This window comes from Salvelinus sp. IW2-2015, linkage group LG3, assembly GCF_002910315.2.
Source record: "Salvelinus sp. IW2-2015 linkage group LG3, ASM291031v2, whole genome shotgun sequence".
Taxonomy (NCBI): Eukaryota; Metazoa; Chordata; class Actinopteri; order Salmoniformes; family Salmonidae; genus Salvelinus; species Salvelinus sp. IW2-2015.
Genome location: NC_036840.1, coordinates 21625377 through 21697465, shown reverse-complemented (window position 1 = coordinate 21697465; position 72089 = coordinate 21625377). Strand labels below are relative to the sequence as shown.

At 42.5% G+C, this 72089-nt stretch overlaps 2 protein-coding genes across 2 annotated transcripts in view; both read right to left on the bottom strand.

Annotated features, from left to right (window-relative positions):
- The window catches only part of LOC111952471 (ER membrane protein complex subunit 4), a 7027-nt gene extending 1863 nt beyond the window's left edge, over window positions 1-5164 (bottom strand). The window contains exons 1-5 of the mRNA XM_023971165.2: window positions 4570-5164; window positions 3587-3699; window positions 2970-3084; window positions 2652-2805; window positions 1520-1680 (exon numbers count right to left, since the gene is read on the bottom strand). Of these exons, the coding sequence (XP_023826933.1) occupies window positions 1520-1680; window positions 2652-2805; window positions 2970-3084; window positions 3587-3687 (531 nt within the window). The 5' untranslated portion in view covers window positions 3688-3699; window positions 4570-5164. The remainder of the gene's footprint in view (window positions 1-1519; window positions 1681-2651; window positions 2806-2969; window positions 3085-3586; window positions 3700-4569) is intronic.
- A 21267-nt stretch (window positions 5165-26431) lies between these two features.
- LOC111952465 (adenylate cyclase type 4) lies at window positions 26432-58742 on the bottom strand. The gene is made up of 26 exons (XM_023971151.3): window positions 56809-58742; window positions 56326-56428; window positions 55690-55887; window positions 55201-55371; window positions 50592-50741; window positions 50212-50348; window positions 49424-49535; window positions 49045-49172; window positions 48503-48661; window positions 48021-48180; window positions 46247-46423; window positions 43522-43553; window positions 43370-43429; window positions 43211-43274; window positions 41576-41673; window positions 41188-41272; window positions 40938-41075; window positions 40748-40828; window positions 40290-40465; window positions 36451-36535; window positions 36082-36240; window positions 35300-35446; window positions 28430-28537; window positions 27863-27977; window positions 27449-27573; window positions 26432-27320 (listed from the first exon to the last, which is right to left on the bottom strand). The coding sequence occupies exons 1-26, from the start codon at window positions 57708-57710 to the stop codon at window positions 27204-27206; spliced, it is 3987 nt and encodes a 1328-aa protein (XP_023826919.2). The 5' UTR covers window positions 57711-58742; the 3' UTR covers window positions 26432-27203.
- Window positions 58743-72089: the final 13347 nt, after the last annotated feature.

Sequence of the window (72089 nt, the reverse complement as noted above, 5' to 3'; positions counted from 1 at the left end):
CACAATGCTAACGTTAGCTAGATAACGTGTTAGCTAGACTGCTTCTAGACTTGGGAGCTCATGGGGGCTTCAGGAGCCAGCAGGTTAGATGATTCCACCATGGGCAACAAATGGCTACTAGAACTGAACTGATGTACATGGGGCAATGAAATTTGGTATGTGAACCTTATAAACTCAGCAAAAAAAGAAACGTCCCTTTTTCAGGACCCTGTCTTTCAAAGATTATTGGTAAAAATCCAAATAACTTCACGATCTTCATTGTAAAGGGTTTAAACACTGCTTCCCATGCTTGTTCAATGAACCATAAACAATTAATGAACATGCACCTGTGGAACGGTCGATAAGACACTAAACAGCTTACAGACGGTAGGCAATTAAGGCCACAGTTATGAAAACTTAGGACACTAAAGAGGCCTTTCTACTGACTCTGAAAAACACCAAAAGAAAGATGCCCTGCTCATCTGCGTGAACGTGCCTTAGGCATGCTGCAGTACTTAATGCAGCTGGTGGCCACACCAGATACTGACTGTTACTTTTGATTTTGACCCCCCCTTTTGTTCAGGGACACATTATTCCATTTATGTTAGTCACATGTCTGTGGAACTTGTTCAGTTTATGTRTCAGTTGTTGAATCTTGTTATGTTCATACAAATATTTACACATGTTAAGTTTGCTGAAAATAAATGCAGCTGAGTTTACGTCCTTAGAATCTTTGAATATAAAGTCACCAGACCAGTTGGTGGCAGTATATATTATTGGCACCAGAGGATACTAGAGCAATAATTATTGATCAAGTGGACTTTGTCTGATGCAAATTTAAGATTATGCAGGTGGACATTGTGGATTTTCGTGATTCGTATAATCACATAGTTGCCCTCATTTTTTATTTAACCTTTATTTAACTAGGCAAGTCAGTTAAGAACAAATTCTTATTTACAAGGACGGCCTAGGAACAGTGGGTTAACTGCCTTGTTCTGGGGCAGAATGACAGATTTTTACCTTGTCAGCTCGGGGATTCGATCTAGCAACCTTTCGGTTACTGGCCCAACGCTCTAACCACTAGGCTACCTGCCGCCCCTTATGTGGTCTGAACGCAGTGAAAAGTGGATATTTTATTAGGTCAAATTTAAAATGGCATGTCCTGCCACTTTCAGCCAGCGTATTACAGCTGTGAGAGTGTATCGAAGTATTTTGGAACGKTAATGTGGAGTGTTCCAACAGATTTCAATTCTAAGTGGTAATGCTTTCAAAAACTGCACGTAAAGACAATTCCTACATGATAATGCATGCTTTGTTATCCAACTGATCATGTATTTTCTGTCATCCTGTGAACCCTGTTCATTGCTGCTAGCAACTATGATTTTTGCTGTTTTTCGTCTTTTTTTAATCACAACAGCACAGGTAAGATTTCCAATGTATTCATTACACATGACAAACCTGAAAAAGAAGTTAATAATCATCCTATAACACATAAGAGAACAGGAAATTGGACGGATAACAGCATAGAAAAAAATATCACCTGAGGCGGTTCTATGAAAGCGAGCCAATCAGAAGAGTGAGTTGGGAGAAGACCCATTGACTGACACTTGTAGATAGCCAATGCCGAGCCCAACAGGTTCCCTACAGAATAGACCAGCCCCTGGAGCCACTGCTGGTTAGAGTTCTCCAACAGCTTGAATGCTGAAGAGAGAAAGGGCAAGAGTGAGCAGTGATAACTCGCTTATAAACGACATTATACAAARCGGGTAGTTAGGGTCCCAGATGCTGATTGGCTGAAACGTTATTTCAGCTTTGTGTAGATCAGACAATATACCACAGATATGACACAAATACTTATTTACTGTTCTACTTATGTTGTTAACCAGTTTATAATAGCACTAAGGCACCTCAGGGGTTTGTGATATGGCCAATATACTCCGCTTTGCGTTGTGCCTAAGAACAGTCCTTAGCCGCGTTTGATTGGCCACTATAAACTGGGTGGTTCGAGCGCTTAATGCGGATTGGCTGAAAGCCGTGGTGAATCAGACCGTATACCACGGGTATGACAAAACATTTATTTTTACGTTAGTAACCAGTTTCTAATAGCAATAAGGCACCTCTGGGGTTTGTGATATATGGCCAACATACCACGGCTAAGGTCTGTGTCCAGGCACTCCGCGTTGCGTCGTACAAAACAACCCATAGCTGTTGGTCTGTGATATATGGCTAATTGTACCACGGCTAAGGGCTGTGTCCAGGCACTCACCCCATACATGGAAAAACAGATAGTCCAAAAATAAATCAAAAGGAAGTTCTGGAGAGCTCAATGACAAAMGTTGGTGAACACTGCTGTAGTCTCAAAGAGCTAGGCACTGGCAGAGCTACTCTTTGGCGTATTTGTACAGCTGTAGTGACGATTGTATTGTATTATGGATCTCCTATATCTGGTTCAACCTGCCCAGAGACTATGGATGAAAATGTGCACTTTTGATAACTGACTCATACATTGACTGATGTGGAAACAAATGTTGATTGAGGTGCACTGTCTGTACCTGTTGAAATACATTTCTTTCATATTGTGAGATGCAGGGCACCCTTGCAAAAGAGACATTGGTCTCAATGGGACTCCCTGCTAAAAGAAAGGTAAAAATATATATACAATAAATACTCACTGGCAGACATGGACATGAGAGCCTGGATGGGCCTCCAGGCCATCATACAGACCATCATGATAGGGAAGATTGAGATGGTGTTCCCAGACATGTACATGATGAACAGGTTCATGGGAATCTGCTTCAGAGGGCCCAGGGCCACGTCCCAACAACGCTGTTATAGAGGAGGGAGGAGGTAGAGAGAAAGGGTGATGGGGTAAGGAAGGGAGAGCAAGTTAACAACAATATATTAATAAAGTAAGATGAAAAAGTAGAAAACGCAAACTTTGTGAACAATACATCATGATGTTGTGAAATCACCCTCTTCTGGTGACCTACCTTTTCCACCAGGTTTTTGTCTGTTTCCTGGATGCTGGTGTCTGGGACTGGTTTGTCTGAGTATCCAATGGGGTACATCACATCTCCCTGGTTACTCTGTCTGTCTCCACGACCCCTGGAAGACAAAGAGGACAGTTAGAGGGCGATCCATGGGGAAGAGGTCGGAACAGAAGCTTTAGGTTATAGATTAGTTATAACAAGGTGGATCTTGAAGCATTTCATGCCTGTTTATCTGTGTAACTGTTGATCTGGACTCATTTGAAATGTCAGCACAATATCAAGTGTATCAGACAGGATGARAGTGGGGAAAGATAGAGGTTATGTCAAAGGGCAGGCCGGTTTCAAACAAATGCAGACACTGACATTTTTTATTTATTTAAAATGTAACCTTTATTTAACAAGGCAAGTCAGTTAAGAACAAATTCTTATTTACAATGGCGGCCTATCCCAGSCAAACCTGGGCGGCGCGCTATGGGACTCCCAATCACGGCCGGATGTGATACAGCCTGGATTCGAACCAGGGACTGTAGTGATGCCTCTTGCACTAAGATGCAGTGCCTTACACCGCTGCGCCACTCAGGAGCACTGAAGACGTGAGCAGTAAAATGCAGTCTTACCTAGCATTGCCCAAGCTCAACTCCAGAGCCCATTTCATCCTCCTAGCTCCTGCTCCTCTTGTGGACACTGCCCCTCCTCCCTGTCCCCCTGGAGACGCCATGGCAATGTATAACTATGTTGAACCACAAGAAGAACACAATATTATAACATGAAAGGAACATGACTGAGTGACATTTGACAATGACCAAAACATAGATATTTTATTTTTGCTGCGCTTCATAGAAGATCTTGCTAGTGTCAGCGACTAGGTTATTCCTAACCCATTCAGCGCCTATTGACGACAGTATCTTCTGGCTGGGGGTGTTCTGTTAAGAGCCCCGGCAATCGTTCTGAACGTTTAAATGCATCGCTTACGGTAAGGTTTTGGTTAACACAAGGAGCGTATCTTTCATATCTGCGAGGAATAATAATAAAACATGTTAAATTAACACACGTTATATGGCTGATAGTGTTGTTTACGGAAAGACAGGGGAGGCCCACTGTGTTAATTAGCTATGTAGCGTGCCCCCGAAAAACGTTTCGCAAGCGATGTTTGACGTTTCTAAACGTTAAAACACAGCGTCGGAATGGACAGTTACGGATAGTATTTCTTAAACTAGGCTATTCCAAGACAACCCCTGACTAGCTACGAAGTGAGGCATTGGCTTGACATAAAGCAAGATGGGGGTGAAATGTTCAGGTTTCTTAGTTTAACGTTACCTATCTAAGTTAGCAGCTAGGCCATCATTGCTGGTCATACAAATACTTGTATTACATATGCACTAGGGTTAGACTATAGGTTTATGGACTAACGCTACGCTACATGACACACAATTATGATGCTGTCCAGTATTGCATTCATGAAAACTGGTACTACTGCTAACAACGTATAAACATGCATAGTTAGCTACTGCTAGGTTAACCGAAGCAGCTAGCTAGCTTGTTAGCTCACACATCTAGCCAGAGAAAGAGGCTTAAGAGATTAAATGACAACACTCCTCACCTTAGAGACGTTCCAACTAGTGTTTACTTTACTTTTATGTTACTCTCGAGCAGAATTAGCCAACTGTACGTGAATATTCGTCTAATTATTCACAAGCAGTTAATTCAGCTTAAATCGACGACATACGATGGCCGGGCACACAATAGTGACGTTTTAGTATTGGCGTCGCGCTTCACTTCTTCTTAAAATGTTATGTCAGACTATACCTATTGGTGTATTTCCGCCACCTACTGTACGGGGTATTGAAACCAAAATAAATCAAACAACAATCCAACTCGTTCAGTCACATTCAAATCACATCCCTACACAGGCTCAGGTGCATCAATCGACAGGATTCCTTGTAATGCCTCTGCAGAAAAATCCCTGAGTCAGCTGCACTTACAATGATGCCTATTTTCTCAGATTTTCTCTGTTTGCGCTTTGCAGTTGATAACCAACATAATGAGAAGGGAGACTCATCAAAAAAACAATAGAGTGGATGTTAGTGTGCTTCTGCACTCCATCTACCATGCGGTCAGTCATTGTGCACCAACCACTTGATCCAATTTTTCACGTACAGTGTATTCGGAAAGTATTCAGACCTCTTCACTTTTTCCACATGTGTTGCTGCACAGCTATTTTCAGGTTTTTCCAGAGATGTTCAATCGGGTTCAAGTCCGGGCTCTGGTTGGGCCACTCAAGAACATTCAGAGACTTGTCCCGAAGCCATTGTCTCTGCTGTGAGCTTAGGGTAATTGTCCTGTTGGAAGGTGAACCTACACCCACAATCTGAGGTCCTGAGCGCTCTTGAGCAGGTTTTCATCAAGGATCTCTCTGTACTTTACTCCGTTCATCTTTCCCTCTATCCTGACTAGTCTCCCATTCCCTGCTGCTGAAAAACATCTCCACAGCATGATGCTGCCACCACCATGCTTCACCGTTGGGATGGTATTGGCCAGGTGATGAGCGGTGCCTGGTTTCCTCCAGACATGATGCTTGGCATTCAGGCCAAAGAGTTCAATCTTGGTTTCATCAGACCAGAGAATCTTGTTTCTCATGGTCTGAGAGTCCTTTTGGCAAACTCCAAGCAGGCTGTCATATGCCTTTTACTGGGGAGTGGCTTCTGTCTGGCCACTATACCATAAAGGCCTGATTGGTGGAGTGCTGCAGAGACGGTTGTCCTTCTGGAAGGTTCTCCCATTTCCACAGAGGAACTCTGGAGCTCTGTCAAAGTGACCATGGGTTCTTGGTCAGGTCCCTGACCAAGGTCCTTCTCCCCTTGATTGCTCAGTTTGGCAGGCGGCCAGTTCTAGGAAGAGTCTTGGTGTTTCCATACTTCTTCCATTTAAGAATGATGGAGGCAACTGTGTTCTTGGGGACCTTCAATGCTGCAGACATTTTTTTGTACCCTTCCTCAGATCTGTTCCTCGACACAATCCTGTCTCAGAGCTCTATGGATAATTCCTTCAACCTCACGGCTTGGTTTTTGCTCTGACATGCACTGTCAACTGTGGGACCTTACATAGACAGGTGTGTGCCTTTCCAAATCATGTCCAATCAATTGAATTTAGTGGACTCCAATCAAGTTGTAGAAACATCTCAAGGATGATCAATGGAAACAGGATGCACCTGAGGTCAATTTTGAGTCTCATAGCAAAGGGTCTTAATACTTATGTAAACAAGGTATCTGTTTTTAATTTTTTATAAATTTGCTAAAAATTCTAGAAACCTGTTTTCGCTTTGTCATTATGGGGTATTGTGTGTAGATTGATGAGGATGTTTTTTTATTTAATCCATTTTAGAATAAAATATCAAAATGTGGAAAAAGTGAAGGGGTCTGAATACTTTTCGAATGCTGTATATTGCTTTGTATTTACTTCTAGTGCCACCCCAGAGATAACACTCTTGATAGGCGCCCTGCTTCGAAGATCCATACATGACACATTTCAATCCGACATATTCTTGAGGCGCAGAGCACGCTCCTTCTGTTCCATAGAAACACAAAAAAACAAAATAAGCCCAGCTCTCATTATTCTCATCTACGCCATCTCATCCAACGCATCCACAATTTTAATTGAGACGCCAATCGGATCTCCCAGGTAACAACATTGATCTAAAACCCTTATTACAACCAAAAATGTTTGTTGAGACACATGTAGGAGTCACAAAACGGCCGGCGGGCAGGCTCTCTTAAGGAGGCGGGGACTAGCCTTAGTTTTTCATAGAATGCTTCTGCTTTCAGGGATATTCAAGGGGCAAGAGCTTTTTGAGATATGCAGTACTGCAGACTTTCATTTGCCCTGTAATCGGGTTATTCAGATCTGAACACCAGGTAAGTAGACTCTGCAGCCCTCAATCTCCCAATTTCAATACCCCTGCTATATCATAGTTGACGTCTCTCACCTTCCCTGTCGGTCATACTGTCAAAGAAAAGCCAGTTGTCAGGGCGGGGCCCGTGCTTGATGAAGCTCACCTAGTGACTGGTCTCGAAGCACGTCACAGCAAAGAGAGCCAATCGCTGACAAGTGTGTACCTGATGGAGGGAGGAAGAGAGAGGGGAGGGAGAGAAACAAACAAACAGAGATAGAGAAGGTGGAGAGGATTTAGTTGGTCACGCAAAAGGGACTTATACAAATCAAAGTTTATTTGCCACATGCGCCGCTACAGCAATTGTAGACTTTACCGTGAAATGCTTATTTACAAGCCCTTAACCAACAGTGCAGTTCAAGAAGAAGAAAATATTTACCAAGTAGGCTAAAATAAAAAGTCATAATAAAAAAGTAACAATACAATGGTACTGAATTCCGATTGGGTAGAGTTGTATGTAGCTATAGCAGTGAAATTGTCCCATGAGGCGGATCTAGCATCAGCGTCACCTCCACCAATCCTACCCTTAAAGCTAGAATCCGCAGTATGCATTTGAAGCAATAACAAAGCTGTCACCCAGCTTCTGCTTTTGTAAAAAGCTGAGGAATGGGCCTGGAGAAATGCAACCACTCTCAAACTCATAGACAGAGCTATGCATGCAAGGACTGACCATCCATGATATCAAAATGGGATAGTTCACCCAAATTACAAAATTACATATTGGTATCCTTACCCGGTAAGCAGTCAGTCTATAGACAAGCTGTGACAGCAATCCATGTTTTGGTTTGGTTTCCCTGGGACTGTTTCCACATGCTAACATTTTAGCATTTGTGGCACAAATTCTATTCAAGTAATGTGACCAATATTAGCATTTTTTGCGCATCATGTTCAAATCATCTATACATTACTTTATTTACCTTCATAATCAATTTGAGATACTTCTGGATGATTTGGACATGCACGAAAAATGCTGATATCAGTCCCATGACTTGAATGGGATTTGTGCCACAAATGCTAAAACATTAGCATTTGGAAACGGTGCCAGGGAAACTAAACCAAAGCAAGGATTGCTGTCATAGACTGTTTACAGTGTAATGAAACCAATGTGTTATTCTATACAGTGTCTGTTTACATTTACGTTTTTACAAACATTGGATAAAAAACAAACATATATTTTAGGTTCTGATGGGGAACAAAAGTTGAACTAAGCTCATGAGGCATTTAGAAGTTATATTAAGGCAGTTCCCATACCAAGCGGTGATGCATCAAGTCAAGATGCTCTCAGTGGTGCAGTTGTATAACTTTTTGAGGATCTGAGGGCCCTTGACACATGTTTTCATGGACCACGGTAACCAGGCCCCAAGTATCTGGTCTGGAGCGTGAAACCACTAGCTCTGCTGGTCAACTACTGTGTAGCAACCTAGCGGTGCCAAAAGCCCTGGTCTGCCTTAGAAAGCCTATGTAAATTACAATCGACAGAATGGCGGCTTTGGCCTCTAAAATGTGTGTATTATGGTCAAGTTTGATCCTGATGGTGAATTATTTTACAGTTCGCTACAAATTGAGATATTTAATTAAATAGTGGTCCATTCTGACTACTACATTTGTTGTCACGCCGGACCACGTGCTGACACAGACCAATCACTGGCCGACAGGCTACAAGGAGGCTCCCGGTTGACTCTCTCAGGCAGGATGAAAACCACTACATCGACCGTGATCCTTAGCTTTTATTTATTTATTCAAAACATACAATATAGTTGCAGTGAAGCCGCTCAACAACTACATCATACCAATCATCCAACAGATTCCCATTCAGAGCAACACACAGAAAGAAGCATCCAGGGTCAATGCCCTGCTCAAGGGCATGTTGACCGATCTACCACCAGGCCAAAAAACGTGAAACCGAACCCTCCAAGATCCCCCCACAGTTCCCCAATAGCTGTCCCTCAACCATTCGAGACCCCTCCCACAGTCCCCCCAGGAATAAAAATAAAAAAWACAATTAATTCCATTCCCCATCCCCAAGAACACCCCAATGCACTAAAAACCAAGAAAATGAACTAAAGAGAAAAAAGGAAAAGACCGAAGAAAACAGCAAACAACAATGCAAAAAAAAACAAAAAACAAAGGACATCAAGGAAACTAAAATCATAACAGCAATGCCAACTGTATATGTTTGTGTGCATGTCTGGCACTATTACATGTATATGTGTGTTCTTGTGTTTATTTGAATGAGAGTGTGTGTATATGCATGTGTACAAACACCTGCACGGCATCAGCCTCAGGCAAACCGGTATTAGTTGTAAAAACACTGCCACTTAGTGTCATTCAAATGTACTTTTTATTATGTTTTATTTTGACTTTTATTTGTATTTTTTATTTTATCTTTGACCATAATTCTATCTCCCACACAGCAACTCCACTCCCACTTATCTCCAATTACACATACCAACACTAAGCTTACCTCAGCCAATCCCATCTATCTCTGCTTGCCACCCAATACATATCTTTCAACTATGCTGTGATGTTTAACGTACAATTGCAATCTATCTAATCGAATAGAATCCACAGATTGCGAGTTGAAGATAAATACTTTTACTAAGAGTATTAGTATATTAGTAATTGACTGACCCGGTCTCTACAGATCTCCTAACAGTTCTATTTATAGGGTCAATTTTAGATCAATGCTATGCATTTTCAGCCATTCCTGAACCTGAGACCAGAAACAGTCTACCTGAGGGCAATACCAAAATACATGGTCTATTGATTCTGTATCCTCACAACAAAATCTGCAGAGCTTCGATGATTTTATGCCTCAAATATTCCACATTTTGTTGGTGGCAAGAATTCTGAATCTTGCGTTGTTTTATATATCAACTCATACACCCTGTACCATGGAATCGGTACATCAAAAATCTCCTCCCAACTATTTTGCAATCTGTATTGCACAGTTGTCAACATCCTGGTTCTCAAAAGAAATTGGTATACTTTCCTATTTATGCTATTTTTATTCCTCCGCCAATTTTAAAGTAAAAAGCTGTAATCAATTGGTTGTACTCTTGGATTGAGCAGACCTTTCCGTACAATTCTGATAACTCCATGAATGACATAACTCTACCATTCCAATTTACAATATAATTTAAAAACAAAATACCCTTTTCAAACATATTTCCCATAAATACAGTTATTTTATCAATTAGCACATTTGAGTTTAGCCATAATATTTGTTCTATCTTTTCAGGGGGATGAAATTAAAATTGTAGCCAGCTCTGCAATGCTTGTTTGAAAAAGAGAGATACTTTGAAAAAAGTATAATTTTTAATTAATCAAAAATGAGACATGGCAATCTGCACAAAGGCAATTTTTAAACAACGGATTCGTTTTTCTTAGTAATCTACTTGAGATCCATTTAGGGTTCAAATACAACTTTTGAATGAGTGAAGCTTTTAGAGAGAGATTTAGTGCTTTTATATTTAATAATCTCAACCCACCCAATTCATATTCATTATATAGATAGGCACATTTAATTTTGTCTGGTTTAGCGTCCCAGATAAAGTGAAATATTTTTTGCTCATATGATTTGAAAAACGAATAAATCAGGAGTAGGCAGCGCCATAAGTAAGTGAGTAAACTGAGATATGACTAAGGAGTTAATCAGGGCAATTTTTCCATAAATAGACAGGTATTTACCTCTCCATGGTTGCAGGATCTTGTCTATTTTTACAACTTTCTATTGAAATTCATTGTGGAGAGCTTATTTATATATTTTGTGATATGAATACTGAGTATGTCTACTTCACCATCAGCCCATTTTATAGGTAAACTGCAGGGTAATGTAAAAGTTGTATTTTTTAAGGATCCAATATGTAATATTGTACACTTATCATAATTAGGTTTTAGTCCAGAGAGTACAGAAAAGTTCTTCAATGAGACATTGCAGGGATCTAGCTTGCGGACTTAATATAAAACTTGAGTCATCGGCATACATGGACACCTTTGTTTTTAAGCCTTGGATTTTTAATCCTCTAATGTTGTTATTGGATCTGATTTTAATAGCTAGCATTTCGATGGCAATAACAAATAGATATGACAGCGGACACCCTTGTTTAACTCCTCGACAATTCAAAACTCTCTGAGAAGTAGCCGTTATTTACTATTTTACACCTGGGGTTGCTATACATTATCTTTACCCATTTTATAAGAGAATTACCGAAATTGAAAAAATCCAGGCATTTATAAATAAAATCCAGTCTTACTTTATCAAATGCCTTTTCAATATCCGCTATAAATACCATTCCTGGCTTCTTATATGTTTCATGATGTTCTATTATTTCTAGTAGTTGTCGTATATTATCTCCAATGTATCGTCCATGTAAAAAACCTGTCTGATCAGGATGAACAATACCTGGTAAAACCTTTTAAATTCTGAGTGCTATGCATTTTGCTAGTATTTTTGCATCACAACATTAAAGTGTAAGGGGCCTCCAGTTTTTTAGATAGACTGGGTCTTTATATTTGCCATCTGGGTCTTGTTTTAATAATAGAGAAATCATACCTTCCTGCTGAGTACCTGACAGACTACCATTTCTATAGGAGTAGTTAAAACAATCGAACAATGGAGCTTTAACTATATAAAAAAATACTTGATATACCTCTACAGGTATGCCATCAAGCCCAGGGGTTTTTAGCCTCAATTTCTTCCTCTGTAATTTGGCCTTCGCACTGATCTTTCTGTACATTTGTACAATAAGTTCCTCGAGTTCCTTTTGTTTTTCCTCTAACTTATTTTGTATCTCTGTAGTATCGTTTATTGCTATCTACCTGTACTATTAGTTCATGGATTTCCCTTGTTAGTCTTGTCTCTTTAGCCAGAAATTGCCTTTTTATTATTGATGAACAAAGGTATCCCAAACAATAAGGGGATTTGCTGAACCTATATTATACTGGAAAAATTCAGTTATAAATTATTTTGTCTTAGTTAAAAATAAGTTGTCCTCCAGTAAACTTTGATTAAATTTCCAATATCCCCGTGGAAAATCTATAAGAGTTATGTGAATGCCAATTAGATGATGATCCTGTCAGGACCCGGTTACAAACTCGGGTCTCCGGTGTGAGAAACAGTCACTTAGTAAACTGAGCCACTAATAGTCGGCAGAACCCAGAAGATGAGGCAGACACAGCAGTACTAGAGACGGTGGTTTAATAAAGTAAAAAGGAAAAGATCTTCAGGCAAAAAATATAAATCCACACGTCAAAAGTAATTCCAAGAGAAAAAATGTATATCCTCCAAGACACAAGGAAAAATCCACAAAGTGGTAAGAAAAGCAGGGAAAAAACAAACCTCAAAAGAATAATCAAAAAAATAAACAAGAACAAAACCAGAGTACCTCAAGAAAATCCAACTAGAGAAACAAATGTTCACAGCATGGCTGGGGCTGGGTGCTAACATACAAACACAGAGCAAAGAACTGAGGAACACTAAGGGTTTAAATACTTTCAAGGGAAATGAGGCACAGGTGCAAATAATAACTGGAACAAGGGAAAAAACAAAAGGGTCAAAAAAGCACAATGGGGGCATCTAGTGACCAAAACCTGAACAATCCTGGCCAAATCCTGACAGAATCCCCCCCCTAGGAACGGCTCCTGACGTTCCTACCAGCCTTCTCAGGTTGGAGGGTCCTGAACTGACGAATGAGGTCAGGGTCCAGTATGTCTTTGGCAGGAACCCAGGAGCGCTCCTCGGGACCGTAGCCTTCCCAGTCCACCAGATACTGCCAGGACCGCTGCACCCGGCGGGAATCCAGTATCCGATGGACGGTATAAGCCGACTGGCCTACGATGACACGGGGCGGAGGGGGAGGTCTGCCTGCCCGGGATAAGGGGAGAAAAAACAACAGGTTTTAATAAAGAAATGTGAAACGTGAGATTAATCTTAAGGGTTCTGGATAAGTGCAGGCGATAAGTAACGGGATTCACTCTCCTGGCAACCTTAAAGGGACCGATGTATTTCTGGGACAGCTTGCGAGACTCCACCCGTAGCGGTAAGTTCTTAGTTGAGAGCCAGACTCTCTGGCCGAGGCGCAGGGTAGGCCCYGGACGGCGYCGTCTGTTGGCTTGTCGTTGGTACCGCTGTGAGGAACGCAGAAGATTAAGARGGGTCTTCTTCCACGTAAGCCGACAGCGTCTGATGAACCTCAAGGCTGAAGGCACTCTGACTTCTGCCTCCTGGTCCGGGAACAATGGAGGGGCATAGCCAAACTGACACTCGTGCGGGGACATACCAGTGGAGGAGGAGCGCAAGGTGTTGTGCGCGTACTCGGCCCAGACAATGAAGGACGACCATGTGGACGGGTTGTTGGAGACCATACATCTGAGGGTGGTTTCCAGCTCTTGATTCATCCTCTCGGTTTGGCCGTTGGACTCCGGGTGGTACCCTGAAGATAGACTGGCAGTGGCCCCTATGAGTTGGCAGAAGGCCTTCCAAAACCTTGAGGTGAACTGGGGACCTCTGTCGGAAACCATATCTTGAGGAATGCCGAAGACTCGGAACACATGGTTAATCACCAACTCAGCCGTTTCCTTGGCAGAAGGAAACTTAGTCAAGGGGACGAACCTGGCCGCCTTAGAAAACCTGTCGATGATGACTAGGATAGTAGTATTACCATGGGACGGAGGAAGGCCAGTAATAAAGTCCAACGAGATATGGGACCAGGGTCGGTGGGGAATAGATAAAAGGGAGAAGGAGTCCTTGAAGGCGGAGGTGAGAAGATTTGCCCTGGCAGCACACGGGACAGGCCTTGACGAAAGTGGCAACGTCTTCTTTTATGGTGGGCCACCAGAACTTTCGCTGGATGAACTCCAAGGTGCGACCTACGCCCGGGTGACAGGTGAGGCGAGAGGAGTGCCCCTACAGAAGGACCTGGGTCCTCGCTGCCTTGGGAACAAACAACCGATTGGCAGGACCTCCTTTAGGACCCGGTTCGATGGCTTGAGCTCGTTTCACGGTATCCTCAACTTGCCACGAGATTGGAGCCACGATCTTAGCGGCAGGAAGGACAGGCATGTCAGTATCTTCTCGAATGGCAGGAGCGTAGACTCGTGACAAGGCGTACGGTTTGAGATTCTTCGACCCGGGTCTATAGGTGAGGATAAACTGGAATCGATTGAAGAAAAGAGACCATTGAGCTTGTCTGGAGTTCAACCGCTCAACCGAAGCTTCTTGTCTTCACCCCTCTGAGACAGGACAGCACCAACACCAACCTCTGATGCGTCTACCTCCACCACAAAAGGTTCATCCGCAGTCGGTAGTGTCAGGATTGGAGCTGAGAGGATGCGCTGCATGAGTCCTTGGAAGGCCGTCTCAGCTTCTTTTCCCCACAGAAACCTTCCGTTGCCACCTTTGGTTAAAGCTGAGAGAGGGGCTGCCACCAAGCTGAAGTTCTTGATGAACTTGCGGTAAAAGTTAGTGAAGCCCAGGAAACGCTGAACTTCCTTAACGGACTTGGGGGTGGGCCAATCCGCTACCGCCCCTACCTTCCTGGGGTCCATCTGGACTCGACCGGGTTCCACTACAAATCCCAGGAATTGTACTCGGGAGGAATGGAATTCACATTTTTCCGGCTTAACGTACAAATGGCTGTCTAGGAGGCGTTTGAGTACTAGTCTGACATGCCATGTTCTTGAAGGGAGCTCGAAAAGATGAGGATGTCATCCAAGTAAACGAACATGAAGATGTTAAGCATATCCCTAAGCACATCGTTTATGAGCGCTTGGAACACAGCTGGGGCGTTGGTCAGGCCGAAGGGCATCACTAAGTATTCGTAGTGACCAGTAGGCGTGTTGAAAGCGGTCTTCCACTCGTCACCGGGTRTGATCCGCACAAGATGGTATGCGTTCCGCAGGTCAAGCTTAGTGAAGACAACTGCTTCCTGGAGCAGCTCAAAGGCTGTGGCCATAAGGGGTAGCGGGTAGCAGTTACGAACGGTTATGGCATTGAGTCCCCGGTAGTCGATGCAAGGACGTAATCCACCGTCTTTTTTGGCCACAAAGAAAAACCCTGCTCCCGCCGGCGAGGTGGATGGACGCATGAGGCCTGCTGCCAGAGTGTCCTTGATGTAGGTATAGCAGCTCGTTCGGGAGGAGATAGGGAAAAGATCCGACCCCTGGGGGGGCAGGTGCCCGGAAACAGGTCGATGGGGCAATCGTAAGGTCTATGGGGTGGTAGCATGGTGGCCCTCTGTTTGCTAAATACCAGTTTGAGGTCATGGTAACACTCGGGAACTCGGGACAGGTCGATGGATTCTAGAGACTCGGGAGGAGAACTCGGGGAACTCGGGAAGATACAAGTGGCTTGGCACGTAGGACCCCACTGCTTGATAGTGCCCACAGACCAGTCGATGTGAGGGTTATGGCTGTGAAGCCAGGGGTCTCCAAGGACGAGAGGGAACTCGGAACAGGAGATCAGATGAAAGTTCATCACTTCCTGGTGTTGGGAAACTGAAAGTCGCAAGGGGGTAGTGACACGAGTGACAAGTCCAGATCCCAAAGGGCTTCCATCCAACGTAGTAACCCTCATGGGGTCACTTAGAGGTCCAGAGGGAACGCCATTCTCCTTCGCCCAGACACCATCCATGAAGTTACCTGCGGCTCCAGAGTCTACCAAGACATCAGAGCAACCATGAGGGAATCTCATCTGAGTCAGAATTGGATGTTCATATGATAGGGAAGATATACAAAATTTGCAGAGAGCATATCCAACTGACATGCTCTTAGAAAAAAATATAAACTGTTAGAACCAAGACTTAAAACGAACTGATGTTGGCACAAGATGGAGGGAAAGTTGGAGCATAACTAACCAAATTACAGTTAGCGAAAATGTACACTTAATCCAGTATAAACTAATGTATAGAATAGAATTAATTATACAAGTGACAAAATTCACCAATTCTCCAGAACAAAAGCAGAGTCATGTCTTAAACTAATAATATGACTCAATAATCCATGCTTTCTGTGAATCCTATAAAGTCCGGAAGTTGTGGGCGGAGCTAGAAAGTTGGATGTCAGAAGTATTACAATGTAAACGTACTTTTAATCCATCTGTCTGCATATTGCAAGACATGACATATGGGGGTGTAGTGAGATACCCAAAGGGCTGGACGATTCTCTTCTCATCTTGAAAAAATGTATACTAAAAACTTGGAAATCAATAACACAACGAAAAAAATCTGATGATTTATTATTTAAATATTGAAAGTCTGTGGGCTACAGAGAGAAACAAAATGGTGCAGTTTCAGGCCATGTGGCGGATATTGATGCAGGCGCTGGAGATGGGGGTGTGTGTTAGTGGGTTTGGGCAGGTGTGATGTAGTTGATGTTTGTATGATGTTGCCATTTGTATGTTTTGTATTGTTTATAAAATATAAAATAAAATTGTACAAAAATAAAACGTTTTGTCATAGTGTGGTGCTCAGTACCTGGATGTGCAAACTACAAGCAAGCACAGGCTGCTGGGGTAACATTTAATCAGTTACCTTAATAAGATGTCGGACAGAGGTAACATAGCTAACTTAGCTAGCTAGCTAGCTAGCGAACTACATTTGTTTATCTTCATAATACATTGGCTAGATATTTCAAAGCAAATCAATGTAATTAGCCAGCTGCTATCTGGCAATGTGATTTGTAACTTTGTAAGCTATCTTTAGCTACGTTAGGTTACGTTAGCTACAGCCTACCATACCGTATCTAACCATTAGCCAGCTAACTAGCTAGCTTCGTAGTGGCTAACGTGACTGGCCTATGTGTTTTATTTACAGAGTCCGATCCCATCAACATCTGCAGCGGCATCAACATCAAGCTCAGCATCAGGAACTAATGTAAGTCACCTTTGCTAAATCTTTCCATGACTCCATGATGAGAAAATAAATATAAATATACTGGAGCTAGGCATAAACATGATCCGTGTTTTGTTGTCATAGTTGGTGTGTTTATAAGTAGGCTACAACTTCTACTGTAGTTTTCTCTGTATTATGGAGGCTTAGTTGATTGTTTATGCAAAACTTGAAGCCTAAATTGGAGAAAAACAGAGTTATTAGTAAGGAGGGGATGGTGTGGGTGACTGACTGGTGTCTGTTGGGGGTGAGTATTGTGTGTGTGTGTGAAGGTTAGTCCGCATCGACACAAGGGGGATGGGTGTATATAGTACCTTGTTTGAGTGTGTATTGATGGGTTCAAAGTAGTAAAATGTTTGCTAATCACTTATTAGTGTACTGTATGTCCTACAGACTAATCCTGCTGCTTCTGCTTACAGTGCCTTGCAAAAGTATTCACCCCCCTTGGTGTTTTTCCTATTTTGTTGCATTACAACCTGTAATTTAAATAGATTTTTATTTGGATTTCATGTAATGGACATACACAAAATAGTCCAAATTGGTGAAGTGAAATGAAAAAAAAACGTATTTCAAAAATTCAAAAAAAAAAAGAAAACGGAAAAGTGGTGCGTGCATATGTATTCACCCCCTTTGCTATGAAGCCCCTAAATAAGGTCTGGTGCAACCAATTTCCTTCAAAAGTCACATAATTAGTTAAATAAAGTCCACCTGTGTGCAATCTAAGTGTCACATGATCTGTCACATGATCTCAGTATAAATACACCTGTTCTGAAAGGCCCCAGAGTCTGCAAAACCACTAAGCAAGGGGCACCACCAAGCAAGCGGCACCATGAAGACCAAGGAGCTCTCCAAACAGGTCAGGGACAAAGTTGTGGAGAAATACAGATCAGGGTTGGGTTATAAAAAAATATCAGAAACTTTGAACATCCGACGGAGCACCATTAAATCCATTATTAAAAAATGGAAAGAATATTGCACCACAACAAACCTGTCAAGAGAGGGCCGGCCTCCAAAACTCATGGACCAGGCAAGGAGGGCATTAATCAGAGAGGCAACAAAGAGATCAAAGATAACCCTGAAGGAGCTGAAAAAGCTCCACAGTGGAGARTGGAGTATCTGTCCATAGGATCACTTTAAGCCATACACTCCACAGAGCTGGGCTTTACGGAAGAGTGGCCAGAAAAAAGCAATTTCTTCAAGAAAAAAATTAGCAAACACGTTTGGTGTCTGTCAAAAGGCATGTGGGAGACTCCCCAAACATATGGAATACGGTACTCTGGTCAGATGAGACTAAGATTGAGCCTTTTGACCATCAAGGAAAACGCTATGTCTGGCACAAACCCAACACCTCTCATCACCCTGAGAATACCATCCCCACAGTGAAGCATGGTGGTGGCAGCATCATGCTGTGGGGATGTTTTTCATCGGCAGGGACTGGGAAACTTGTCAGAATTAAAGGAATGATGGATGGCGTTAAATATAGCGAAATTCTTGAGGGAAACCTGTTTCAGTCTTCCAGAGATTTGAGACTGGGACGGAGGTTCACCTTCCAGCAGGACAATGACCCTAAGCATACTGCTAAAGCAACACTTGAGTGATTTAAGGGGAAACATTTAAATGTCTTGGAATGGCCTAGTCAAAGCCCAGACCTCAATCCAATTGAGAATCTGTGGTATGACTTAAAGATTGCTGTACACCAGCGGAACCCATCCAACTTGAAGGAGCTGGAGCAGTTTTGCCTTGAAGAATGGGCAAAAATCCCAGTGATTAGATGTGCCAAGCTTATAGAGACATACCCCAAGAGACTTGCATCTGTAATTGCTGCAAAYGGTGGCTCTACAAAGTATTGACTTTGGGGTGGTGAATAGTTATGCACGCTCAAGTTCTGTTTTTTTGTCTTATTTCTTGTTTATTTCACAATAAAAATATTTTGCATCTTCAAAGTGGTAGGCATGTTGTGTAAATCAAATGATACAAACCCCCCCAAAATATATTTTAATTCCAGGTTGTAAGGCAACAAAATAGGAAAAATGCCAAGGGGGTGAATACTTTCGCAAGCCACTGTATGACTACCTTGACAATAGCTTTAGTAGTGCAGATCCTGTGGACCAGTGGTTCCCAAACTTTTTATAGTCCTGTACCCCTTCAAACATTCAACCTCCAGCTGTGTACCCCCTCTAGCACCAGGGTCAGCGCACTCTCAAATGTTGTTTTTTGCCATCATTGTAAGCCTGCCACACACACACTATATGATACATTTATTAAACATAAGAATGAGTGTGAGTTTTTGTCACAACCTGGCTTGTGGGAAGTGACAAAAAGCTCTTATAGGACCAGGGCACAAATAATAATATAATAATAATCAATCATTTTGCTCTTTATTGATCCATCTTCCATATAAAACCTTATTTGTTCATGAAAAATTGTGAATAACTCACCACAGGTTAATGAGAAGGGTATGCTTGAAAGGATGCACATAACTCTGCAATGTTGGGTTGTATTGGAGAGAGTCTCAGTCTTAAATAATTTTCCACACAGTGTCTGTGCCTGTATTTAGTTTTCATGCTAGTGAGGGTCAAGAATCCACTCTCACATAGGTACGTGGTTGCAAAGGCCATCAGTGTCTTAACAGCGCGATTTGCCAAGGCAAGAAACTCTGAGCGCAGCCCTATCCAGAAATCTGGCAGTGCCTTCTGATTCAATTCAATTTTCACAGAACCTCTTGTTGCAATTTCGATGAGGCTCTCTTGTTAAGATATCAGTAAGTGGACTGGAGGCAGCGCATGAAAGGGATAACGAATCCAGTTGTTTGTGTCGTCCATTTCGGGAAAGTACCTGCGTAATTGCGCACCCAGCTCACTCAGGTGCATCGCTATATCACATTTGACATTGTCCGTAAGCTTGAGTTCATTTGCACGCAAAAAATCATACAATGATGGAAAGACCTGTGTATTGTCCTTGTTAATGCAGACATAAAAGAGCTCCAACTTCTTAATCATAGCCTCAATTTTGTCCGCACATTGAATATAGTTGCGGAGAGTCCCTGTAATCCTAGATTCAGATCATTCAGGTGAGAAAAAACATCACCCAGATAGGCCAGTCGTGTGAGAAACTCATCATCATGCAAGTGAACAGACAAGAAAATGATGGTCAGTAAAGAAAACTTTGAGCTCCTATCTGAATTTTTTTTAAACATGCCAATACTTTGCCCCTTGATAACCAGCGCACTTCTGTATGTTGTAAAAGCGTTACATGGTCGCTGCCCATATCATTGCATAATGCAGAAAATACACGAGAGTTGAGGGTCCTTGCTTTAACAAAGTTAACCATTTTCACTGTAGTGTCCAAAAAGTATTTCAAGTTGTAAGGCATTTCCTTGGCAGCAAGAGCCTCTCGGTAGATGCTGCAGTGTACCTAAGTGGCGTCGAGAACAACAGCTTGCACGCGCGTTACCACTCCACTATGTCTCCCTGTCATGGCTTTTGCGCCATCAGTACAGATACCAACACATCTTGACCATCAAAGTCCATTTGATGTCACAAAGCTATCCAGTACATCAAAAATATCCTCTCCTGTTGTCCTGGTTTCAAGTGGTTTTCAGAAGAGGATGTCTTCCTTAATTGACCCCCCATAAACGTAACAGACATATACCAGGAGCTGTGCCAGGCCCGCCACGTCTGTTGACTCATCCAGCTGTAACGCATAGAATTCACTGGCTTGTATGCGAAGCAGTAACTGTTTCAAAACATCTCCTGCCATGTCACTGATGCGTTGTGAAACAGTGTTGTTTGATGAAGGCATTGACTGTATAGTTTTTTGGGCCTTTTCCCCCAGCATTGTCCCAGCCATATCCGTGGCAGCAGGAAGAATGAAGTCCTCCACAATAGTATGGGGAGTTTATATGTCTTACTACTCGAAAGTCGTCTTAATTCTCGCTCAAAAAACTCCCGTGGCTTATTTTTCAAATTGGCATGTTTAGTTTCTAAATGTCTGCGCAAGAGTGAAGGTTTCATTGAGTTGTGAGATAGTACTTTGGCACATAACACACTGTGGCTGAGGAAAGGCACTACTCCTAGTATAAGTGAACCCCAAAAATCAATGTAGATCTCATTATATTTGGGCCTCTTCGATTATCCAACGTCCCTGTCTGTTGTTCGGTGCTTTCCCGGGTAAGGTGGCAGTAGCTCTTCGGCTACATCAGATTTACAACTGTCAGTGTCCATGCTAGCTGGGCTAGCAACACATGTATAATTACTGATGCTAGCATTGGATGTGCTCGTGGAAGCAGAACAACTTGTGTCGTCGACAGGTGCAGGTGTAATACTGCTGGAAGTAGCAATACTACCAGTAGAGCTGGTATGTATCTCTATGGGCCTTACTTTTTTTTAACCATTTATTCATTTTCGAGCAAACGGAATGAGCAGCCGCTACGTTTGGCTACATACAGACCGTTAGTGGAATTCCCACGAGAGAAATGTATAGCTTTGTTGGAAAATCGAAATGGACTGTTCGAAAATGTGTATAACATTTTTATTTGATGTACCGCCAACGGCATTGTGCGTACCCCTGGGGGTAGCCGCCCTATATAATGCACTACTTTTGAATTGGGGGCCATTTCAGAGCTTTGTCTGGAACTACTCAGAAGGGAAGAAGGGACAGGAGTTTTTCCTCAACTGGTAATCTGACCATGAACTGACCATCAGTCTGTCACCAAACTTGACCCTTTTTCTCTTTCTATGCCCCCCCCCCCCTCTATTCTCTCTCTCTAACAGCTTCTCTCTAAGCCAAAGTTCTGTTCTGTGGAGAAGATTAAGACTATTGGCAGCACCTACATGGCAGCTGCTGGTCTGACCAATCCTGCTATAGGGGACGAGCGAAAGGTTGGTAGTGGCCTATTAAAATAAAGCTCTGTTCTGCCTCACTGGGTCCTGTTCAAATACTTGTAAAAACACAACCTTACTTACTTCCCTCTCTAAGGTAGTCAGGGATCTGTACATGATTGGATAAGCAAAATAAAGGTTACTTATTATCCTATTGCTTTCCACAATCAAATATCGTCACATCAATGAAGTGAAAGCTCTTAACTCTTGGAAGTTAGGAAGGAGGAAATCCATGTCTGAAGTATTTATTCGAACACGGTCTCTAGTCTGTCTGCCTGTATGGATTCTAACTGAGTGTTCTGATTCAGTGTATTCTCATAGCCTGGTTAAACCTAGACTGAAGGCTGCACTCACCATTGATTCTTACTGAGTGTTCTCTTAGCCTGGTTAAACCAGACTGAATTCTGAGCCCACAATTGATTCTGACTGAGTGTTCTCTGTCTCCACCAACAGGACTGTGATGTGTCCTACAGCCATGTACGCAGCATGGTAGAGTTTGCCGTCGCTCTGAAGAACAACTTGGAGTCCATCAACCAACACTCCGTCAACAGCTTTAAGCTACGCATCGGTAGCGTTCTATCGTTCTGACCTCTCCAACCAATCATCATCACGATCATCACGACAAAAAGAGATTGAGACTTTTACAACTAAACTCCCTTGATTTGATAACCATTTTATTTTTGGCAGTGAAACGAGGCTACTCAGGAGAGAGAAAAAACATCGCCCAAATGTTATAGCCCTGTCGGAAAATAGAAATGTACTGTTTGAAAATGTGAAGAAGAAAAAAAAGAAAATGATTTGGCGTACCCCCGACGGCATTGCACGTTTGAGAATAGCTGCTGTAGACCCATTGGATGAAAGCTTTCAGCCGGGAACAAGCTCAACATCACCTGACTCTGAAGAGGAAAAGACTGCGTAGGCCTGGCAAAGCCAAAGTGTATAGTCTATGTCCAAGATCATGACCAGCTGCCGTTGCCCGACACAAGACGACGTTCACCAGCTGAAGAACACTCAGGAGCCCGACCTTTAACATTCAGCCAACACAACATCCATATTCACTTAGACTGATGTGTAGCATAATATAGAATGCCTAGTATGCTCACAACTGCATTGTGCGGAAGACACATTTCAGTTGAATACATTCAGTTGGACAACTGACTAGGTATTCCCCTTTCCCTTTGGTATAGAAAGCTCTTGTACATAAAATAAATGATGCAGGGAGCAGATGTATCATTTCAACTTGAATTTGTTGGCAAGCAAACATGCTTCAATATAACAGTAGATTAGTCTGTCAATATAACAGTAGATTAGTCTGTCAATATAACAGTAGATTAGTCTGTCAATATAACAGTAGATTAGTCTGTCATTGTAGCAAATAAGTAGACGGCTTGTATTCAAGACTATGTTTATTTACTCTGGAGACCGAGGTGAGTTTACACAACAGTATGAAGGAACAGTTCTGGCAATGTACGGCATATACAGTGAATTCGCAAAGTATTCAGACACCTTGAATTTGTACCACAATTTGTTACGTTACAGCATATTCTAAAAATGATTCAATTGTTTTTTCCCCCCCTCGTCAATCTACACACAATGACCCAAATGGCACTAATACATGTTCCATGTCTCAGTTGTCTCCCGGCTTAAAAATCCTTCTTTAATCTGTCTCCTCCCTTTCATCTACAGTGATTGAAGTGGATTTAACCAGTGACATCACTGAGGGATCATAGCTTTCACCTGAAGTCACCTGGTCAGTCAGTCTGTCATAGACAGAGCATGTGGATCATAGCTTTCACCTGAAGTCACCTGGACAGTTAGTTGGTCATGGAAAGAGCAGGTGTTCATAATGTTTTGTACACTCAGTGCATACAGCGGAAGGAAACTATACTACTAACGCCTATAATAAATACTACAAAGGGAATACTTGCATATGGTGTGTTGTTTTGTTGTTGTTACCCTTATTTTACCAGGTAAGTTGACTGAGAACAATGACCTGGGGAATAAATGAGCCAATTGGAAGCTGGGGAGGATTAGGTGACCATGACAGTATGAGGGCCAGATTGGGAATTTAGCCAGGACACCAGGGTTAACACCCCTACTCTTACAATAAGTGCCATGGGATCTTTAGTGACCACAGAGAGTGTAGGACACCTGTTTAAAGTCCCATCCAAAAGACAGCACACTACACAGGGAAATGTCCCCAATCACTGGCCAGGGGTATTGGGATATATTTTTTACCCTAGATAAACTCCTACTGGCCCTCCAATACCAGTTCCAGCAGCATCTGGTCTCCCATCCAGGAACTGACCAGGACCAACCCTGCTTAGTTTCAGAAGAAAGCCAGCAGTGGGATGCAGGGTGGTATGCTGCTGACCCAAGATGCAGTGAGGGTTCTGAGTCACTTTGATACAAGAGGAGATTGTTGTTATGGCCCTTTCACACCCCTTTTTGAATTGCTTAAAGGCCTGAACAACACACGTAGGCAACTTCAAGTTGTAGTGGTACTACCAAGCCCCATTATGGCTGGATCGATCACAAAATGATGCTGTACTTAACAACACTTTCTCGTGTGAAAAGAAAGCGTAGCTATATTGCTAGCTAGCTACCGAAAACAAAACAACTTACTTGTTTGTCATATGTTTGTATGTAAAAAAAACTTCAAAACCTGTTTCGTCATCCAGGTCTTCTTGAAAAGAGGAATCGTCAGAAATAGCCATTGTAATCAATTTGATAGCCATCAGTAACATAGCCTCCCGTGAACCTGTAGATACTAGTACCGCCCCCATTTTGAAAAGCCTGCCTTCGAGGGTCGGAAGAAGGAAGCAGGACTCCCGTCAGCCTGTAGTCTTTACAAAGCCAGGGAATATGAGTCAAGCTACATGTRCTGCAATTTCGTGGCAGACAGGAACAACCATATTTATTCGCTGCTAGCATGATCGTGCAATCAAAAACACAAAGGCCACAATAATTGCTACAAAACATTACTCCATTAATTGTTTTATCAGACAGCAGGCTCAATCAACCAATGACTTGATTGGCTGAACTTTCCTGGCGTGAAAATTAAAAGAAATACCGCTATGGTGCATAATTATGTCTGAAACACCTCTCATCACTAATAATTATGCAGGGAGACTGGAAAAACAGTGTCTAGTGGAGAAGTAACCCTTTCAGTGTTAATTTGTGATTGTATATTCCACTTGATTTGGCGATGTTAACATATGTATCCCATGCAAATGATTAAGAGGGGTTGGGTTAAATGCATTCAGTTGTACAACTGACTAGGTATCCCCCTTTCCCTTTCCTTTCCCAAATAAAGCCCCTTTTAAGAGAGATAGATATAATCACCGTTGAGCATTCCATTTAAAATGGTGTAAAAACTTTGCTAGAGTCATATTGTCTCAGCACAGTAGGGTACAGCAGGGTTAGAGAGATATGCAGACATAGGTTCATTGCGACAGGATTATTGCTTCTCAGCAGGGTGTTGTAGGAGGCGGTAGGACCTTGAGAGCATCATGTCCACTGGATAGGGCTGAGTGGCTGAACTGTGTGAATGGTCCTGTCGGTATTTGTGTGTATATGAGAGAGAGAGAAAGAGAGAGAGAGAGAGAGAGACAGAGAGAGAGAGAGAGAGAGAGACAGAGAGAGAGAGAGAGAGAAGAGAGAGAGAGGAGAGAGAGAGAGGAGAGATAAGAGAAGAAAGGGAGAGAGAGAGAGAAGAAAGGGAGAGAGAGAGAGAGAAGAAAGGGAAAGAGAGAGAGAGAGAAGAAAGGGAAAGAGAGAGAGAGAAGAAAGGGAGAGAAGAGAGAGAGTGTGTGTCGAGGAGGGGGGGACCAAGTAATATTACACTGGTTCCATATCATTGATCATCAACACCCCCACAGTGGGTATGTGCTGATGTAGAATCTTAGTTTGATGATTTTTTCACAGCAGGAAAATAATCCTGCAGCAACAGGAAATGTGAATTATTGTGTGGATTATAATTACTTGATACTTTTGTAAGGGTTGATCAATATTTGGTTAGGGAAAGTCTCACATTTTAAAGTGCTTATCCTGTTGTGTAGGAAATTCCCTGCAACAACAGGGTGATCAAATTAAGATCCTACACCTGTATACATTCAGAGTAGACAATTGTCGCAACAGAAGAGCATAGCCTTTGTCTGCCTTTCAATGAGCGGGAAAGGATGTTGGTGAAATATACCAATGCCAATAAAAATACTTATTTTAACTTACTGTAGGTGGTGTGTACTTCTGAGTAGGAACAAAACAAACAATAAATAATAATACGTTGAATAAATGTTGTTGTTATTTGTTTTCTGTTATTCCATATCTAATTTTGGCACAATAAATAAGAAAACTAGTCTATTTCCGATTTTGTTTAATTTTCAAATTCAGCTGTTTTCTGTTTTTCCACTCTTTTTGTTTTGACTCAAAATATTGAAACGTACACGGGCCAAAGAGGCAAGTGATGATCGGTTCTTTGAGGTCTAGAGATGCCCTGAAAAGTCTATTTTAGCATTTTTGGGAAGTCAATTCAAAATTCAAAATATAGTTTAATATTGAATTCACGTTATCTTGCTTCACCAAACTATCATACGTCTAAATAATTTTTTAAATATGACATATTTCTACATGTCCAGTGCTTCACATGTTCCTGAAACATTATGAGTAAAAGGAAATGCACATATCTTCATGAGCTTACAAAAACATCAATGCAATTTGGTATTTGGTAGCTTACAGAAGCGATTGCGCAACCTTCCACATCTTAGTTTATTTGTGTGCACATTCATATACTGTATGCCCAGGCGTGCTTATAAAGTCGTTCAGAATAGACAAAATATATCAATCTCTTTAAAAACAAAATAAAAAACATTTATCTGAAATTACATTACCAAAAGTTAAATACAGTAAGTTATATTGCATTTTCATGGTATTAAAGTGGTGGCAGATGGATTCAAAAGTGTGAATGCAGCAGTACCTTTGGCAGTGATAGCCTACTGTCAACTACTTCCTCATCCATTTAAATAACATAACAGCCCATACATATTCTTATTATATATAACATCCCTTTTAGGAAACCATTGAAAAGTACACAATCTTGTGTTTCCATGTAGCCTATAATTTCCTAATAAGGAACATTCACTGTCATTGCTTGCCTTGAACCCACTCTGTGTCACTGTCATTAGTAAGAGCATATTCCTAAATGGCTTTGCTTTGTTGTCTGTCATCAAAGATCACACACAGATAGATACAGTAGTTCATGAGTAGTGACAGATTCATTCAAAACACAAGTAATAAATTATCACAAATTGCCTACCAATCAAGTATTTCTTTTTTGACATTCTGTATTTGGTTTAACATATTCATCCAAAGACAACACCTCCTTCCTCCTAATGCAGTGTCCCCGTTCACAGCATTACTGCATGCGAATAAATAAGGACGATTGAGATAGGTCAGAGTTTGATGTGTGGCTAAATGAGTGATGATGATTGGTTGGAGAGGTCAGAACAGAGAAGATGATTGGTCAGTCGGTGTTGATGAAGTAGGTCGTAAGTTCTCCCTTGCCCTTGACGGTGATGACTCCTCTCTTGGTCACACTGAAGCCAAAGGTCTTTACCACCTGCGCTGTTTCCTCGGTCACCTGTAGAGGGAGACAGAACCATTTAACAAGCGCTCTCTCTTTCATTCAAAATGTTTCTCCCCTCTCTCCAACCCTTCACTCTCGCTGTCTCTCCCTCCCCTCTCCATCTCTCTCCATCTCTCTCTCACCTGGATCTTGTCTAGTACTCCGGTGCTGTCCATCCTACTGGCCACGTTCACAGAGTTCCCCCAGATATCATACTGTGGTTTGTGGGCTCCGATCACCCCCGCAATCACTGGACCATGGTTTATCCCTATATAAAGTAAAGGAGATGAAGTGATGAAAAAGTTAGTTGGGAGGGGGAGATGGTTATCAAATCAAGGGAGTTTTGTTGTAAAAGTCTCAATCTCTTTTTGTCGTCCGTTGATTCCGTGCATCCTTTCTCAACCGTATTGAAAGAGAAAGTCCAAGGTCCCTCCTGTCTGACCTTCTTCTCCAATACATTTTGAGAAGCAGGCAAGGAGAGAGGATGCACGTAATTGAGGAAAGATTAATTGAGTCTATATTCTTTCTTGTCCCTCTGGCCATACAGACAGACTCACCGATGCGTAGCTTAAAGCTGTTGAAGGAGTGTTGGTTGATGGACTCCAAGTTGTTCTTCAGAGCGATGGCAAACTCTACCATGCTGCGTACATGGCTGTAGGACACATCACAGTCCTGTTGGTGGAGACAGAGAACACTCAGTCAGAATCAATTGTGAGCTCAGAATTCAGTCTGGTTTAACTAGGCTAAGAGAACACTCAGTAAGAATCAATGGTGAGTGCAGCCTTCAGTCTAGGTTTAACCAGGCTATGAGAACACACTGAATCAGAACACTCAGTTAGAATCCATACAGGCAGACAGACTAGAAACCGTGTTTGAATAAATACTTCAGACATGGATTTCCTCCTTCCTAACTTCCAAGAGTTAAGAGCTTTCACTTCATTGATGTGATGATATTTGATTGTGGAAAGCAATAAGATAATAAGTAACCTTTCTTTTGCTTATCCAATCATGTACAGATCCCTGACTACCTTAGAGAAGGAAGTAAGTAAGGTTGTGTTTTTACCAGTATTTGAACAGGACCCAGTGAGGCAGAACAGAGCTGTATACAATAAGCTACTACCAACCTTTCGCTCGTCCCCTATAGCAGGATTGGTCAGACCAGCAGCTGCCATGTAGGTGCTGCCAATAGTCTTAATCTTCTCCACAGAACAGAACTTTGGCTTAGAGAGAAGCTGTTAGAGAGAGAGAATAGAGGGGGGGCATAGAAAGAGAAAAAGGGTAAGGTTTGGTGACAAGACTAATGGTCAGTTCATTGTTAGATTACCAGTTGAGGAAAAATTCCTGTCCCTTCTTCCCTTCTGAGTAGTTCCAGAACAAGCTCTGAAATGGCCCCCAATTCAAAATTTGTGCATTATATAGGGCGGCTACCCCCAGGGGTACGCACAATGCCGTTGGCGGTTCATCAAATAAAAATATTATTCACATTTTCAAACAGTCCATTTCGATTTTCCAACAAGGCTATACATTTGGGTGATGTTTTTTTCTCGCCTGAGTAGCCTCATTTCACTGCCAAAAATAAAATGAAACCATCTAGTGTTCAGCGAAGTAACAACACAATGTCAAATACAGGCATCCTAGTCAAATAATTAACATCCAATCACATTAATCGTTTCTCTCGCGGGAATTCCACTAACGGTCTGTATGTAGCCAACCGTAGCTGCTGCTCATTCCGTTTGCTCGAAAATGAATAAATGGTTAAAAAGAGTAAGGCCCGCGTCCACAGAGATACATACCAGCAGTATTAGACCTGCACCTGTCGACAACACAAGTTGTTCTGCTTCCACGAGCACATCCAATGCTAGCATCAGTAATTATACATGTGTTGCTAGCCCAGCTAGCATGGACACTGACAGTTGTGAATCTGATGCAGCCGAAGAGCTACTGCCCCTTTACCCGGGAAAGCACCGAACAACAGATAGGGACATTGGACTATCGAAGAGGCCCAAATATGATGATATCTACATTGATTTGGGGTTCACTTATACTGGGAGTGGTGCCTTTCCTCAGCCACGGTGTGTTATYTGTGCCAAAGTACTATCTCACAACTCGATGAAACCTTCACTCTTGCGTAGACTTTTAGAAACTAAACATGCCAATTTGAAAAATTGCCACAGGAGTTTTTGGAGTGAGAATTAAGACGACTTTCGAGTAGTAAGACATATATAAAAGCAACAGATACCATTAATAAGAAGGGGCTAGAAGCGTCTTATATGGTGAGCTACCGAGTGGCTAGGACAGGCAGGCCCCTTACTATTGTGGAGGACTTCATTCTTCCTGCTGCSGCAGATATGGCTGGGACAATGCTGGGGGAAAAGGCCCAAAAAACTATACAGACAATGCCTTCATCAAACAACACTGTTTCACAACGCATCAGTGACATGGCAGGAAATGTTTTGAAACAATTACTGCTTCGCATACAAGCCAGTGAATTCTATGCGTTACAYCTGGATGAGTCAACAGACGTGGCCGGCCTAGCACAGCTCCTGGTATATGTCCGTTACGTTTATGGGAGGTCAATTAAGGAAGACATTCTCTTCTGCAAACCACTGGAAACCAAGACAACAGTAGAGGATATTTTTAAAGTACTGGATAACTTTGTGACATCAAATGGACTTTGGTGGTCAAGATGTGTTGACATCTGTACTGATGGCGCAAAAGCCATGACAGGGAGACATAGTGGAGTGGTAACGCGCATGTAAGCTGTTGCTCCCGACGCCACTTGGGTACACTGCAGCATCTACCGAGAGGCTCTTGCTGCCAAGGTGATGCCTGACAGCATGAAATACTTTTTGTACAATACAGTGAAAATGGTTAACTTTGTTAAAGCAAGGCRCCTGAACTCTCGTGTATTTTCTGCATTATGCAATGATATGGGCAGCGACCATGTAACGCTTTTACAACATACAGAAGTGCGCTGGTTATCAAGGGGCAAAGTATTGACACGTTTWWAAAAAATTGAGAGACGAGCTTGAAGTTTTCTTTACTGACCATCATTTTCACTTGTCTGTTCGCTTGCATGATGACGAGGTTCTCACACGACTGGCCTATCTGGGTGATGTTTTTTCTGGCCTGAATGACCTGAATCTAGGATTACAGGGACTCTCCGCAACTACAATGGTTCCTCCTTTAAAAGTTGCGAGCTTACGCCGCGGGACTTAGCGGTACCCAGCGTCACGCCTTCATTGCTCCAGACTACCGCAGGGGGGAGTTAGAGCACTCATTATGCATTTGGGTCCCAAGGTTTTTATATGACCAATCAAAATCGAGTGGGTCCAATGACAAATTTCACGTAATGCCACCCGTCGCTGATGACTTTCTTCAGCAAAGCTGTCTGACAAAAACATTATGGTGGATGCAAATGTAAGTAATTATAACGTCATAATGAGTCAAGCAAAACATGTACAATTGAGAGGAATATGTTAGTTAATGTAGAAACAAACGATTGTGCATATTTTTTTGTTATTAAGTAAATTCACGAAAATCGCTATTTAGCGTTGTTTTTTCCAGTCATATCCAATACCAGGTGTATCAAACTCCATTCTTTGAATGATGCTGTGTCTGCATCTACGTATTACAAATATACACTTGTGTTTACCACTCCTGCGCCTGGGACATCAATGATTACACATTGTAACTCTGCAGTAGACTAGAAACATGATTTAAGTAAAGGCTGATTTGTAATTCATATATACAGAAAAAAACTGTACACTACACTTCCTATGCATATCTAACTCCCTTCATCGGCATTAATCTGAGGAGGTTCTCCCAGCCATGTGGACGATTGAAAACAGGGCAGCAAAGTTTGTTTGTCACCAGAGCGGTTTAGAGCAGATTACTATTTGCCTGTGAATAACCAGACCATACAAACTTGCTATGCTGAATTCTTGACGCACAACTGAAGGTGCTGCTATATCCTGCCAGCACGCCCACAAGCCACTCAGGCGGAGAATGGCGCATGGAAGAGGGCGAGGAACGGGATGGGAGTAACAATCTAGGCTATTTGCTCTGAGACCAGGCATAATAATGTAACAAAACAAGCAGGGAGCAGGTATCGAACCCTCAACACTCTAGCCCGAAGTCCAGCACGCTAGCGACTGTACCCAAATGTATTAATTGGGGTTGGGGCGGATTATGGCTAAAATCACTTTATCATTTGGAATCTTTAACAATTGGAAATTATTCGTTTTTCACAAGCGTAGCAGGCTGTGAATTCTGCTAACTATGTTTCTAGGATGGGCTATTAGCTGAACAATAGACTATTCATCCTTTAATAAAGAATTGTCTAATAGCCGAGCTAGGTGTGAACCCCCCCCCCCCCCACCCCACCCCAACTTGCAACAAATAATTTGTATCTACCTTTCCACATCTACCTACACACATACAGTATCTACCTACACACGGTTAATGTTCCTGCAAAAAAATATATATACTGTATATATATATTGGTCATGGCTCCCGAGTGGCGCAGTGGTCTAAGGCACTGCATCTCAGTGCAAGAGGCATTACTACAGTCCCTGGTTTGAATACAGACTGTATCACACACGACCATGATTGGGAGTGCCATAGGGAGGTGCACAATTGGCCCAGCGTCATCCGGGGTAGGCCGTCAATGTAATTAAGAATTTGTTCTGACTTGCCTAGTCAAATAAGGGTTACATTTTAAAAACAACTGGCTGCAACCACAGCGCAATCAATAGGAGGTGAACAGTGGCTGGTGCTGAAAATATAGCTAACTTGTTATGCAAGTGTTGCACACCAACAGATGGAGAAAACCTACACCAGTCGAGCAATTAATTTCAACAATAATCTTCTTTACAAACAACAAGAGGGCTTAATTGGAGTCTATTTCTTCGGAGCCTAGACGTATATAAAATAACTTTACTGGCTAAGGTAGGCTATGAGGCTTAACAGCCTAATAAAAGTAGGATTTTTTTATTAGGACTGCTTACAATTGCAACTGGTCAAAAATGTAGCATCCTACATAAAACAATCATTTAAAGAAAAAAGTCTGCACGTTCCAACTAAAACAATATAAATAATAATGAAAAGCGCACATTTGTAAATCCCAAACTCTAAAAGTAGTCGGAAAGGTAGAAATACAAATTATTTATGACATTGTGGTTACAATAAAGAATATAAACAAGATGCTGTGTTTTTATTTACAGTAGTGATGGACAACTGGAGTCATTTTGAAAACAGTTTTTCAAACACTTGTTTTTCACAGGTGTACTGTAGTACTGTAACAGGTGTACTGTAGTACTGTAACAGGTGTACTGTAACAGGTGTAACCCATCATGCAAATGTTTCCTATTAGCAGGACAATAGACTTTTTATAGATTTATTATCCAAATGGAAAAGCATATACTTTACAGTACTGTATTTCTTCATCGGCATCTTTATGCTTTCGTTAATAAAATAATGATAAAAATACTCTTTCAAAATGCTGATGTTTATTTAGTTATGGATCCAGACCGAATTACTATGGGAATAAATATCCCTGAATTACAGAAATATTGGAATAAAGTTGGCCAATGAAGGGAAACAAATTGTTGCCTACTGGAAAATACTCTTTCAAACACAGGGTCACGTTGTACATTGCCATTATGGCCATTAGCAGGGCTATATTTTGGCCTTTATAAATATTATTTTGGCCTTTATTCAGATTACAATCGCTCACTGTCGTTTAAAAAAAAAAAATAGTCTCCAAAATATTGTTATATATAGCCTTCCTGCTATGGACGTCTATTTCAGCACCGTTTTGTGCTGCTCTGACACAGGTAAGGAGAAACGAAATTGTTCAATTATAGTCCAAGATATTCTTAAGATATATGTGTTGACTGCATATAAGCAAGTGATGTCTGCTAAATAATCAAGTTATGTATCTCCAGAAATAAATAATTCTAAATAACAAACTGGCTTTATTTACGAATTAGTGAGAATGTCTCACCCCATGTTCAATAATTGCCTTTTTCTCGCTCACTCTAGGTTAAATGAAAACGAAATCTCCAAAATATCGTTACTTTTAAACAAAGCAATTTTTATTATTATTAATTAATTTAGAATGATATAAAATCCACTTAAGATATTCTCAGATATTCTCACAGATCCTAACAGAAAATGCCCCTTAGATATTAATTTAGAATCCTCCAATCCTCTAAATGTAATTACTGGTGTCACGTCATTGAAAGAAATATTTTTAGATATACTGTAGGCCTACCATAGGCAAATTAGTCTCACTAGTGTTGAGTAATGTACTGCTAAAAGTGATGTAGATCTTATTTATTTAAAGAGCATATTGAAGTTAGAAGCAATAGGATTTGAAGCAAAAGCTTATAACTATTTCAGCATCGTTTCGCGCTGCTCTGAGACAAGCATGGGGACTGGTCTTGATAAATCAATGAGATTTTTATTTTCACTTAATCTCCGTTTGGGTATTGGTTAGACTAGAATTAGAAAATTAGGTTGCAGAAATGTTATGCTCTTAGTGTAACCTTTATTTAACTAGGCAAGTCAGTTAAGAACAAATTCTTATTTACAAGGACAGCCTACTCCTTCCTCCCCATCGGGGAATATACCCACATGCCCTGCCTGCACGACACAGGGATTCTTTAGCTAAATAGCCCAGTACTGTACTCCCGACCGTCACGTTGTACAGCGCCACATTTTCCATTCCATCTTAACGGAAACCCTGAGGGTTTTGTTTTTAGTTTTTCTCGGAATAGAAACACCATAATATTAATCAAATTAATTAAGCCAAATTTCTTAAAATCAATGCCATATACTATGTTATTACAAAAAAGGTTTTACATTCTCTGATAATGCCAATATAGAAGACTATCAAATGCTTCTCAAAGATTTCCTCTGGTGGTCAAACTAGCAGTAACTTGCATTAACAGAAAAAATGGCTGACAATTAAATAATGTGCCACAGAATGCTGCAGCAGCCCGCAAGGTGTGCTGCAGTATGACACAACTTTTAAAGGAGCAACCACTGTATATTCAATGTGCGGGACAAAATTGAGGCTATGATTAAGAAGTTGGAGGTCTTCTCTGTCTGCATTAACAAGGACAACACACAGGTCTTTCCATCATTGTATGATTTTTTGTGTGCAAATGAACTCAAGCTTACGGACAATGTCAAATGTGATATAGCGAAGCACCTGAGTGAGCTGGGTGTGCAATTATGCAGTTACCTTCCCGAATTGGATGACACAAACAACTGGATTTGTTATCCCTTTCATGCCCTGCCTCCAGTCCACTTACAGATATCTGAACAAGAGAGCCTCATCGAAATTGCAACAAGCGATTGAATTGAATCAAAAGCCATTGCCAGATTTCTGCATAAGGCTGCGCTCAGAGTATCCTGCCTTGGAAAATCGTGCTGTTAAGACACCGATGCCCTTTGCAACCACGTACCTATGTGAGAGTGGATTCTCGGCCCTCACTAGCATGAATACTAAATACAGGCACAGACTGTGTGTGGAAAATGATTTAAGACTGAGACTCTCTCCAATACAACCCAACATTGCAGAGTTATGTGCATCCTTTCAAGCACACCCTTCTCATTAACCTGTGGTGAGTTATTCACAATTTTTGCTGAACAAATAAGGTTTTATATGTAAGATGGCTAAATAAAGAGCAAAATTATTGATTATTATTATATTATTATTTGTGCCCTGGTCCTATAAGAGCTCTTTGCCACTTCCCACGAGCCAGGTTGTGACAAAAACTCACACTCATTCTTATGTGTAATAAATGTATTGTATAGTGTGTGTGTGTGTGGCAGGCTTACAATGATGTCAAAAACAACATTTGAGAGTGTGCTGCCCTGGTGCTAGAGGGGGTACGCAGCTGGAGGTTGGATGTTTGAAGGGGTACGGGACTATAAAAAGTTTGGGAACCACTGATATAGGGAATAACGTGGCATTTTTGTACCTCGTCAAAGTCTGAGATGATCTCATTGAGGAAACGTAAACACTCCAGTCCATCTCGGTTCACACTGCTCTCGCTGTAGAACTCCTTAAACTGGGGTACCGAGGCGAACATCACACACACACAGTCACATGACTGGCTGTACAGGTCCTGCAACACACCCGCATGACACACATTATATCACAACACTGACACAAACACGTTATATACACACACACACAAAACACGTTATAACGTCATATCACAACCCACACACATTTCACAAGCACACACGTCATATCCCAACACAAACACGTTATATACACACACACACAAAACACGTTATAACGTCATATCACAACCCACACACATTTCACAAGCACACACGTCATATCCCAACACATACACGTTATATACATACACAAACATATTATATGCATGTACACACACACACACAATAATGACGCCTCACTTCGTCCTACCCAAGGCCTTGGTATTTGCATGGTCATTTACATGTTTTTTTTGGCATGATGTGTCCCTAACACAGTTACAGCATTGTTGCTGGTGGTGGAGCACATTTGCCTCACTGACCACACTACCCACTGTACTCTCCAGACCTAGGTTCAAATACTATTTTATATCGTTCAAATACTTGCTTTAGCTTGCCTGGAGTGCCAGGTAAGTGTCTTTTTCCTATTGGTTCCATTGCAACAAGCAAGCTTAATCAAACACAGCTAAAGTATTTCAAATGATTGCAAATAGTACTTGAACCCAGGTCTGACACTGACACACACAAGTTGACTTACCTGGTTGCGTATGGTCTTGCCCATGAATTTAGATGCTACATGAAGAGGTAGGACATTCTTCAGTAGTAGTTTGTTAACATTCTCCATGGTCTCCATCTCAACCCTCTCAGTTCTGAAACACTGCTGCAGTAGGAACTCCACGCGACAGCCCAACTCGTCCTGACGAAAACACACATCGTTAAACACACATACTCACACTCAAACACACGCACACTTTGAAAACACACACACACGCGCACACAATTTAAACACACACGTATAGAGTAAATATACACAAACACACATACAAGCAGAAAGGCATGGACGCCGAAAGCACGTACGCACGCTGAAAGCAAGCACGCACGTATGAACACAGACGCGTCCCCTTACCTGTCGTGCCAGTATCAGGCATGTAAAATAGAAGACGAACAGCCAAACTCCAGCCATGATCTTAGGCTCCTTTAGGACTCCTGGCCTGTGGGAACACACACACACATGCACACGCACACTTTGAGACACTATGTAATCATCCCTCTCCTCCTTTGTTCTCTCTGTCATGCCACAGTCTTTCTTAAAACGTACTCAAACACACACGCATATACTGGTCTGACTCAGCCCAGGTTATGAGAGTTTCATACAGTACCTTTTTTCTGAGTCCAGAATGTGAATCCCAGACGATAGTAGCATTTTACATTTATTTATTCAAGCAGCTCATACAAAGGTCCAAGGAGATAACACCGCCTCAGGCTTCATTGACTAATGTTTTGAGATACTCTCTGTGTTAGGTTCCATAACACCAAAGTGTATCAGGCCGTTACTAAAAGTGTGTGTGTAAGTGCAAGCGTACAGTTGAAGTCGAAAGTTTACATACACCTTAGCCAAATACATTTAAACTCCGTTTTTCACAATTCCTGACATTTAATAGTTAAAATTCCCTGTCTTAGGTCAGTTAGGATCACCACTTTATTTTAAGAATGTGAAATGTCAGAATAATAGTATAGAGAATGATTTATTTCAGCTTTTATTTCTTTCATCACATTCCCAGTGGGTCAGAAGTTTACATACACTCAATTAGTATTTGGTAGCATTGCCTAAAAATTGTTTAACTTGGGTCTGTCACGTTCCTGACCTGTTTTATGTTATTTTTGTATGTGTTTAGTTGGTCAGGGCGTGAGTTGGGGTGGGCATTCTATGTTTTGTGTTTCTATGTTTAGGTCACTTGTAATTAGCCTTATATGGTTCTCAATCAGAATAGAGACAGGTGTTTGACGTTTTCCTCTGATTGAGAACCATATATAGGTTGGCTGTTCACACTGTTTGTTTGTGGGTGATTGTCTTCCGTGTCTGTGTATGTTGCACCACACGGGACTGTTTCGGTTTGTTCGTTCGTTTGATGTAGTCTGTTCCTGTTCGTGAGTTCTTCGTGTCTTTATGTAAGTTCCATGTTCAGGTTTCGTCTACGTCGTTTTCTTATTTTGTAGTTTGTTGAAGTGTTTTCGGTTTTCGTCTGTACTTTAATAAACTTAATTTGATTCACAACCCGCTGCATTTTGGTCCTCCGATCCTTCTCTCCTCTCCTCGTCCGAGGAGGAGGAGATCTAGACACCCGTTCAGGGTCAAAACATTTCGGGTAGCCTTCCACAAGCTTCCACAAATAAGTTGGGTGAATTTTGGCCCATTCCTTCTGACAGAGCTGGTGTAACTGAGTCAGGTTTGTAGGCATCCTTGCTCGCACACGCTTTTTCAGTTCTGCCACAAATGTTTTATGGGATTAAGGTCAGGTCTTTGTGATGGCCCCTCCAATACCTTGACTTTGTTGTACTTAATCCATTTTGCCACAACTTTGGAAGTATGCTTGAGGTCATTGTCCATTTGGAAGACCCTGATGTCTTGAGATGCTGCTTCAATATATCCACATAATTTTCCTGCCTCATGATGCCATCTATTTTGTGAAGTGCACCAGTCCCTCCTGCAGCAAAGCACCCCCACAACATGATGCTGCCACCCCCATGCTTCACAGTTGGGATGGTGTTCTTCGGCTTGCAAGGCTCCCCCTTTCTCCTCCAAACAAAACGATGGTCATTATGGCCAAACAGTTCTATTTCTGTTTCATCAGACCAGAGGACATTTCTCCAAAAGTACAATCTTTGTCCCCATGTGCAGTTGCAAACCGTAGTCTGGCTTTTTTATGGCGGTTTTGAGCAGTGGCTTCTTCCTTGCTGAGCGGCCTTTCAGGTTATGTCGATATAGGCCTTGTTTTACTGTTTCTCCAGAATCTTCACAAGGTACTTTGCTGTTGTTCTGGGATTCATTTGCACTTTTCGCACCAAAGTACGTTCATCTCTAGGTGACAGAACGTGTCTCCTCCCTGAGCGGTATGACGGCTGCGATGTCCCATGGTGTTTATATTTTGTAACGACTCTCGTCGTTGGTTGAAGGAGAGGAGGACCAAATCGCAGCGTGGTATGTATCCATATTTATTTGAATTTTTTTTTTTAAGCGAACAAAACAATAAACAAAACGAAACCCAACGACGCTACAGTCCTGAACTTGAGAATATATAAAACACAAATAACGCACGAACAGGAACAATCACCCACAAACAAACAGTGAGAACAGCCTACCTTAATATGGTTCCCAATCAGAGACAACGTAAAACACCTGCCTCTGATTGAGAACCATATCAGGCCAATTAGACAACCCTAAACCAATGAAACACATAACATAGAATATACCCACCCAGCTCACGTCCTGACCAACTAAACAAAGACTAAAAAGGAAATAGGGTCAGGAACGTGACAGTACCCCCCCCAAGGTGCGACTCCGGCGCAAAACCTGAACCTATAGGGGAGGGGTGGGCATCTGTCCATGGTGGCGGCTCTGGCGCTGGATGTGGCCCCCACCCCACCATAGTTAATCCCCGCTTCCGTGGCCTCCTCAGAATGGCGACCCTCCAAAATAACCCCCCTGTACTGATGGACGCCTCTGGACTGAGGGGCAGCTCCGGACTGAGGGGCAGCTCCGGACTGAGGGGCAGCTCCGGACTGAGGAGCAATTCCGGCATCGCCGGCGTGACAGGCAGCTCTGGCAGCTCCTGGCTGACTGACGGCTCTGGCAGCTCCTGGCTGACTGACGGCTCTCGCAGGTCCTAGCTGGCTGGCGGCTCTGGCAGCTCCTGGCTGGCTGGCGGCTCTGGGAGCTCCTGGCTGGCTGGCGGCTCTGGCAGCTCCTGGCTGGCTGGCGGCTCTGGCAGGTCCTGACTGGCGGGCGGCTCTGGCGGCTCCTGTCTGGCGGCGGGGCGGCTCCTGACTGACGGACGGCTCTGAAGGCTCAGGACAGACAGGCGGCTCTGAAGGCTCAGGACAGATGGGCGGCTTTGAAGGCTCAGGACAGACGGGCGGCTCAGACGGCGCTGGGCAGACGGGCAGCGCAGGCGGCGCTGGGCAGTCGGACAGCTCAGATGGCGCTGGGCAGACGGGCAGCGCAGGCGGCGCTGGGCAGACGGGCAGCTCAGGCGGCGCTGGGCAGACGGGCAGTGCAGGCGGCGCTGGGCAGACGGGCAGTGCAGGCGGCGCTGGGCAGTCTAGGCATATGTAGGTCTATGGTGGCCTAGATTGGTTCCCAATCAGAGGCAGCTGTTTATCGTTGTCTCTGATTGGGGATCCTATTTAGGTTGCCATTTTCCAGTTTGGTTTGTGGGTTATTGTCGATGTGATGTTGCATGTCTGCACTCGTTTCTTATAGTGTTCATGGTCGTTTTTGTTATTTTGTATAGTTTGTTCAGTATTCGTCTTTATTAAAAAGGAAGATGTATTATAATCACGCTGCGCCTTGGTCTCCTCACTACGACGCTCGTGACACTCAAATGATGTCAATTAGCCTATCAGAAGCTTCTGAAGCCATAACATAATTTTCGGGAATTTTCCAAGCTGTTTAAAGGCACAGTCAATTTAGTGTATGTAAACTTCTGACCCACTGGAATTGTGATACAGTGAATTATAAGTGAAATAATCTGTCTGTAAACAATTGTTGGAAAAATGACTTGTGTCATGCACAAAGTAAACTATAGTTTGTTAACAAGAAATCTGTGGAGTGGTTGAAAAACAACATTTAATGACTCCAACCTAAGTGTATGTAAACGTCCGACTTCAACTGTACATGTTACTATCTATTATCCAGTCTAACTTGGTATCATCGTAGAGCAACGTGTGTGTGTGTGTTAGTCTCACTTTGTATCGTTGTAGAGCAGGGCCATGTAACAGTCTGAGCGAGGTGCGTAGACGTAGAGGAAGAGAGACAGGTAGACTACTACAGCCAGTGTGAGGAGCAACACCTTGATGGACATGCACGTCCTCACAAACACCACCACACTTAGCATAGCCAGCAGGCAGCAGTACAGGTAATACTGTAGGGAGAGGGGAGGGGGAATATGGACGGAACGAATCAAGACAGACAGACAGACAGACAGACAGACAGACAGACAGACAGACAGACAGACAGACAGACAGACAGACAGACAGACAGACAGACACAGATGGGAGAGAGGGAGAGAAGAGAAAGAGAACATTTTATTTATATTACTAATTACCGATAATAGGCCCAAGTGTAGTTTTATGCACTGTGTGACAAGTGTATCCATTACACTACATGCAAATGCAGTTTGATTGATTGGTTGATTGGTACTTACAGGGACGGTGTACAGGTTGAGGTTCTGTAGTTGCGATGTGTTGTACGAGTTGGAGGTACAGTCGTTTCCAGGTAGAAAGAACTGGGGGGTGAAAAACACAAGGGGTCAAAGTGTGTGTGTATCTGTCCCAGTTTGTGCCCGTGTACGTGGATTTCTATATTTGTGTGTATGTGTGTGTGTGCTGACTCACAAAGTTCAGTATGGCCATAAGCAAGGTGATGAGTAGACAAAGGCAGACCAGCAGTAAACGTGCCGCCGGCCTTGTGGCCACTCCTTGCGACAGCGACGTCACCCACTGTAGACTGAGAGGGATTTTAGAGCGCCATACCTAAAAACACCCACACAAAAAAATACCTGGTTAGAACACTCAAACAGTGGAAATGTTCAAGAGAAACATGCAGCTGGGGTTGAGCCGTCGTTAGGGTTAGGTTTAGTGTTACCTTGAGGTATCCAGTGCAGACCACAGAGAGAAGCAACACTAGAACAGGGAAGGTGACACCATACGACACAGCCATGTGAAAGTTTCTGAGAGAGAGAATGAGAGAAAGAGCGAGAGCAATGAAATTAATTTTCAATTTCTCTCCATTTCGATCCTCAGGCCCTCTACACCTCTTCCCCCCTCTCTCCTTTTATCTGGATGTTGTTTGTGGTCGATGCTCAGTAAGTGCAAAACCCAAATTCCTTTTTTCTTCCGTTCTCTGCTCCATTTGCATGAGTTTGCATTGTGACGTTGGCATTTGCATCAAAACAGTAGTATGTGTTTGTGTTTTTGTGTGTGCATGATGTGCGCTGAAAGGTTTTTGTACCTCACGCACACGGGATACTCACTTCTGGGAGACGAGCATTTGGACAGTAAACAGAGACACGAAGATGAGAGCCATGCAGCCTACTGACTGGTGTAGACCTTTGACCTCTGAGAGACGAAACTGCAACACACACACACAACAGACAACGCCATTAGCCTATATCATTACACAGACAACACACAACCCTATAATACCAAACACAACTCAGATATAACCCCCACTAATAAATTAGGCACAACACCAGGTACACCAGCATTACATCAGATACACCGAACTAATACAACAGTCAGTCATAATAGGTTTGGAAATGTCATTAATATAGCTGTCAGTGCTGCCGAAACTGCAATCAAGTTTGACAGAAGCCCTATGTTCTCTCAGCCCTATGTTCCCTCAGCCCTATGTTCCCCCGGGATCCAATGAACCAATTCCAATCAAAATTGGCTCAAATGCTTATTGTGATAATGTAGAAAATGCTGATATTTCATGTAAGGATATGGGACCTACTGAACATGTTCAATCACTATGAACTTGACCTTTTGTCAATATTACAGCTGCGCGCGTTGCATTTCCTGAAGAAGAAAAAAATGGATCTCAGCATCTGCTCAATACATTTATATAATGATTGGATCAAATGTGTCAACTCATATGGCCTAGGACCCACTGAAATATTGAATCACTGGTGACGACATGAAGTTGGAAAATGGCTCTTCCTCTCATTTGGTTTGACAACCCCTGGTTTAGAAGTTAGAACTGAGGGAACATGGGGCTGAGGAAACATAGGGCTGAGGGAACAGACATGGGCTGCGTTTTAAATTCAGAAAAGACACACCCTCGTCCACTTATCCTCGCTTTATGACCTTGGGGGAATCCCCGTGGCCATATTTGTCGTCGGTCCAAATGATTAGCCAAGCAAGGGAAGTTTGCAACATAAGCCCCTCAGCCCTCGTTTTTATTAATGGAGTTTGCGAGTGTACAATTATGTTCACTTCGGGGCTGGAAACGCACCATAATTCAATTRGTGATGATTGTACATCCGCTAAGAAAAGTCTGCCAAAACTTAAAACCTCAACATGGAGTCAACATACAAGTGTAAGTAACAAGTAATGTAAATAAGTTACAAATTGTGCTACTAATGCACAAACACGTCTCATAAAAGTAATGATGTTTTTGTTTGGTTAGCGTTTGGAAATTGTAGAAATCAAACATTTTCCTTCTTCAAAAGTTCTCGCTAAGCAGGCTAACGTTAGGTAGCTAATTAATTAGACCTCTCCTTAACCAGTTTCAACTGAGATTGTTCATTATGAACTGTACTTGCTAGCTTAGTTCGTTGCTAGCTTGGTTAGCTCGTTGCTCGCTAGCTTGATAAAACAGCTCTGGCAATATCATTTTTGTCAGATAGCTAAATTGTACAGTCAGCATTTTGTCTAAATTGATCCTCATACAATAACCAAACGATTGGATAAACAAATCATTTGTGGGTTCTATATAGAACCGCAAAGCAGCCTTATTTTTAGGAGTGTACTGTTATACCAGACCGATCACAACATACAACACAGACATTAACACCACACTTCAAAAGACAAATCGAACACACAGACATGTCACAAAACATAACTATTACAGAGCAAATGAAAAACGGCAGCATAAAAACTCCCACCTGTTTCTCCAGCTTTAGGTCATTGAATAACAGCGTGATGCAGTTCAGCTTCTTTTCTCTCCGCCTGTGATAGATAGAATAGGAGAAGAGAGGAGACAGATAGTAGAGAAAATAACAGAAAACAACAGAAAGATCTTACAGCTATGGAAAAACACTTACCCTGCAGCGTCAATAGTATCTAACGACCCTTTTATGCCATCGTCCAGGACCGGACTGGTACTAAGGGGGGATTATTTTGATTAATTATTTAAAATTACACTTATACAACAATTTTAAAAATAATTCAAAGTAAAATAGAAAAGCTGGTTAACCTGCTGGAATCGGTCTGAGTAGGGGGTCTATCCTACAAACACACACACACACACACACACACACAAATCAAATATTATTTGTCACATGTTATTTGTCATAGAATAGGTGTAGACCTTACCGTGAAATGCTTACTTACTAGCCTTTAACCAACAATGAAGTTTTAAGAAAAATAACTGTTAAGAAATTATTAACTAAAATAAACTGAGGGGGGGGGGGGTCAATGCAAGAAGTCCGGGTAGCCATTTGATTAGCTGTTCAGGAGTCTTATGGCTTGGGGTAGAAGCTGTTAAGAAGCCTTTTGAACCTAGACTTGGCGCTTCGGTACCGCTTGCCGTGCGGTAGCAGAGAGAACAGTCTATAACTTGGGTGGCTGGAGTCTTTCACATTTTTTAGGGCCTTCCTCTGACAGCACCTAGTATAGAGGTCCTGGATGGCAGGAAGCTTGGCCCCAGTGATGTACTGGGCCGTACGCACTACCCTCCCTAGTGCCTTGTGGTCGGAGACCGAGCAGTTCCCATACCAGGTGGTGATGCAACCAGTCAGGATTCTCTCGATGGTGCAGCTGTCAAACTTTTTGAGGATCTGAGGACCTATACCAAATCTTTTCAGTCTCCTGAGGGGGGAAAGGTGTTGTTGTACCCTCTTCAGGACTATCTTTGTGTTTGGACCATGATGGTTTGTTGGTGATGTGGACACCAAGGAACTTGAAGCTCTCAACCTGCTCCACTACAGCCCTGCCGATGAGAATGGGGGCGTGCTTGGTCCTCCTTTACCTGTAGTCTACGATCATCTCCTTTATATTGATCACGTCGAGGGAGAGGTTGTTATCTTGGCACCACACTACCAGGCCTCTGACCTTCTCCCTATAGGCTGTCTCATTGTTGTCGGTGATGAGGCCTACCACTGTTGTGTCGTCGTTAAACTTAATGATAATGTTGGTCATGCTTGGCCATGCAGTCATGGGTGAACAGGGAGCCCCAGGGTCCTTTGCTTAGTGATGAACTTTGAGGGCACTATGGTGTTGAACGCTGAGCTGTAGTCAATGAATAGCATTCTCTCGTAGGTGTTCCTTTTGTCCAGGTGGGAAAGGGCAGTGTGGAGTGCAATAGAGATTGCGTCATCTGTGGATCTGTTGGGGAGCTATGCAAATTGGAGTGGGTCTAGGGTTTCTGGGAATGTTGTTGACGTGAGCCATAACCAGCCTTTCAAAGCACTTCATGGCTACAGACGTGAGTGCTACAAGTCGGTAGTCATTTCAGCAGGTAACTTTGGTGTTCTTGGGCACAGGGACTATGGTGGTCTGCTTGAAAGATGTTGATATTACAGACTCGGTCAGGGACAGGTTGAAAATGTCAGTGAAGACACTTGCCAGTTGGTCAGCGCATGCTCGCAGTACACGTCCTGGTAATCCATCTGGGCCTGCGGCCTTGTGAATGTTGACCTGTTTAAAGGTCTTACTCACATCGGCTATGGAGAGCGTGATCTCACAGTCGTCCGGAACACCTGGTGCTCACATGCATGCTTCAGTGTTATTTGCCTCGAAGCGAGCATAGAAGTTATTTAGCTCGTCTGGTAGGCACGTGTCACTGGGCAGCTCGCGGCTGTGCTTTCCTTTGCAGTCCGTAATAGTTTGCAAGCCCTGCCACAACTGACGAGTGTCGAAGCCGGTGATGTACGATTCAATCTTAGTCCTGTATTGACGCTTTACCTGTTTGATGGTTCGTCGGAGGGCATAGCGGGATTTCTTATAAGCGTCCGGGTTAGAGTCCCGCTCCTTGAAAGTGGCAGCTCTACCCTAGCTCAGTGCGGATGTTGCCTGTAATCCATGGCTTCTGGTTGGGGTATGTCGTACGGTCACTGTGGGGACGACGTCATCAATGCACTTATTGATGAAGCCAGTGACTGATGTGGTATACTCCTCAATGCCATCGGAAGAATCCCGGAACATATTCCAGTGTGTGCTAGCAAACCAGTCCTGTAGCTTAGCATCTGCATCATCTGACCACTTCCGTATTGTGCGAGTAACTGGTACTTTCTGCTTTCGTTTTTTCGTGTAAGCAGGAATCAGGAGGATAGAGTTATGGTCAGATTTGCCAAATGGAGGGCGAGGGAGAGCTTTGTACGCGTCTCTGTGTGTTTCGTAAAGGTGGTCTAGAGTTTTTCTCCCCTCTGATTGTAACACAAATGTAACACACACACACACACACAATGTTCGAGTTCACTCTGAATAAATAAGATTAACTCTGCCAATATTGAAAGATTGACAGAAGAGAAAAAAGAGAGAAAAAATCATTTTGTGAACATTGTTAGGATTGCTAAGGCAATATGTTCATGAAAGGCATAAGAATGAGTGGGAGAAAGATTTAGGGTGTCTGTATTTGTGAAAGTATGTCATGCATGTGTGTGTAATAGGAGAAGGTAGAAGAGACTAACAGGGTCATGTTCAGTAGGGCACACAATGGTAAACGTTTTAAAATTTGTGTTTCTTGTTGGACAAGTCCAGGAAAGTTTACTTCCACTTGGTGCCTTATGACCCTGGTATGTTACTTACTTAGGAATATGAGTGGCTGGGATGGGATATGGGGTGTGTGTTTGTGAAAGTTTGTCATGCATGTTGGCATGATTGTGTGTGAATGGCATGAGTGTGGATCAGCGTTGAGTGTGTGTGTATACGTGTCTGAGTGAACAGAGAAGGTAGGCGGGTTCAACAGGTACATTACTCACTGCGGATGGCTGTGATTGGTTCGTGCTGGCGCAGGTCGGGTTGATTGGCAGCTGGGTGGGTGTGGCCTCAGGGTTGCTGAGGTCAGAGAATGGACAGATGGTCTGCCAGGACTGCAGGTACTGAGACATCCTCACTGAGGCTCGCTGCTTATGACCACTGACCGTCAGGATGTTTGTCTGGAACACATGCAAACATCAGGGATGCAGGCATGCACACTAGGGCTGACCCCATTTGGTTGATTGTTTGGTCGATAGGCTGTTCGTCGACAGAAATTGTTTTTTTTTGGCACATGAGGCACCTGTCTGATTCACGCCTGTCTCAGTGGACTAATCCATTGGAGGCCGCGGGGATGGCACACCAGTATCACCAGTAGTACATTTACCGTTAATTACCATAATTTCTAATCTACAATGTTTGTTTGGTTATGGTAATTTCTGTTAATGCATTCAGTATATTATTATTAGTCTTTTACCGTTCTCATTGTCGGAGTGGACACGTTGTTTGCGGACTGCACAACCTTTAGGCTACACTTGTGAGGAACACGTTTTTGTTTAATTCATCCATTTAGGAATTGACAATTTAATCATTGTCGTTTGTTTTTAGCCCCCCTGTCAATGTCGAGTAAGGACACACACCTGATTATAGGCTAGGCTACCTGGCCTGCGCACAAATGTAGGCCTATAAATGTGCCCATTTGGGGATCTGATAGTATTTCTGATTGTCTTAACTCACCACCACTGTGGAACTTCTCAAAGTAATTTTTCCTTCACCTCAAACAGCAAGTGAACAAAGTCTGTTTTTACATCCATTGAGAATGACAATAGTTCATCAATGTAGCCTATTTGAAAAAATCTTTCCAGCTCTCTTTCAATAGAGTGAAATGGGGAGAAAAAATGTAATGCTCTGATCCGGTGGAAACCTCATAAAATAGGCCTGACTGATTACTTCTCTCTTGCGCAAATACCCTACAGCTATGTCTTTCTGGAGCTCACTGGAGCGGAAACTCTGAGAACCCAGAATATTTAATACAATGTTGCAAGTTTGCTAGCAGAGCTTCAACCCCAGTTGTTGATACAACGTTTCAAGTTCCTTGCAGGCAGGCCAGGCTGAGCCAATGTGATTTATAGGATATTTATTTTTATCAGGATATTTTCTACCTGCAGGTGGCAATGTTTTTATTTGTTGGCTTTATGTAGACTATTTTACATAGTTGGAAATGGCAATAGAAGTTACTTTCAGAATTTAGATTTTGAGATATGAAGACTTTGTTATAAATTAAATTGAACTGTTCAATGAAAATGTGCATATAAAAATCATAACTGGCACACAGATTGGTAGAAATGGTAAGATAAATTGCCACTCCAAATGGAAAAGGTTGCCGACCCCTGGTGTAGCCAATTAGGAACGTAACAGCAGAATCCGCGAAGCCCCGCAGCAACAGGTGGAAGAGAGTCGGGAACAGGTATTTTTTCTTCTGGTTAGGCTTGATCTCTGGCTCCCTCCAGTCATTTGTGTGTCTTAATGATTTAATCACACTGCACACACACACACACAAACGTCAGGTATGCACGCACGCACACACAAACACACACACACACACACAGGCACGCACACACATCAGTGATGCATGCACACACACACATGCTGAAACATGTACACACACATCATTTTTGTACAGGTGCAGGCATCTAAGAGAATTTAAACGCGGACATACACACACACACACACAGAGATACAAGGACAGGCTTTCTAAAACATGCACATTGCACACACCTTTTCCTTCCTCTTAGAGGTGGTGTCTTCCTTATGGGGGTCGATCACCAGATAGGTTTTCCTCCCCTTTAGCAGAGAGTCCCAGCTCCTCCCGTCAGTGTCGTCCACTTGGTATGCCCCAGCTAAGTGACCCAGTGTCTCCTCTGTGATGTGGACACGCCTTGGGTGGGAAACATTGCAAGTAGAAATGTAATGAATAGAACTGGCACAATTCCTTATTCTGCATGGCAAACAATCATATTTGTTTTATGTAAGGTGTTTCTATCTGAATGAACTGTTAAATTGTGCCCTGCCTCCTGAACACACACTTGCAGAAAGCATATTTGCGTAAAGATATCACACACAAACATAATAACACATGTATAACACGTCTATTACACATTTACAATAGTTTATAACACATGTATGTCATCTTATTACACATTTATAACAGTTTATAACACAGATTATAACACAAGCACATGCATTTCCTGGCTCCTTACCCTGGCATTCCCCCAGACTCCATATGGTTGGCCAGGGTCACGTCATGTGACCAGACGTCGTACTGCCACTTCTGTAGACCAATCACGCCACAGAGAACGTTGCCAGAGTGCACACCCACTCTCATACTGATCTCCACACCWGTAGCCTCCCGTAGTTTACTACAGGACATGACATGGTTATTACAATCAGACAGGACCTCAAACCAATGTCATACAGATTATGTTCAACTATTTTTGTATTAAATCATATTTATGGCAGCATCATAAGGTGATATGTCAGAAATATGTCTAAATTTAATAAAGTAGATAAGCACATGTGATTGAGATTAATAATTTAAATATTTACATGTTATCATAAAATGATATACCTTTCTATAACAATCTGTATAAGCAATTCACTAAAGGGATTCTCAGAGGTGATACACATGGAGTTGATTGACACATATTGGATGACAGTTAGATACAGATAAAGGAGAGAACTATATATGAGTGGTGATGGAGAGCAGTGATTGACTTATCGATTGATTGATTGGCAGACTGACTTGATAGCCGTGCACATGTCGAGTCCCATCTGAACACAGTTCCTGGCGTGGGCTGGGATGGGGTCTGGCAGACCCGACACACAATAGTAACAATCACCCAGGATCTTTATGCGCAAACACTCGTTCTTCTGGAGAGAGAGAGAGGGGGAGAAGGGTGGATGGGTATAGGGAGAGAGGAGGGAGGAGAGAGAGAGAGAGACAATAATAGTCAAGTTGCCTCAGTAAATGTGCACTACATCATAAGGATCCATTGACCTGTAGTTGAGATATTGTGTTGAGAGAATCTCTAGCTAGCCAAAACATTTCTATACCTATACATCCAGCCCAGGGCAAGGTGAGGGGAAAGGTGACTGACTGATCGGTTAAGGGAAGCTCTCACCTTGGCAATGTCATCGAACCTGCCGAAGAGCTTATTGAGGACTCCCACCAGCTCCTCAGGAGAACAGGTACTGGCCAGCTTAGTAAACCCCACAATGTCAGCATACAGAATACTAGAGAGTGAAGGACACAACAGGGATGGTAGTGACCAGGTATAGACCCTGGACTAGGTCTGCTTTAGCCCTATCAGATAAAACCTGGAAGTTAACAAAAGTCCTCAGGCTCTAGGATCAGGCCCCCTCTTTCCGTGTAATCTTATTTATTATGATTATATAAGACAAAACTGTTCCCAGAGCAGCATTCTGACTCTGAGACACCCAGGTCTCAGACGAGGTTATATTCATCACATCAAATCAAATTTGATTGGCCACAAACACATATTTAGCAGATGTTATTGCAGATGTAGCYAAATGCTTGRGTTCCCAGCTCCAACAATGCAGTAATATCTAACAATTCACAACGATACACACACATCTAAAAGTAAAAGAATGGAATTAAGAAATATATAAATATTACATTGAGCAATGTCGGAGTGGCATTGACTAAAATACAGTAGAATAGAACACAGTATATACATATGAGATGAGTAAAGCAATATGTAAACGTTATTTAAACATTACTAAAGTGACGAGTGTTCAATTCTTAAAGTGGCCATTTATTCCAAGTCTATATTTAGGGCAGCAGCCGCTAAGGTGCAGGGTTGCGTAACTGGGTGGAAGCCAGCTAGTGATGGCTATTTAACAGTCATGTTATCCATTGTGTCGTGTGTATAAGCGCACGTTTCCTCACCTGACATCTTTGTGTTGCCGGATGTACAGACTGTGAAAGTTCTGTCCTTTCTCTTTATTCTCCGACAGTCGTTTGATGATCTCCGTCTTCAGCTCCATGGCGATATACCGTGGCAACACAGACAGGAGGAGGTGCTCCTGTTGTCAAGGGGAGGGGCACGAGGAGGGTTTGTGTGTTCATTGATTAAATGATCAAACTATTGACTTACAGTAGCCGACTGTTTGCATGCAGGTCATAAAGGTGGGCATCTATGACTGAAAGCTCGCTTGGAAGAGGATGCCTTTTGATGGGCTCTGAGGGGATTGATTAATAGGACTATTTTATTGAGTCGAGTTGAACTGAACCGAATTGAACTGAACAAGTCTAATTGATTCAGCTACCTGCTGGTGTTTCTGCATGTCCCTCTGGGAGCGCATGGCGCTGAACCTCTCTTTCTTCTTACTGGACTTCCTGTGGGCATGCTCAGTCAGCCACCGGTGAAACACTCCCACACAGTTCACACACAAAAACAACACGGCATTGGCCACCAGCTGTCAGGGAGGGAGAGCGGGGAGGAGGGGGAGAGAGAGACGTTTTTATATGAAAAAAAAAACATTTAACCAAGGCAAGTCAATTAAGATCAAATTCTTATTTGCAATGAGGGAGTGGCGAGAGGGAGGAAAAGAGGGGGGGGGGGGGGGTTAGAGGGGGAGGGGTTGGGGGAGTAGATGAGAGAGTAGGAAATGGAGGGAGGGAGAGTGAGAAAGATAGAGCGGGCAGGTCGACAGGGAGAGAGGATAAGGAGAGAGAGATAGAGGGATGGGGGAAACAAAGGGAGAACGGGCACAGAAGCATAGCAGGTGGGGTTCTTACTTATCATTGTTCAGTAAAACGACAGAACCGCCATGTCGTACCAAGCTGAACTTAGACACACAAACAATATAGGAAACAGTGTGTTGTGGACTGTGCTAGCGTACACAGTGTCCTGGTCAATTTGAATAGGGATGCTATCAGACGATGCAAATGTGTGTGAGTGTGTCTGTGTGCTTACTGTAACTCATTCTTTCGTTCTCTGCAACTCATTTGCAAGAGTTTGCCTGTGACCTTTCCATTTGCAGCACATTAAGTGTGGGTGTTTTTTTCATACCACGGCACGAGCTGAGACAAACCAAGTTCTACTGTGCTGGACTTCATGGGTACACAACCCTTAAAGTTGCCGAAAAACCACAATGACAACATAATAAAGAAAATATCTGATTTGCGTCGGCACAATAGTGTGAATGCACTTGTGCACTGCACTTGTGAAGGTGGTAAATGACCTTTTAATGGCGTCAGACCGAGGCTCTGCATCTGTCCTCGTGCTACTAGACCTTAGTGCTGCCTTTGACACCATCGATCACCACATTCTTTTGGAGAGACTGGAAACCCAAATTGGTCTACACGGACAAGTTCTGGCCTGGTTTAGATCTTACCTGTCGGAAAGATATCAGTTTGCTCTGTGAATGGTTTGTCCTCTGACAAATCAACTGTACATTTCGGTGTTCCTCAAGGTTCCGTTTTAGGACCACTATTGTTTTCACTATATATTTTACCTCTTGGGGATGTTATTCGTAAACATAATGTTAACTTTCACTGCTATGCGGATGACACACAGCTGTACATTTCAATGAAACATGGTGAAGCCTCAAAATTGCCCTCGCTAGAAGCCTGTGTTTCAGACATAAGGAAGTGGATGGCTGCAAACTTTCTACTTTTAAACTCGGTCAAAACAGAGATGCTTGTTCTAGGTCCCAAGAAACAAAGAGATCTTCTGTTAAATCTGACAATTAATCTTGATGGTTGCAAAGTCGTCTCAAATAAACTGTGAAGGACCTCGGCGTTACTCTTGACCCTGATCTCTCTTTTGACGAACATATCAAGACTGTTTCAAGGACAGCTTTTTTCCATCTACGTAACATTGCAAAAATCAGAAATTTTCTGTCCAAAAATGATGCAGAAAAATTAATCATGCATTTGTTACTTCTAGGTTAGACTACTGCAATGCTCTACTTTCCGGCTACCCGGATAAAGCACTAAATAAACTTCAGTTAGTGCTAAATACGGCTGCTAGAATCCTGACTAAACCAAGAAATTTGATCATATTACTCCAGTGCTAGCCTCCCTAACTGGCTTCCTGTTAAGGCAAGGGCTGATTTCAAGGTTTTACTGTTACCTATAAGCGTTACATGGGCTTGCTCCTACCTATCTTTCCGAGTTGGTCCTGCCGTACATACCTACACGTACGCTACGGTCACAAGACGCAGGCCTCCTAATTGTCCCTAGAATTTCTAAGCAAACAGCGGGAGGCAGGGCTTTCTCCTATAGATCTCCATTTTTATGGAACAGTCTGCCTACCATGTGAGAGACGCAGACTCGGTCTCAACCTTTAAGTCTTTACTGAAGACTTATCTTCTTCAGTAGGTCATATGATTGAGTGTAGTCTGGCCCAGGAGTGTGAAGGTGAACGGAAAGGCTCTGGAGCAACGAACGCCCTTGCTGTCTCTGCCTGGCCGGTTCCCCTCTCTCCACTGGGATTCTCTGCCCCTAACCTATTACAGGGGCTGAGTCACTGGCTTACTGGTGCTCTTTCATGCCGTCCCTAGGAGGGGTGGTCACTTGAGTGGGTTGAGTTACTGACGTGATCTTCCTGTTGGGTTGGCGCCCCCCTTGGTTTGTGCTGTGGTGGAGATTTTTGTGGCTATATGCCTTGTCTCAGGATTGTTAGTTGGTGTTGAAGATATCCCTCTAGTGGTGTGGGGGCTGTGCTTTGGCAGAGTGGGTGGGGTTATATCCTTCCTGTTTGGCCTGTCCGGGGGTATCATCGGATGGGCCACAGTGTCTCCTGACCCTCCTGTCTCAGCCTCCAGTATTTATGCTGCAGTAGTTTATGTGTCGGGGGCTAGGTCAGTTGTTTATACCTGGAGTACTTCTCCTATCTTATCCAGTGTCCTGTGTGAATTTAAGTATGCTCTCTCTAATTCTCTCGTTCTCTCTTTCTTTCTCTCTCTCGGAGAACCTGAGCTCTAGGACCATACGTCACGGCAAACCGGGCATGATGACTCCTTGCTGTCCCCAGTCCACCTGGCCTTGCTGCTGTTCCAGTTTCAACTGTTCTGCCTGCAGTTATGGAACCCTACCTGTTCAACTCTTAATGATCGGCTATGAAAAGCCAACTGACTTTTATTCCTGATTATTATTTGACCATGCTTGTCATTTATGAACATTTTGAAAATCTTGGCTCTCTCTAATTCTCTTCTTCTCTCTTTCTTTTCTCTCTCTCTCGGAGGACGGAGCCCTAGGACCATACGTCAGGACTACCGGGCATGATGACTCCTTGCTGTCCCCAGTCCGCCTGGCCCTGCTGCTATTCCAGTTTCAACTGTTCTGCCTGCGGTTATGGAACCCCTACCTGTCCCAGACCTGCTGTTTTCAATTCTTAATGATCGGCTATGAAAAGCCAACTGACATTTATTCCTGATTATTATTTGACCATGCTTGTCATTTATGAACATTTTGAAAATCTTGGCTCTCTCTAATTCTCTCCTTCTCTCTCTCTTTCTCTCTCTCGGAGGACCTGAGCCCTGGGACCGTGCGTCGGGGCTGCCGGGCGTGATGGCTCCTTGCTGTCCCCAGTCCACCTGGCCTTGCTGCTATTCCAGTTTCAGCTGTTCTGCCTGCGGTTATGGAACCGCCACCTGTCCCGGACCTGCTATTTTCAACTCTTGATGTCGGCTATGAAAAGCCAACTGAAAATTATTCATGATTATTTTTTGACCATGCTTGTCACTTATGAACATTTTGAAATCTTGGCATAGTTCTGTTATAATCTCCACCCAGCACAGCCAGAAGAGGACTGGCCACCCCTCATAGCCTGGTTCCTCTCTAGGTTTCTTCCTAGGTTTTGGCCTTTCTAGGGAGTTTTTCCTAGCCACCGTGCTTCTACACCTGCATTGCTTGCTGTTTGGGGTTTTAGGCTGGGTGTCTGTACAGCACTTCGAGATATTAGCTGATGTACGAAGGGCTATATAAAATAAACTTGATTTGATTTGATTTGATTTGTGAATAGGGTGCTGTGTGTCTGTGTCTATCTATGTGTGTGTGCGTGTCTATCTATGTGTGTGTTTGTGTGTCTATCTATGTCTATGTGTGTGTCTATCTATGTTTATGTGTGTGTCTATCTACACTACCGTTCAAAGGTTTGGGGTCACTAAGGAAATGTCCTTGTTTTTGAAAGGAAAGCACATTTTTTGTCCATTGGCAATTTCTCGCATGGAATAGCCTTCACTTCTCAGAACAAGAATAGACTGACGAGTTTCAGAAGAAAGTTATTTGTTTCTGGCCATTTTGAGCCTGTAATTGAACCACAAATGCTGATGCTCCAGATACTCAACTAGTCTAAAGAAGGCCAGTTCTATTGCTTCTTTAATCAGATCAACAGTTTCAGCTGTGCTAACATAATTGCAAAAGGGTTTTCTAATGATCGTTTAACCTTTTAAAATGATAAACTTGGATTAGCTAACACAACGTGCCATTGGAACACAGGAGTGATGGTTGTGATAATGGGCTCTGTACTCCTATGTAGATATTCCATAAAAATCTGCCGTTTCCAGCTACAATAGTCATTTACAACATTAACAATGTCTACAACTGTATTTCTGATCAATTTGATGTTATATTAATGGTCAAAAAATGTTATTTTCTTTCATAAACAAGGACATTTCTAAGTGATCCCAAACTTTTGAACGGTAGTGTATGTCTACATGTGTCTATCTATGTCTATGTGGGTGTTTCTATCTATCTATCTATGTCTATGTGGGTGTTTCTATCTTCTATCTATCTATCTATCTATCTATCTATCTATCTGTCTGTCTGTCTGTCTGTCTGTCTGTCTGTCTGTCTGTCTGCTGTCTGTCTGTGTGTGTGTGTGTGTGTGTGTGTGTGTGTGTGTGTGTGTGTGTGTGTGCGTGCTACTTCTTTTCCCTGCCATGCCAGGTCTGGTGTGTTAGGCCTGGTGACGGGAACGTAGACACTGATGATGATGATGTGTGACACACTGGTCCCTATGCCCACCATCAGAGCCCAGGCTAGGGACAGGGGCAGCACCGTGTACACACACAGAGACAGGAAGAGGAAGAACGCTACCTGTAAAGGGAGGAAGGGAGGGAAAGAGAGAGAGACAGTGAAAGAAAGTTCTCGCTAACAGCTAGCCACGTCTCAGAATAAGTGCTGATCTAGGATCAGTTTTCCCTTTTAGATCATAATCAATAAGATTACATGGACAGGGAGGACCTGATCAGAGATCAGCACACGCACACTAAGACGCTTTGTGAATACAGGCCTTGACCTGCTCCTCCCCCCTCATTAATTCGCCACCCCCCCATCCCTATCTTTGACCTGCTCCTCACCCCACCCCCTACCCTTCCAACCCTTCCCTCAACCCGGCCCCTTCTCCTGTCTGACCTGTTCCCATGCGGTGACGGGCCCTCCGGTGAAGGTGAAGACTATAGCTGTGACATACAGGGCCCCCCAGAGGCAAAGTGACAGCGCTCCCCCACACCGCCTCACCACGGCCAGCCAGGGCAGGGCCACCAGCAGGGCTGTGCTCAAACACAGCACCACACAGACCACGGACAGGGCCCCTACATGGACACTGATGTTCTGGAGAGTGGGAGAGAGAGAGCGAGAGCGAGAGGGAGTTAAACACCGCAACATACACCACACTGATACTCTGGAGAGGGAGTGTGAAAGGGAGAGAGATAGAAGGGGGGGGGGGAAGAGGAGAGGGAAGAGAAGGGAGAAGGGAAAATTGAGAAGGTTGAAAATGGTTAATAGTTTGTTAATTCAATTATAAATATATCTAGAATCCAAAACAGCACCTCAACCCTTAATTTACCTCCCCATCCTCCTAGCTCTTACCCCTGGCTACAGTACACCATCCACACATCCTCCTTCCCCCCAGCTCTCTCACCCTGCTTGTGGCTGGGATGGGATTGATTATAGCCCCAGTCCATACTCCATACTCCTTCCCCTCTACCTCCCCCCTACCCTTCCATCTCCCCCTCCATTTCCCCCTCTATCCCCTACATCCCCCCCCACCTCTTTCAGCCTTCCGGTAGTTGGTATAAGGATGATGATAGCCACACAGAAGCCCATGGCCAGCAACAGTCCAGGGAGCATGGCTGGTGTCTCCTCTAGGCACCTTATGAGAGAAGGGTTTATTTCAATAAAGGCAACATAACATTGGTATCAATAGCATTGAAGGCTAAATGATTTGATACAATTGACGGTTTCCACAAATGTGAAGAATAAGCACACGCTGGAATTATGCAACAAACAATACACATTTAAAATGCATGTTTAGTACAGAGCCGTGGTGTCGTGGTAACATTCCACGGCTTAAGTCACATGTACTACTCTCCACCGGAGACAGGGGTTCAATCCCCGTGTCCACTGTTTCTCCCACTTGTCCGTCTCCCTCCTTGATTTTTTACTGTTTGAATAAAATAAAGTGTAAAAAATACCTACAAAATAAATTAAAATAATTAAAATACAGTTTTAAAAGGTAAAAATCATACAGACCTTATGAAGGCCTTGTGTACTGCTCTGTAGCAGCAGCACACCCCCTCTGCTACACTCCTCTGTGAGGGCGGTCTACCGTCGCCTTCACCCCCCTCCCTGACGTTCGGGGTGTCGTCCCATGTGATGTCGGGCGCAGGGGCCGATTGGTTGAGAGGGACTGAAGTTTCCGATCTGGAGGTGGAAGTGTCGTCGGACGGGATGTCGGGGGTTGTGTAGTTGTCGTGGTTACGTCTGCAGAGGGTTGTTGTGGAGTCCATCATGGCCAGATCAGAGTTGTGATTGTGTGGGTTTGTTTTTAATTTAAAGGCATCAGTACTCTTTTTGTCCGAAGAATCTTCACCGTTGACTTTGCCGCTATCATCTAAGTTATCATAAGTGTCAGTGGTCGTTTTAGCGCTATCATTATCAGAGTCATTGCTGGATTTTGTGCTGTCATTCATCAAAYTGTCTGTTTTAATGTCAGTGCCATGGTTACCAGTGCTCGCAGTGGACGGGAACTCCGGAGATTCTTGGAAAGACGATTGGGCCTTGAGTGGTTCCGAGGCTAGCTCCACCTTAGCCACGCCCACCTCTATGTAGACCCGAGGCTCACTGTTCGCTGATTGGCTCTCGGAATCACCGTTGACCTCATCTCCGAAGTCATCACATTGAGTCCTGATGTCATTCATTTTTGCTGTGARGTCCTTCCTTTGRGTTATGATGTCACCGCCCTCATCTTCTTCTGCAATCGGATGTTCATTGTCTGTTGTGCTGCTGGTCAAATCCTTCAGCTCCATGCTTGTGTCTTGCCCATCTCCCCTGTCTCCCCCATCTCCCCCACCAGKAAACCCACTACCAGTCCTGTGGATGTCTCCCGTTCTGTTTCCCCCAATCACCAAGTATCCCTCAGGGTCGTCCTGCATGGTACTTTAGTGCTTATCTCTATGTCCTTGTTGTCAGGGAAAGGCGACTGAAGGACAAACAAAAGACAAAGTCACTGTATAGTCCCTTCAGGTCCTCTGGATAGTTRTAAGACATGCTAGAAGCACAATGTCGTTTCCTTGGAAGACTGTAAGTCCATATGGAAATGGAGGAATGTTTCACTGTCAAAACAGATAAAGATGAAAAGTAACTCCAAAACCCACACATAATCCTCAGTGTTAAGTCATGCTAACCACTACTGCTAACCAGACCATAATTCTATTACCACTTATGCTACCCACATATGCTAAAGCTAACCACCTGTTATTTATGCTAACCAAGCCATAATGCTAACCACCACTTTCCTAAATACAATCCTTTCTCTTCTCCAATAAAGAATTGTACTGGAAAGCTTACATTTTCTAAAATGTTAGACTAACCCCTTATGCTAAACCAGGACATAACAACTACTGTCCTAAACACAGCCTTTCTCTTCTTCAATCAAGTAATAAATGAGGCTGTTTGGTTGACTGCTGTCAGTCAGGTTTTTAATGCCAGTTAGATTACACGTTTCCCAGTCAGTCATTTCCCTATTGTGTTAAACAAGTTCTGCTAGATGAAGGTGTTTCCTCATTCACTCTGATGACAGGGGTGAAGTTTTCATAAGGTACAGAAATGCAAAACTGACACAAGATCAGTGTTTATGGGCAACTCCACCCTGCTACACCCACTGATGACTCCACTAATGCAGACCTGGGTTCAAGTAGCATTTTAAATCATGCTTGATTGACCTTTCCAGCCGTATTGGACCAATAGACTAGTCCCAAATCTGTAAACCCCACCCATCTTGCACTCTAGGCAGGCTAGAGCAAATGCTTGAAGTATGTGAAAGATTTAAAATAGCATTTGAATCCATGTCTGTTCTGACGCTCCCTGTCCTCCTCCCTGTTGGTCTYTGACATGATAGTGACGCACCCCTAGCAATTATCATGACACTCATTCATGTCTTCCTTCTCTCTCTCTATCTCAAAGAGCAATATGTGAATGAGGAGAATTCTAAACAAATGAACAAAAACTATATTCAACTGCATTTCAAATGATATGTAACACAAATGAATAAAACTGCATTTCCACATTTCAAATAATATTTAGGTCTACATAACTGTTTACAAATGGGTACAGATGAAGGATCTTAATTTGATCACCCTGAATTTACGAAAGATACATCAACCCCTACAAAAAATGCTCATTAATTATAATCCACATAAATATTCACATTTCCTGTTTCTGCAGGATTATTTTTCCTGCTGTTGCAAACTGGCTCAAATTAAGATCGTTTATCTGAATCTCCCAGTCTCAGTTATTAGTGTTGTGACACTAGGCTACACTACATTCTTAGAAAAAAAGGTGCTATCTAGAACCTAAAATGGTTCTTTGGCTGTCCCCATACGAGATCCCTTTGAATAACCCCTTTTTGTTCCAGGTAGAACCCTTTAAGGTTCCATGAAGAACCCTTTTCACAGAGGAAACAATTTCCAAGGTTCTCCTATGGGGACAGCTGAAGAACCCTTTCGGAACCCTTTTTTCTAAGAMTGTAGGAAGATAGCACACACGGTTGAATTACTTTGATACAAAAATCACAGCTATCAGTAACAAAACAAAAAGTTAAAGTCGAAACCAGTAACCTACCTTGTTTTTCAAGTTGTTTTATGTTAGTCTGGCTGACTGTTGCTTGCTCTCCCCCCTCTCTTTTTCTCTCTCTCCCTCCTTCTTCCTCTCTGTTGCTCTCTGTATCGCTCACAGGTCCATCTCTCATTTCCCCAGCCTCCTTTTTTTATGACCTTTTTCTGTTTTCCTCCTCCACCTCCTCTACCCTTTCGCTCTTTCCTTCTCTTTCTATCTGTTRGAGTGATTTGAAACCCAACATACATCAACACATCTGAACTGAAACCATGATCATTTTAACATCAATTGAATTCACAGCTGTATAATATCACATCCATGATTTAAAGCCACAATATGTCATTTGAACAAGAACAAAACAGCAGCCTTCTCTTGGTTTGCTATAAAACTGAGGTATGACACTAGGGAAATGTAATCACTCTCAAATTCAATTGAGCTATAACGCATGAGGAATTTATAAATGATATTCAATGAGATATACTGCTCAAAAAATTGCAGAGTGGGGCTTTAGGAAAATAAGTGTGTGTGTGTGTGTGTGTGTGTGTATGGTTGCATCCCAAATAGGCCCTGGTCAAAAGTAGTGTACTATAAAGGGAATAGGTTACCATTTAGGACGCAACTTATGTGTGCACAGACAAGTGCGCATGTGTGTTACAATGAAAAGTCCCTGCGCCAGCTATGCAAATACACTGAGGTAAACATAGATGAACGAAAGAGACGGAAGGGAGAGAGGGAGGGCAAGGGGAGAGACGTGAGAGAGGAAGGAGAGAACGCGGGGATAAGAGGGCATGGGGAGAGGGAGTGCAAAGGGAGAGGAGAGAGAGGAGGGAGAAAGGAAGGGAAGAGAAGGAGGGAGAAAGAGGAGAGAGTGATGGCAAAGGAAGAGAGGAGTTTCGGCTTTCCATTGTGACATCATTAAGCAGTAAATTGGTTAACAGACCAATAACAAAGAGAGTTCCAAACCTATCTGCCAATAAAAGCTCGTTTTCAGTTTTCACCTCCCAGACAGTCCAAGCAAATTATTGCTTTAGAAATAGCTAAAGAGCTATTTTTGGCCATTTGAATGGAAATCTGTTACAGTACGGTACCCAAAAGTGATATGATATTAAAAAAAACAGCTGCGTGTATAAAGTCATACACATGACAGTTATAATAAAGTGTTACCTCTATATCTTGATGGAGAGGATCCTTATCTGGTCTCTTGTCTAGCTTATGCAATCACAAAGAGATGAAATGAGGTTATTCTCCAATCAGATTGAACCCATAAATAATAGTAAGTATAGCTAAAGTTATAAAGTAAGTATATCTCTTGAAATAATCCACTGTTATAAATATGCCAGCAGTTTCTCAACATCGGTACATTATTAAAGCCAGAAACCATGATACCCTCACCTCGCTCTCTTTCTCTCCCTCTGTCTGTCGAGAGTCTCTGCGTGTGTGCGTGTGTGTGTGTGTGTGTGTCTGTGTGTCTGTGGTGTGTGTGTGTGTGTGTGTAGTGTGTCGGTGTTGTTGTGTGTGATGTGTGTGTGTGTGTGTGTGTGTGTGTGTGTGTTGCCTATTCTTTAGGAATGTTCCAAAAATAGTTGGCGGGTTCTCTTTTTCCTCACCTGAACTTGACAAACCAGTCCTAGATCACCACAAGCTTCAGTATATAATGAAATGTACAGAATAGACTAGAATAGACTAGAATAGACTAGAATAGACTAGAGTAGAATAGACTAGAATAGAGTAGAATAGACTAGAATAGACTAGAATAGAGTAGAGTAGAATAGACTAGAATAGAGTAGAATAGACTAGAATAGAGTAGAGTAGAATAGACTAGATTAGAGTAGAATAGACTAGAATAGAGTAGAGTAGAATAGACTAGATTAGAGAGAATAGACTAGAATCTAATGCTTAAAGAGACTTGTTTGTCCTAGACTTGAAATTACGGTTGAAAAAACAGAGTGGGGCTTTCAATCATGGATGCAATATCATACAGCTACGGATTCCATTGATGTTTCGATTGTTTGATATCAGGAACTACGTAATAAAATGTCTAGAATAGAATTTATGCCCAAGAGACTTGTTTTCTTGCATGTCAGAAACAAATGTATTGTCAGGTGAATTCTCCTTAAATGTACATTTAATTGTTTCACACTGTGATTTTATGGGGCGGCAGGTGGTGAGAGCGTTGGACTTGTAACCGAAAGGTTGCAAGATCAAATCCCAGAGCTGACAATGTAAAAATCTGTCGTTCTATCCCTGAAAAAGGCAGGTTAAAATGACTTTAACCTGCCTGGTTAAAAAAATGATCTTTCACCTGTCTTGTGATTGTCTCCAACCCCCACCAGGTGTCTCCCATTACCTTGTGTATTTATACCTGCATTTTCTGTTTGTCTGTTGCCAGTTCGTCTTGTACCATCGAGTCCTACCAGTGTGTTCCCTGTGCTCTAGTTTTTGTCTTCCCAGTTCTGATCTTTCTTTCTGTCCTGATCCTGATCATTACACTTGTGCTGGGAACAATAGTATTTCTGTCTGTAATAAAGCCCTTTTGTGGGGAAAAACTAATTCTGATTGGCTGGGCCTGGCTGCCAAGTGGCTGGGTATGCCCTCTCAGGTCCACCCATGGCTGCACCCCTGCCCAGTCATGTGAAATCCATAGATTAGGGCCTAATGAATTGATTTAAATTGACTGATTTCCTCATATGAACTAACATTCTTGAAATTATTGCATGTTGCGTTTATATTTTTGTTCAGTATAGTATTTACAGTTCTTCCTTTATACTCTGATCAGTTTCTTCTCTCTTTTTCTCCTTTTCTTCCTTGTGCAAGATCTTTCTATCGAGCTGCTCCTTCCATCTCAGTTTGACGTCATCAGACATCCCCTTGTCCCTCAGCTCTTTCTTCATCTGAGGAACTTAAACAGCATTTTGCTTACTGACTATTGACTATGCAGCCAGCACTGGCTAACACTTTACTGTTCGCCCCCTTATGCATGCATTCATACAGCCTTTATAACAGCTACATAAGACATAACATCAGTAAAGGTACTTGTAATGCTATTATAGATGACAGGCACATCTGTACTAGATGGCCAGAGCAGGTACCCTTGATTACACTAACGTGGCTCTAATTTCTCAAAGAGGTAGAGATTCACCTGCTGTACGATGGCCTCCTGCACGGCAGGATCAGTCAGGTCCATGTTCTAGTCCTCTCTCGCCGTCTGCTGTATCTTGGTTGTGTAGTTGTTGGTAGCCCAGTAGTTGCTTGTGTAGTTGTTGTCACAGTAGGATCTGCAGTTTTAACATATGCCATTTGGCAGACACTTTTATCCAAAGCAACATACAGTCATACAGTTTATGTATGGGTAGTCCTGGGAATCAAACCCACTACCCTGGCGTTACAATTGCCCTGCTCTACCAACTGAGCTACAAAGGACCACCGAGGAGTAGTTGTGATTGTCATAGTAGGAGCTACAGTTGTGGTTGTCGTAGCAAGAGCTGTGGTTGTTGTAGTAGGAGCTGTGGTTGTTGTAGTAGTTGTTATTGTCGTAGTAGAAGCTGCATTTGTGGTTGTAGGAACTGCAGTTGTGGTTGTCGTAGTAAGAGCTGCAGTTGTGGTTGTCGTACTAGCCGCTGAAGCTGTTTTGGTTGTTGTGTATGTCTGAATCATGAGTTAACCTTTACTTAACACCCATCCCGGATCCGGGAGCATCCTCCAGTAAAAGCTGACTAGCATGGCCTAGCATAGCGCCACAAGTAAATAATAGCATATAAATATCATGAAATCACAAGTCCAATACAGCAAATGAAAGATAAACATCTTGTGAATCCAGCCATCATTTCCGATTTTTAAATGTTTTACAGCGAAAACACAATATGTATTTCTATTCGCTAACCACAATAGCCAAAGACTCAACCGCATATTTTCACCATGTTTCTACCGCATAGGTAGCTATCACAAAACCGACCAAATAGAGATATAATTAGTCACTAACCAAGAAACAACTTCATCAGATGACAGTCTTATAACATGTTATACAATACATTTATGTTTTGTTCAAAAATGTGCATATTTGAGGTATAAATCATAGTTTTACATTGCAGCTACCATCAAAAATATCACCAAAGCAGCCAGAATAATTACAGAGAGCAACGTGAAATACCTAAATACTCATCATAAAACATTTATGAAAAATACATGGTGTAACAGCAAATGAAGATAAACATCTTGTGAATCCAGCCATATTTCAGATTTTTTAAGTGTTTTACAGCGAAAACACAATATAGCATTATATTAGCTTACCACAATAGCCAACACACAATCGCATTTATTCACCGCTTAGATAGCATTCGCAAAAACCAGCAAAATATAATAAAATTAATCACTAACCTTGACACCTTCATCAGATGACAGTCTTATAACATCAGGTTATACAATACACTTATGTTTTGTTCGAAATGTGCATATTTAGAGCTGCAAACCGTGGTTATACATTGTGAATATGTAGCATAGATTCACCAGAATGTCCGGAGCTATTTTGGACACTCACCTAATCTGACCAAAGACCTCATCATAAACTTTACATAAAATACTTGTTGTAGGCAAATGAAAATACACTGGTTCTTACTGCAACCGCCGTGTTAGATTTTTAAAAATAACTTTACCATAACAAACAGCTTGCGTTATTGCGAGACAGCGCCCGCCAAAACGGCAGAGAAATAGGAATCAACATTTCCACAGAAATACGAAATAACATCATAAATTGTTCTTACTTTTGCTGAGCTTCCATCAGAATCTTGTACAAGGGTCCTAGTTCCAGAATAAAATCGTTGTTTTGATTTTAGAATGTCCTTTTCTCTGTCGAATTAGCAACCTTAGCTAGCCATGTGGCGCGAACATGCCCATCTCTCTTGACGCAAAGAACGGATAATTCCAAAAGTCCCAATAAACGTTGAATAAACTGATACAACTCGTTGAAAAAAACTACTTTATGATGTTATTATCACATGTATCAAATAAAATCAGAGCCGATATACCGCCGTGTATACCGAACGCTTTTCAGAAGCCATGTCGACATACTTCGCGCGCCAGAGAGACAAAGACATTTCCAGACCTGTCACTCCAAAAGCCTCTTGTTCGGCCTCAGATCAAGCTAGACACCCCATTCCACCTTCCACTGGCTGTTGACATCTAGTGGAAGGCGTATGAAGTGTATGCATATCGATAAATATAAGGCAATTGAATAGGCAGGCCCTGYAACAGAGCKTRGTTTTCAGATMTTTCACTTCCTGTATGGAAGTTTMCTGCAAAATGAGTTCTGTTTTACTCACAGATATAATTCAAACAGTTTTAGAAACTTGAGAGTGTTTTCTATCCAATAGTAATAATAATATGCATATTGTACGATCTAGAATAGAGTACGAGGCAGTTTAATTTGGGCACGATTTTTTCCAAAGTGAAAACAGCGCCCCCCTATTGACAAGAAGTTTTAATAAGCAGGAAGTCTGGAATCCTCCAGACAGAATTTCTGGAAAACCTGGGAATTTTGGGAACTTTCCGGAACTTTGCAACCCTACACTGAGCGAGACATTCAGTCTGGTTAAACCAGGCAGCAGTTCTCGTCGGACCATCTCCCCTGAGTCCTTTTATGAAGCAGAAACACACAGGTAACCTGGAGACGAGAATAGAATATACAGTCAGGTCCATAATTATTGGCACCCTTGATAAAGATTAGCAAAAAAAGACTGTATAAAATAAATAATACAAATACTGAGCTACTTTTATGAAAAATGTATCCTTTTATACTAATACAACTGCTCTAAGAAAGAGATTTTCAAACCACAGATGTTGAACTTTACCCAGTAACAGGACATTTTAGTCAAAAATCTGGTTGCCTCTGCCAGGAGGCTGAAACTTGGCCGCAAGTGGATCTTCCAGCAAGACAATAACCCCAAGCACACATCAAAGTCCCCCCCAAAATTGTTAATTGACCACAAAATCTAAGTTTTGCAATGTCCATCTCAGTTTCCTGGACTAGAACCCCATTAAAAACCTGTGGTTTGAATTGAAGAGGGCAGTCCATAAGCGCAGTTGACGAAAAATATCAAGGATCTGGAAAGATCTGGAAAGACTATGTATGAAGGAATGGTTTAAGATCCCTCCAAATGTGTTCTCCAATCTCATAAAACATTTTAGAGAAAGTTTCATTGTCATTATCCTTGCAATGTGAGGTATTGAAAGGTACTGAAAACAGTGGTGCCAATAATTTTGACCCATATCTTTTTGAGGGGAAAAATATTACTTGTTAAAGGTCCCGCAGAGTCATCCTATTTCCCAAGTAAAAATAGTCTCTGAATCACCCATAATATTTCCCTAGTTCCCTTTCTCTCATCTCTAACTACCAAGAAGCCTGAAAGAACAGGCTGAGTGGGCGGGGAGCTGATATTCATGAGCTTGCCTTGACGGACAGCTCTTGACTGACAGCCACCCTAAAGTGTTCAGGCTACCATTAATTCATACAATTTGTAACCTTCATCTCATGTCCGAATGCTTTCAAAAAAAAAAAAATACAAAGTAACAAAATGTGATATCATATCACGTAAAAGTGAATTACTTAGGTTCAATGGTGGAAAAAGTACCCAATTGTCATACTTGAGTAAAAGTAAAGATACCTTAATAGAAAATGACTCAAGTAAAAGTGAAAGTCACCCAGTAAAATCCTACTTAAGTAAAAGTCTAAAAGTATTTGGTTTTAAATATATTTAAGTATCAAAGTAAATGTTATTGCTAAAATATACTTGAGTATCAAAGTAAAAAGTAAAAGTAAAAATATAAATAATTTCAAATTCCTTATATTAAGCAAACCAGACAGCACCATTTTCTTGTTTTTTATTTACGGATAGCCAGGGGCATCATTTACAAATGAAGCATGTGTTTAGTGAGTCCACCAGATCAGAAGCAGTAGGGATGACCAGATATGTTTTCTCGATAAGTGTGAATTAGACCATTTTTTGTCCTGCTAAGCATTCAAAATGTAACAACTACTTTGGGTGTCAGGGAAAATGTACGGAGTAAAAAGTACATCATTTTCTTTAGGAATGTAGTGAAGTAAAAGTAAAAGTAGTCAAAAATATAAATAATACAGTAAAGTACAGGATGGATCGCACGCACAGCACGCATAGCCTCCCCACATGCATTGCTGGATCAAGGGTGACTTTTGACATTTAAAAAATTTGGAAATTTGGCTTTTTTATTTTGGCCATTTGTTGACCATGGCTGCCATCTTTTACATAGACCTACTGCAGACAACTACTACTGCAGGTTTTTATGATTGTAATCATAGATATACAAGAAGATCAAGGCAACGTTCCACGTTAGCGGAGACTGCATTCATGGTAAACCCTGCATATGTTGGCTCAATCGGAAATGACCTTTAGATTTCCTTTACATTTCTAGTGTGCAAACTGGAATGATTCAGCCACACAGACTGAATAGAGCCCTAACAGTCGCTATTCATTTGACTGGCTCTGTTGTTGACTAAGGAAGGACCAGTCATTTGTTGACCATGGTTGCCATGTTTTACTCTATTCTACTCGACACTATTTATTCTACTCCATTGTAAACTAGTGGTAGAGAGAACGTGACATGTTTTACTCTATTCTACTCTACACTATTTATTCTACTCCATTGTAAACTAGTGGTAGAGAGAATGTGACATGTTTTCAGAATATATACAATAATAAACACAGAGATTAATAGGTGTATTGTAAACCCCATTATTCCCGAACAGGGACTATAGGAAGTTCTTCCCTACAGAGATCGGTTCAGATTAACAGAAAGACTCTACAGTAGTATATCAGGTAAGAACATTTCACCATTACTGAGTATAGCTGGTTTTCCTGACAAAAGTGATCAAATATTAGACATTTGATTAATTATGTTGCAAAGGATGATGATGATCATGAGGACGATGATGCTACCGCTGATTATCATGTTGATTATGACAATAAAGACAATTCCAGTGTCATGTCTAAGGGTGCGTTCGTAAATTCACTGTGGCTATCTACTCCGATTTCAGAGCACTCTCATCTGAGTGTGCCAGAGCGCAGAATAACTGACAAATTGACAACGCTCAACACCCGTTGAAAATGGCCTGTGTCAGTAAACGTTGGCAAAAAAAGCATGATTATATTGTTGCCAGCAGCAGTTACAGTCACCAATGCTCTGGATAACATTAAACCAGCCAAACCAGTTCCGTTAGGGCGAGTAAAATGGTTAGCGTGAGGTTTGTGTCTGGAAGTAGCTAGTAAGCTAGCTAACATTAGCCAGTTAGCTTGGGTGCTTGACTGCAGTTGGGAGAGCAGAACGCTTGGATCAACCATACTCCTAGGCCAGAGTGTCCAGTGTCTGCTCTGAACGCTTCGAGAGCGAAACGCTTGCCCAGAGGGCACTCTGAGCYCACTCTGGCACTCCAGATTGAATTTACGCACGCACCCTAAGTATAATAAACTTTGTTCAAGAGGGCTGTCTGTGTTGTTATGCGTTAATAACATTTAGACTATGTTACCCAGCGGCTATGGGGGGGGGGGGGGGGTGGGGGCAGGGTTTGAAGAATGCCTTGAATGTCTAAACAAGGAGTTTTCTAGCTGAAGTATGTGTTCATTAAAAGTAGTTAAACCTACGCCCCGGTTTGTCATTATATAAGGAACAAACATAACACTGTCTTATCAAGTCATGGGAAAAAAAGTGGTGGGGCCGGGTTCACAAAACAAAACATTTATAAGTTCATAACATAGTTTGTAAGTGCAATTCCTCAACAATATCTTAAGATTGAATGATTTTCTTATGAACTTCACAAATATCTTGTTGGGTGGTCCTTTGCACGGGGTGATGTAAGTTTCCTTCATCAATCAGTCTTCCAGATAGATGACACAGGAACCTTGATATAAAACTCTTTAGTAATAAAATGCAATTGCAGACAGAGAATCACACATAGAATACCTCTGTAGTCTATAGTAAAGATCTGTGTGGCGAAACAGGAGACAACACTCTTTAAACTAAACTCAGCAAAAAAAAAGAAACGTCCTCTCACTGTCACCTCACTGTCACTGTCAGCAAACTTAACATGTGTAAATATTTGTATGAACATAACAAGATTCAACAACTGAGACATAAACTGAACAAGTTCCACAGATATGTGACTAACAGAAATGTAATAATGTGTCCCTGAACAAAGGGGGGGGGTCAAAATCAAAAGTAACAGTCAGTATATGGTGTGGCCACCAACTGCATTAAGTACTGCAATGCATCTCCTCCTCATGGACTGCACCAGATTTGCCAGTTCTTGCTGTGAGATGTTACCCCACTCTTCCACCAAGGCACCTGCAAGTTCTCGGACATTTCTGGGGGGGAATGGCCCTATGCCTCACCCTCTGATCCAACAGGTCCCAGACGTGCTCAATGGGATTGAGATCCGAGCTCTTCGCTGGCCATGGCAGAACACTGACAGTCCTGTCTTGCAGGAAATCACGCACAGAACGAGCAGTATGGCTGGTGGCATTGTCATGCTGGAGGGTCATATCAGGATGAGCTGCAGGAAGTGTACCACATGAGGGAGGAGGATGCCTTCCCTGTAACGTACAGCATTGAGATTGCCTGCAATGACAACAAGCTCAGTTCGATGATGCTGTGACACACCGCCCCAGACCATGACGAACCCTCCACCTCCAAATCGATCCCGCTCCAGCAGTGCAGGCCTCGGTGTAACGCTCATTCTTCGACGATAAACGTGAATCCGACCATCACCCCTGGTGAGACAAAACTGCGACTCGTCAGTGGAGAGCACTTTTTGCCAGTCCTGCCTGGTCCAGCGACGATGGGTTTGTGCCCATAGGTGCCGTTGTTGCCGGTGATGTCTGGTGAGGACCTGCCTTACAACAGCCCTACAACCCTCAGTCCAGCCCTCTCAGCCTATTGCAGACAGTCTGAGCACTGATGGAGGGATTGGTGCATTCCTGGTGTAATTCAGGCAGTTGTTGTTGCCATCCTGTACCTGTCCGCAGGTGTTGATGTTCAGATGTACCGATTCTGTACAGGTGTTGTTACACGTGGTCTGCCACTGCGAGGACGAGTGTGTCTAAGGCACGTTCACACAGATGAGCAGGGACCCTGGGCATCTTTCTTTTGGTGTTTTTCAGAGTCAGTAGAAAGGTCTCTTTAGTGTCCTAAGTTTTCATAACTGTGACCTTAATTGCTACCATCTGTAAGCTGTTAGTGTCTTAACTACCGTTCCACAGGTGCATGTTCATTAATTGTTTATGGTTCATTGAACAAATCAAATCAAATGTATTTATATAGCCCTCTTTCATCAGATGATATCTCAAAGTGCTGTACAGAAACCCAGCCTAAAACCCCAAACAGCAAGCAATGCAGGTGTAGAAGCACGGTGGCTAGGAAAAACTCCCTAGAAAGGCCAAAACCTAGGAAGAAACCTAGAGAGGAACCAGGCTATGAGGGGTGGCCAGTCCTCTTCTGGCTGTGCCGGGTGGAGATTATAACAGAACATGGCCAAGATGTTCAAATGTTCATATTTGACCAGCATGGTCAAATAATAATTATCACAGTAGTTGTCGAGGGTGCAGCAAGTCAGCACCTCAGGAGTAAATGTCAGTTGGCTTTTCATAGCCGATCATTAAGAGTATCTCTACCACTCCTGCTGTCTCTAGAGAGTTGAAAACAGCAGGTCTGGGACAGGTAGCACGTCCGGTGAACAGTCAGGGTTCCATAGCCGCAGGCAGAACAGTTGAAACTGGAGCAGCAGCATGGCCAGGTGGACTGGGACAGCAAGAGTCATCATGCCAGGTAGTCCTGAGGCATGGTCCTAGGGCTCAGGTCCTCCGAGAGAGAGAAAGAAAGAGAGAAAGAGAGAATTAGAGAGAGCATACTTAAATTCACACAGGACACCGGATAAGACAGGAGAAGTACTCCAGATATAACAAACTGACCCTAGCCCCCCGACACATAAACTACTGCAGCATAAATACTGGAGGCTGAGACACGAGGCAAGCATGGGAAACAGTGTTTAAACCCTTTACAATGAAGATCTGTGAAGTTATTTGGATTTTTACGAACCATCTTTGAAAGACAGGGTCCTGAAAAAGGGACGTTTCTTTTTTTGCTGAGCTTAGTTGGTGTGGACAAACGACCGTCATTCATACCTTAACATTGTTGCATTGGATTAGATACAAAGTGTCTAAGATGTGAAAAACATGTCTAGACAGTGGTTTCTCACTCTACTGTAAGCCATCAACCACACCTGTGTAGTYTCAGGCGCTTTGCTACTTTCGGAACATCTCGGCCTTGAGGCTGCATGACTATCAGCAGGTGCAGGCAGTTCTCAGCCCGAGAACTAAAGCAGTACATCTCCATTACCCAGTACTTTTCCATCATTGCGCATTGCAAGCATACAAAGGTTATCACATATATACAGTAATCATGGCATTGGTGTAGACCCACATCTGACCCCCAGTGTAACCCCCAACAATCTTCTTGCGAATCTTCTTAAGATGTTTGTTGCTAGGCAACCAATATAGCTAGATATCTAGCTAGCAATGGCAATCATGTTAGCATACTTCYTACTGAGATTACTGTTCTAAAACATGTTCTTGGGTTTAAAATAAGCAATTCTGAAACTTTCATGTGAAGTTTGTGAGTAAATTAAACATGTTCAATTGCTTTCATGAGCTTTTCTCTCTCACTGCTCTGAGTTTAAGACAGGGGTTTAGCTATGTTGGAATTAAGAACATTTCCAATAACTTCATTTTCAAGAATCTAATTTATTCTTAACTTTTTGCTTAAGGAGAAACATAACAAATAGCACAAGAACATTTCCAATAACCTTTTTGAGGAATATCAACTTTGCTTAACTTTCTTCTTAAGTCCATAGTTAAGGAAAAAATTGCAGTTAAGAAGACATTTCTTCTTAAAAAGGTTTTGTGAATCCAGCCCCCGGTCCTGTTTCTCTCTGATCTGGTTTTGTTTTTCATCTGTATTTTAGATTTTAAGGTAAGAAAATGTATCTGGCAGAATTGTCCATTTACAAGTATTTTCACATTTGTTTGCTAATAACATTTATATGTTCAGGTACGCTGGTTGAAAGTTACCCATAAAATGTTTTTTTTTGCTTACATCACTGCATTGAGAGCACCATAGCAGCAAGCACAATTGAAAGGTTGAAAAATATTTCTCTATCTGATACAATGTTGAGAACATGTTAGTCCTTGGTGTATTTACAGCTCTGTGTTTGTACTATCAGAACATTTAGACCAGGATTGCTGACAAACGCATTGGTCTTGTTGAGATGGTGTCAGAGGTGGAACTAGGTTAGACCTGTCAAAARGGTGAGCGGCTCAATGTCACAAAACCATACACTTCCTTGTATACTGTATCCCACCCGTGTTAGACGACTACAACATCACACATTCTAGTGTTTGAACTTGTAATGCTGCTGCATGGAATATCTTCCAATGCGACTCGGCACATCCAGTGGCAATGTCTACAATACTGTAGGTAAACCAGTACTGGTTACCTTCAGACGAGTCCTAGGACACTTGTGGGGATTGTAGAGCATAAAAGAGACCCCCATCTTGTTCGGGAGAATCTCAAACACTGCTATTGCTCGGCCACCTTCCACCGCAGATGCGAAGGCCGATATA